The 60,948-nt window shown below is 31.6% G+C and overlaps 1 protein-coding gene across 2 annotated transcripts; it reads left to right on the top strand.

Annotated features, from left to right (window-relative positions):
• Nucleotides 1-1,660: 1,660 nt before the first annotated feature.
• Nucleotides 1,661-47,012, top strand: CSPG4_1 (Laminin G domain). Of its 2 annotated transcripts, XM_051216154.1 has the most exons (10): nucleotides 23,979-24,083; nucleotides 25,513-25,823; nucleotides 26,458-26,560; nucleotides 27,361-27,547; nucleotides 30,512-30,640; nucleotides 33,734-33,878; nucleotides 35,038-35,296; nucleotides 36,722-37,150; nucleotides 38,102-38,263; nucleotides 44,118-47,012. In XM_051216154.1, the coding sequence occupies exons 1-10, from the start codon at nucleotides 24,060-24,062 to the stop codon at nucleotides 46,692-46,694; spliced, it is 4,326 nt and encodes a 1,441-aa protein (XP_051066719.1). In that variant the 5' UTR covers nucleotides 23,979-24,059; the 3' UTR covers nucleotides 46,695-47,012. The 2 variants fall into 2 exon arrangements, with proteins under 2 accessions (XP_051066720.1, XP_051066719.1); XM_051216155.1 differs by lacking the exons at nucleotides 23,979-24,083; nucleotides 25,513-25,823; nucleotides 26,458-26,560; ... (5 more) ...; nucleotides 38,102-38,263; nucleotides 44,118-47,012 and adding exons at nucleotides 1,661-1,821; nucleotides 5,797-6,002; nucleotides 7,530-9,934.
• The last annotated feature ends 13,936 nt before the right edge of the window (nucleotides 47,013-60,948 follow it).

Raw genomic sequence — 60,948 nt, 5'->3', positions numbered from 1 at the left:
ACGCAAAATGATAAATTTTATGTTTACAATCTTTCAAAAATACAAACATTCACAAATTAGTCGAGCTTGTTCATTTACACGTCTTAAATTTCGAGTGAGACAGAGAAAGAGAAGGTGTCAAACACAGGTCCAATAAATATTACATGATAAATTTTTGCTTGAAATACTGTTGTTTAAATCTGTAGTTGGTTTTACGAGATGTTTGGTCGTAACTTATTTAAATGTAAGAATAGCTTATCGTTACTCTCTGGATTACTGCGCTATTCCGATTTTCAGTGGTGAAAATATGGTCGATTTCAGTGTTAGAGTTAAATAATGTTACGCATATGTTTCTTCCTGCTGATAGCTATGTTTATAAATAAGTTACTGGACCACAACGGTTCTGCGTCTATTCTTTTTAACAATGAAAAAGCTGAAGTCAACTCACTACATTATTTCGATTCCTCTGGATGCTACTTTTCATGCTGCGATCACAAGTTTTACAATGGGTCTGAAATTTCCGGTGAAAAATTGGTAATTTCCCGTCAAACTACTAGTGATTTGGCAGAACTGACTGAAATTTGGAGTTTTATTGAACATTTCTGCAAGGTTTGTTTTTCATACTATTTATTTTTCTGAGTTACACAAATTTTCAGCTGAAATTTGAAGTGTCATTTGAGAATTTGTCTTGGCAGGCAGCAGATGTTTACGTTTTTCTTCCACAGCTGAGACCTAGTTAGTTTTTACATGATTGTAACGTTCCCCAGATGTATTCACAAATATATTAAACCTTTGGAATTCAGTAATCATGTTTCTTTCCAAGTTGATAGGCAGCTCATCGAGTTCTAGCCTTTAGTTTAGGAGTTAAACGGTCATAGACAGTTCTTTATTGCACTATACAGTTTTCGACTTCCTACACTGGTGCGTCAGCAGGCGTGTTTTTGTAAATTTCGACTCTACGCTTAAAAAATGGATAAAATGTAGTTGATACAATGGATGATGACGGATAATATGTATATCACTTTGTTTACTAACCATAATTTCGATATTTTGAAAATATTTCATTGTATAACTTAACAGCAATATGCTTACTGTAGCAACTAAGGCTTTGAATAGTCCTAATATAGAGCCTACATTTGCAAACTACTGGAAACTAGAAGTACATATGCTTCAGACACTGATTTATTGATCATTGGGGTAAAAGTATTCTTAGTTTGATTGGCCTTTAAGTTTTCGATCTGAAAAATTATGCTTGTATGGACTTTTAAGTTCATTTTTGTGTTTTCAGATCTTATATCCAGAAAATTATCTTTGTTTTTTTTAAAAAGGATAAAACACAGACCCTACTTCAGGAGATTTTTCGGAAAATTACTTCAATTATCACGATTTTATGTTATTTAATCAAGTAGCTTCCAAATTTTCTTCACAGTCGTTGGGTAGATTAAATTTAATGATGAATTTAAGTTGCTTATTGTCTGTTCAGTAGCATACGTAATGCTATTACAATTGTACACATTTACAAAGGATCAATATACATAGTAGTAAATTGTGCATTTTTTAAAACTAATAGATTGATGTACAGGCGGACAGAAGATGCTTATAAAGCACAAACGTTTATGATATGGTGGTTTCATAATATTGTATAATCAAATATACAAAAATTTCAAATAACTACTTTCCTTTTCAATATCTGGACTGTAATGGAAAATCGTAATAAATATTCAGTCTCAATAGAGATTAGTGAGTCAAACCCTAGAATATGGTTGATAGAAGCAACACAATGTCCTCAGTGATCCATCTTATGCATATTTGGCTCTATAAAAAACGTAGTTTTATGCTTCTGTAAGTTTTAAATCAACTTATTTGCATATGTCTACCTAAATAATTTATTCCTAACCTAAATACATACCAGTTTAGGTTGTCACAACTTGCGAACTTACAATAATAAATTAAATTGATAATATGGAAGCTGGGGATTTAGGAAAAGTAATGTCATTCGTAGCAGTAGGCTTAAGGTGTTGTAGTTCTAAAATAACTGGCCTTGGGATAATCATTTTTGTATTCACCTCTGTTGAGTAATATAGAAAGACACTAGCAAGTTAGGTACTTGTATATTTATAAGCCAAAAGTTTTGATTTAATCAAACTAATATTGAGAAGCCTATTTAAGTCACACTTTAGTTTTTAATTAACGAATGCGCTTTATCCAAAATATATGTGTAAAAATGGTGTTCGGCGTAACAGGCAGATGAACACTACAAATTTGCATTGGACTACGATAATATCAGCTGTTAACAATGACATTTTATCTAATAGCACCAAATATTTTTCATGGTTTTTAGACAGTATAATGGCGAATCACTTTCAGTCCTTAAAATGTTTGTTTCAACCTTTATTGTCCCTTTACATTAAAAAGAACTAATTGAATTGAAAACGAGATGGAAAGTAAGAAGATATATATTTTCGACGCAAAACTATTTGACAAACGGTCATCTGAATTTATTTGGTATAAGTTTGAACTTCATATTAACTTGGAGCGCGATAGAATAGATAAAAGCGATCTGTATTTTCAATAATTCTACACTTTAGAGGAGATCAAAGTTAGACCTTATTTCATTCAACGTTCTGAAATTTATGTAGTGTTTCGTTGAATGGCCGATATTTCCATCGAGCGAACAACTACATTTTTCTTTGTCGCGAATCTTGTTTCATAAAGTTAAGCCTTATGTAGACACAAGAATGTTAGGGGTTGATGTTGTTTGATAACTTCAATACCTTTTAGGGTGTATAACCACTTTTGCCATACAATAACAGATTTGTAATCATTATATTTCACAGCATCTTGACCGATACTTTGATAAATTTTTATCCTAGGATACTCTATTGCGCTCCTCGTTTATAGCTGTTTAGATACATTTGTACTTATCACTACGTGGAGTTTGGTTTACTTCGTGATTCATACAAACATACTGTACATTAAGCATATTTATAGAATGACTCGACTAATGGGATTAAATAACAAGTAAGGGAGATCTTTATTTAGTATCGGCCATTTAAAATAAGGGTGGTTAAACATGTATAAGAAAAATGTATAGGAATAATATAATATTTTTATTCTTTTGAGAGTGTTACACCATCACAACTACACGAAAAAAGAATAGTTTGTCATTTAATTATTTAATGCCCTTAACTTAGGGAACGCTTTGTAAAAACTACGACATACTGAGAAACAATTATTTTCTCCCACGTCAACAAGTGAAGTAAAACATAAATACTTTACAAGAAACCAGTTTTTACCTTATATGTGCCAATTGTATTACTAATATGTGATCTTCAGTTGTCCCTAGCAAAAACATACTCAAACTAAAATGTTAAAAACGGTTTGAGACAGACGGGAACAAAGTTTTCTTATATATGCAGAAGACAAAAAGTTTCCGGGTTTGTTTGTGGACTTATTTTATAAAGTACAGCATTACTTTGATATAATCTTCATAAAATTGTAAATATGAATGACCACTGAAGTTCAGCACATTTTGTCTGTATAATTAATCAGTATATTTTTGCAAAACTAACAATTCTGTGTAGATAGCTAGCTGTTCACAGTAGGAAGGGAAATTTAGTTGACAAACTTTCAGCTTTTGAAGTCCTAAAATATTATAACGGGAAGATCGTAGTAAGCTAACAAGAATGGTGAGCTATCAATATACATAAGCATATAGAACTTTGTAAAACTACAGTCTAACAGCTGCCAAAAATGCTTGCTCTAAAACTGATTCTAATGAGTGATATCAATAGCCTAATGTTCTGGGAAAGGACAAAAATTACATTCACAAGCAGAAAGGGTATATAGGCAGATATAATTTGAAAAAACTCAAATTTTCGTAACTGAGTGTAAATATTTAAATACACCTATCAATTTCGAAATTTACGAAAACCCAAAGGTTTTCAAAGACTATTCAATGAATTACGCCAAAGATAGGTAAAGTTTGGTTGTTGACGTCTTAACAACTAATAGTTTTGGGAAGCTATTGACTCTAAATGCCACAAATTATTCAGATATTTTGTTACAGTAGTCGAATTGTTACTCCTTCATCATTTTTATTTAATATACCGATTGAAATTTAAATCTTTTGTTAGCAATTTTATGTCTGACTCCTGAAATTTATGTTGCTGTATTCACCATACTACTTTCATGTTTTTAGTTTTAGAAGATTTACTATTATCAGAATGACTTTTTAATATATGTTTTCTGAGTGAAGTGATACGTACCAATTTCAGAGTGAATGACTATGTGACAAGCAAAAATTGTAATCTTCTATTTATTTAAAATAAACTAGCAACGTATGGGGTAGCAATAGTACACTTGTCACAGCTGTTCCACATTTATATTCATATCCTCGATTTATTTAGTTTATTATGTTTTTAAATATCTGTTTACTTGTGTGGATGCTACGTAGTCAGCTTTGACTCTGTGATAGATGTGAAGATGTTTATTCTAAATTTCCTTTCAACAAATGACTATGCTTGTATGTCTCAATCAGAAGGTTGATAAGGCAAATGAAAGGCTAGTTTTATCAAATTGTTTTTTAAATGTTTGCAAATTGTGTATTTGAAAAATCAGTCTGTCTAGCTACTGCCTGTTATATTTGAGCAATGTTCCATTCATTTTTAACAGTTGTGTGCTCAAAAATTATGATCATTTGATTCTAATTGCGTTTGCTACTTCGGTGATTCTTTATTACTTTTATTATGACAGTGTAATCCTTTATTTTTGTCATAATTATCAATTAATTCGACCACCTCTTCTACGTCCTGTATGATTATTTTTGACTGCTGAGTGTCAATCTTAACCATATCTAATAACATATCATATGTCGTATTCCCATTTCATCATTTTCAGTTCCTTCTCGAATATCAGTTTCAAAATCGTCAGCTCAAATGTATCAGGTCTATGTTTCTAAGCAGAATACTCCCAACAATTTAAGGTTGTTTTCAGCTGAGACAGAACTTGAAATCAAATGAATTCATTTCACTATATAAATTGTTACTTTTGCTTTTTTTAAGCTTCCATAATGTAGATTCTAAAAGTTTTTTTCCCGAAAACACGTTGTATTAGTTACGTACACTGTATCTTCTTTGAGGAAACATAAGTTATTCTGATTCCGCAGTTACTATTTTTTATGATTCATATTACTCGCATTTCATCTGTTTGACTCTACGATGAATTTTGTGATTGTGTTTTCCTGAAATTTTATGACGAAAAAGGCCCTAATATGTAATTATATAATGACACGAAACATTTAGATGCGCTAAATTATAAGTGGTTTTCAATATTATATTTTAATAGCTTGATGCTTACTATCATTTTAGAAGGGATGAATTTATCCGTTTTCCGCATATTAGCAAAATCCTGGCTAGTCGTTTCTGTTAAACTCAAAATTTACTTTTTTATACTTTTGAAAATGTAACTAATAAAGTAAATAATCTCTGTTTAAGAAACCGTTTTGATTAACTATTTTGTTCAGTATGTGTGATACTAGCTGGAACACTTGGGACAGTTTCGTAATACGATACATCTTCGTTTAATTTATCTATGAACTCCTGCCCGAAATTAAAACTCTACTACATCTTGATAGAAGATTAAGCAGTTCTCTACACAGTACCATAGCAAGAAGTTTATCATTCATTATCAGTATTTATTAAAGGAGAGTAACTTTACACAACAAAAACTAAAGCCGAAAACTAAATTAAACGAATAATAATATAAGCAATATGAATCTGTTTCATTGACTTTTACGTCTTGATTATACATTTTCAGCATATCAATGTATCTAAAATGTTTATGAATTCTTCAACATACTCAAATATACAACGTCATCTAACTTTAGAAGTTGGAAAACCTGAATTCATGAATAATGGAAACAACAGATACTTTTGTTTGTATTGTATCAGAAACTACATGTTAAAAGCATCCATAAAATCTGACATAAACACTGAGCAGTATTTGAATTTATTTCTTTTTCGGTAAGTTTCTTTATTTTTTTAAAAGTTTAGTGTTAATAATAACGACAAATTATTCTGATACACAGGTTTAAGGTTCTCAGTAGCTGACTGACTGAATCCAAAAGTATTAAGCATTACCAGTATGGGGTTGTGAAGACCGTTGAGGTTTTGATTGAGATCATGAACCGATGAATGTTAGACCACCATTGAAAACCTGGGGGCACTGGACGGCCGTTTCGGACTTACAGTGAGAAGCTACGACCAATGGAGCTAATCCGTATCAGGTAGAGACAGGTGTCTACCTCAGACAATGGAAGATAGTCGCACAATTTCGTGGATTGGTCGAAGTTGAACATTAACACCGTTGGATGCCGGCTCAGCGGTCTAGAGGTAAAGGATTCGCGCGCGAAACCAAAGGTCTTGAGTTTGAATCTCGCATGCGGGATCGTGGGTGCGCACTTCTGAGGAGTCCCGTTCTAGGACGGAACGACCGTCCAGTGCTTCCAAGTATTAATCATTGTTGATCGTGTAATTTCGTAGGATTTATTTCCTCTAGTATGCAGCTGAACCATGGCATATCATTTATAATTAAAACTATGTAAGGTTCGGAAAAAAGGAATAATGGATAGACATTTTGCATCATTTGCGAATTGAACCCTCAGTTATCTCATTTTCAAGTTATTTATGACTAATTAATTCTTGTGTTTATTTATGAAACTAATCATTTTTTTAGAATTGTACAATTTTCTCTGAACTAATCTAGTACACTTTTTTTTTAAAAAAAGCGGATTTGGAAAGAGATGTTCTGTCATAAACAACGAGACGGTATTGGTATCAGGGGAAATAATTCGTAGCTTCCCATATTTATATCAATATGAAATCGACTCTTTAATTACAGCGGTAAATTTTTAATCAATGATGTAATCAAAAAGTTAGAAGTTAATATCAGAATCTATTTTCAAAACTTGTCAAATAATAAGTCTAGAGCTTTGGAAAAATTCATTATTTCTATTCTGTAATTCTTATAATATAGAAGTTAGATTTATTTGGGAAAATAGGTAACATAATAAATATTCAATCAATAACATTATTTTTGAAAGTTGACATTTTTCGATCTAAATTATGTGTAACTATTCACACATTTCTGAACATATCTCCTGATATTCACATTCTATGATGCATATTAATTAACTATGTTCTCCAATGCGCAAGTTCATTTGTATTAACCATTCAGTTTACTTCATAATTCTCTCATTTTCTTGGGGGTTAAAGCAAATGTTAGTGTTTTTAACTCTTTAATCGTGTCTTAGGTTAGTATTCAAAGTATTTATGGGAGTGCATTCTTTAAGGTTCTCATTTATTAACAGTAAGAATGTGACGAATCTCAATTTACGATTTATTGTCTCTATAACGTTGTGATCAACATAGCTTAACCTTACCACTTCGATGCACATAATTGTTTCACTCTCCTTCGGGAGCAAAAAGTATTTCGAAAAATAAAAATCTCATAATTCTACCTGTTAACGTTTATCTGCATTATATTTTTAGGAAGTTTTCACTACGTTCACCACGTTCGATAATTAAAACCAAAGACAAAATTTCTTTATTCAATAAAACTAGAAATATGATACCTACTTTTATGCTTCCAGCAGTAAACAGTGTACCTGTTAGAGCAGTATCTATACATTCATCTAATTTAATGCCATCATCAAGTAGTAATATTATGAACGAGTTCAACCAAGTAACATTTCTACATTACCAGTTTGATGTCGTACAAATTAAATATGGGATTATACAAATAAAAGTAGATGACGATCAAGCAACATGGAAACAAACAACTACATTTACTGGATTACAAGTAATTGAACAAAAGGTTCGTTATATTAGCCTTGTAGCTCAACCAGAAAATACGCAAACGGCGTTTAATGATCGCATACATATAACCTGTTTTAGAAATTTGGAAAAATCTAACATCATGAGGTTAGTTTTGCCAGTGAACTTTATCCGAATTCATATAAGTATCACCGTAAACAGACCTCTTTTGATTTATGTAAGTACCGTCAATGATAAGATAAACCCACATCTTATTGGCATAGAAGGCCGTACGGCTCGACTGGACTCAAGATATTTAGAGGTCAGAGCTGAACCATGGGAAAAGGATTCACTAATATGGTTTACTGTAACGAAAATTCCGATACATGGACACTTATTTCTAGTTAATCGAAGCAGTCAGCAGACAAATACAAATAAGGAGTTTGATGATAAAATTTATCTGGGTGTTAGTTCACAATTTACACAAGAAGACTTAAGAGCAGGAAATTTATTTTATACCTTTCGCCGTGTACTAGATGATAGTTCGGAGAGGACTTCAGATGTAAGTTCTAAACGTTTTAGTTTAATCGATGAATTCAAATATCGTGTTAATGTAGAAGGAGCTCAACCCAAGACAATATACGATTTTCGAATAGTTATCAAGAAGATATCCAGCACTACTTCAATCTCTACTGTTAAATTTAGTCCTACAATTATAAACAGAGGTGGAATTGTAGAGGAAGGTGGAGATCTGACTCTAACACCTGAGTTGTTTTATGCTAAACATTCACAATGTCAAAACAATTCTGTACAAAAGTCATCTAATGAGCTATTTCAAGACTATGATCTATATTTTCAAATCCTCTCATTACCTGGACATGGTACACTTTTAATAAAATCACCGTATAATTCAACTTTAACCAATTTAATTAATTTGACAGAATATAACCACAAATTAATTAATTATAACTTGTTAATATATCGTCATAATGATGAAGAAGAATTTAAGGATAGTTTTCAATTTCAATTTTTTTGCCGTCAAACACCTATTAGCCATTCATATGATGATGCTAATGACGATATAACCGTACATTTAACAGGATTATCACATACTTCAGTAGATGAACTATTTGGTCAACCAGTTACTTCTATTTTTCGGATTCGTATTATTCCAGTGAATGATAATCCTCCGAATTTGTATATAACTCCTCTATTTGTTGAATTTAACACAACAAATAACACACTAAGTAAATCATTTAAAATAATAGATAAAGATAAGAATTTGCAGAACGATTATTTTGATAATAAAAACGATGACAATAATAATAATGATGAATCGATTTATAAAAGGGGTGATTTTTGGATTTATTGGGAAGAAAACAAAAACTTCCACAGAAAAGATATTATATATCCAAGTTTGGGATATTTCATTCAAAATCTTGATATGACTGTCAGTCGTCGTTTCAAATATTCTGAATTAACTAATGGTCTTATTAACTTTAAACATATGGGACTTCCTACCGGCCAAGTGAATCTTAAAGTAATGGATGGAAAGTTTACTGTTACTAAGCTACTAACAATCAATGCAACCAAGCCCACTTTTCTTGTATTGCAGCCAAGTCGTTTAACATTGAGATCAAACGGGAGAGTTTTCATTCCTATCGAGGTAGGCGGTTAATGAAAACTATTATTTTATTATATTCTATAAAACTGAATATCGTGGAAATGCACTATTGAGTATCCGGCTCTAAGTGGATTTCTTTTATTTTTACAGTTTTGAATACTGTAACTTATTTCCTGCCTGTAGTATTTATTTCTAAGCAAATGAGTGATGTAGAAATGAAAGCTCTATTTTTATTAGGCTGAGATATTTTATTCTCTGATTATTTTGATAATAAATTTTGGCTTTACTACATGCTTACTAATGATTTCTAATATATTATTCTAATCTCTGAACAAGATATATTTGCTGAGGTGTAAGATAGCAGTATAATCTAATTTGAAGTAATCGGCACTGATGATGGAAGGAATTAGAGTAAGAAAGATTATCAGTAATAACCATATATAGATATATATATTTACGCATAAACAAGTGTGAGGTCATTTGAAGATGGAATTCAAAAACATATGGCAGATTGAGGCAAGATCATAACAGTATCAATTAGAGAACTCGAACCTGATTTATGTCTTGAGAGTGACACTAGTCAACTTATCATTGCTTAGGAAAATTGACGGAATCGAATAATATCACCTGACCATACTATCATTATTTTATTAGTATTCCCATATTATCACTTATTTTGCTATCCAATCTTCGCCAAAGCATTGGTCAAAACAATATTTTATAGAGTAGAAAAGATATGTACCACAGACAAACTGGAGAAATAATTGATGAACATTGAAAAATGCCCAAGAGACAACTACTACGCATATAAATTTATTGACCAATATAAAAACCTTGAGGAAACAGAACTGAAGTGACTACATTCAGTAAAAAAACATTCTCTATAAATCTCAACTTCAAAGGTGATGACGTTGCAAGCGCAATCGGCAGGAGGCTCGGCACTACATTAGTCAGAACTTACCGGGTAGCTAAACTATTAATTTTGTATGAAACAACATGCTCAAGGTCGATAAGCACCCCTTTCATGTTACCGCCAACTGTATTTATCAATTAACGTGTACTTGCCAAAGCAACTACATTGACCGAGCAGAAAGGAGGGCATATCTTAGATTTTTAGAACATGTTCCAAGAAACCTTAGAACAAGAGAAAGAGTGGCTTTAAACAGTGCAACTACCAAACATATCTTAAATACAGGACACCAGATCGGTACCTTGTAAGTTTCCAAAGTGATTAATAAGCAGCCACGCTTCAGTCCTCTGAAGTTTGCTGAAGCCGTTGCTATCAGGCGTCAAAAACCTGATTTGTGTGTTCAAAAGATGTTTATTAGTCTTTCCTTGCTTTAGTGACAAATATTCCTTCGTAGCATTTTAAAGAAATTCTTTTATAACTCTTTCTTTCGCTCAACTACGTCACTGCGTCTTTCTGCTTCGACTGTCTTTCAGATTTGTAATCTTATTTTATTAACTGAGCTTACTCATTTAATTCTTATCAGCGTTTACTCATTGTGTAATCACTTGTTTCTAGCTCTTTGAACCATTGTTACAATCAATTTTGTAGAATTTTACTTTACATAAGGCGTTTATTTACAATATTTTATTCAGTTTATTAATTTTATTTACACCCTTGCTATACTATACAGATGTATCTTCAAAATAACTTTTAACTATACTTTTTCGTGTAAGTGATTTAAATCTCTTTGGCAGTTATGATTTTAAATATCACAGGTTGCAAGGAGCTGACTAGAACCAAAAGAAGTAAGATGAATTGATGCGATTCTGAAAAGAGCAAGAAAAAAATCCTAGCAGAATAGCATGAATTCATTTTATTTCGTAGGTTCTCGTCAGCTGCTTACAACCTGTGATATTTAAAATCATAATTACATAATGGGATTAAATTACATGAGAGGTTTGATTGGAAGTTATATTGAAGAAATATTCGTACAATATAGCGAGGGTGTAAATAAAATTAACAGACTGAATACTGTAAATATATACCTTATGTGAAAGAACATTCTGCAACATTGATTGTGAAAACGGTTCAGACGGCTAGAAACAAGTGATTACATAATGCGTAAACATTGATAGGAATAAAACGAGTAGAGCTCAGTTGATAAAATGAGATTATTAATTTGGAAAATAGTTGAAGTAAGAAAAATCAATGTTGTAATAAATGCAGGAAAGAGTTTAAAGAAAAAAAGTTTTTAAGTTGCAGCGACGGACTATTTGTCACCAAGTCAAAGGAAGAATAATAACCATCTCCTTTTGAACAAATAAGTCAGGTTTTTGACGCCTGATGGCAACAACTTCTCAAACTTCAGAAGACTGGAGTTTGGCTGCTTACTAGTCACCTTAAAGGATTGCAAGATATCCTGATGTATTGTATCAAGGAGATGTTTGGTGATTGTACTGTTCAGAGTAACACAGTTGTTAGAAAACGGGTACTAGGTAAGGATGGCAAATCAATTGATGAAGTAGTGAAACTTCATCAGTTGAGATGGCTGGGACATGTGTTACGTATGCCCAACGACCGACTACCTCGACGTGCTATGTTCAGTGGTATAGGAGTAGATTGGAAGAAAGCTAGAGGTGGCCAAACCAAAACATGGCACAAGTCCATGAAGTCACTGACAAGTGAACTGAGTCATGTTGGTAGGTGTAGACTACCTGGTTGGGGACGGCGAGATGATAGCAACCGATGGTTAGAGACGTTGAATGACATGGCTCAAAATCGTTTGCAATGGCGCAGGTGCATCCACTCTTTGTGTTCTCCCAAATTCTAATCTTCTGAATTCTTCATGTCCCTTTTTTCCTCTTTCCAAATTTATTTCACTGGATTATACTCTTTAAATAACATCTCCAAACCCTAATCTTCCCGATTACTGCTTATAATCTTGCTACCTCTACCACCACGGGATTTGAATCGACAACTGCATCTTTGTGCTAATGTGGTGTGGCAACTCTAACTGATGTACATACGTACGAAGTTCTACGTTGTTACTGACTGACTGACTTGTTCTGAGACGTTTTAAAACATGTTAAAAAAATCTAAGATATGCCCTCCTTTCTGTTCGGCCAATGTAGCTGTTTTGGTAAGCACATGTAAATTAATAAATACAGTTGGCAGTAACGTGAAAGGGGTGCTTATCGACCTTGAACATGTTGTTTAGTTTCTTGTTGATTATGTGTATGACATCATCACCTTTGAAGTGAAGATTTATAGGTATTTGTTTTTTATTGACCGTAATTATTTCGGTCCTTTTTTCTCTGAGCTTTTTATATTTATCAATAAACTTTTGTGTGTAAAAGTTGTCTCTTAGGCATTTTTCCACGTTCATTAATTCTTCTTCCAGTTTGTCGGCAGTACATATCTTTTCTACCCTGTAAAATAGTGTTTTAACCAATGCCTTCTTGTAACTAATTGGACAAAAACTACTGAAATTCATGTAGAGGCCATTCCAATTACTTTTTCTATAAACTGAACGTTGGACTGTCCCGTCTCCCCTGCGTTTCATGGCAACATCAAGAAAGTGGAACATGTCGTTCTGTTCGTCCTCCATAGTGAAATGTATGTTAGTGTGAGCGTTATTGAAAAGTTTGAGCAGGCGGATTGCATGCTGTTTATTGTTACAGATAATAAATGTGTCGTCCACATATCTGGAGTATTCCGTTGTTTCACTAATTGCCTGTTTAAGTACCGTGTTTTCAAGATAACCCATAAAAATATCTGCCATAATTGGACCTAGTGGGCTTCCCATTGCTACGCCATCGATTTGGCGATATATGGTGTTATTGAACTGGAATTGAACATCTATTGTGCACATTAGTAGTAGTTTTTTGTAATCTGAGGCTGGTAAAGGTAGGAGATCATAATTCTGACAAATTATTTCAATAGTACCAAAAAGTGGTATGTTGGTGAACAAGGATGTTACATCAACAGAAACCATGAACTTATCGGCAGCATTCGTATGATTTAGTCTATCAGCAAACTGGAATGTGTCTCTTAACGTAAATGTTACTAAACTCCGACGAACCGGTCTCAGTTTTTCTGCTAACCAGCTTGCAACTTTATGATACGGTGAGTTGATCATTGGTAGGATAAGTCTGAGGGGAAAGTCATGTTTGTGAAGTTTTGGTAAACCATGCAGATGAGGAAGATGTGAACCACGTGGTCTTAGATCATTGTAAGTAGGATTAACAATCAGTTTCCTTTATAGAAGTTTTCTAAGCATGCCTGTCATTCGTTTTTCTGTTGAATCAGTCAAACGTTTTTGGATTTATCTACCTTGAATCTCAGTTGATCGTCTAGGATTGACTTGATCCTTGTGACATAATCAGCTGTATTCATTAGGCCGACACCTGAACCTCTATCCGGTCATAAAATCATCACCTCATTATTTTTTTGATATTTCTTAGGGCTGTTAAGTGTTCTTTGGATAGAATATTCGACCTTGGTGTCGATGACACAAAGTATTGGTTGGCAATACCAACTAACTTTGATTTGAACCACCCATTCTTTCCCTCATTCATTGAATGCAAATCTTTTAACTGGTCAAACAGATTCTCGAATTGAGCTTCAGTATCAATCCTGTCAGTATTTGTTTTTGGTATATGAAATTTGAGTCTCAGTGATAAGGCTTCTGTTTCTATATTATTAGGCTTCATATTTGATAAGTTATAGATAGACTTCTAAGGGTATTCCGGCACCCTAAACATAGTTGTTCTCTTATCAGGATTTTCGATAGAGATTTATGGAAATTCTTGCAAATATTGATTTGAAGATTACGAATAATATTCACGAATTTTATTCGACATACGATGTTTAAATCATTAACGGCTTTATCAAAAGCACCGACCTCAGTCCTTAGTCGTGTAATGGGTAATTTTGTTGGTTGAATGTGCGATTTGGTGATGCGTCTTAGATGAGTAATTTTGTTGATTCAATGCTATGTTGATTCATGCTCTATCTCTCTTCAAGATGATAAAGGGAACTGTGTGTATGTAATGGTTCCGTGAGCTTACATTTTGCAGGTAGATTAACCGCTCAGAATTAGCCTGGAAAAATTATTAAGAACGTAAGGTCATGTGTAGACTATTTTATTTTTGTGCTGATCCAATTACCTTGACTAACTAGTTAAGAAGTTGGAGTTCAGAAATGCTGCAGTTAGATTTATGTACCATTCGTTTCTAGTCAGTACACTAAGATTGCTGATAGAATCTACATTTTTGATACATTCACAATTACTAGGCTTAGCAGAGAGAAAACTGAAAATAATAAATTTGATTCACTATCATAATTTAACGCTAATTGACTACAGACAACATTCATCTTCATATATTACATGAATAGATCACTTAATTGACTTGAAGTAGTATAGTAACAAAAAGGACTGGTCTTCCAGACAAATTGAACAAATATTCAAAAATGTTTTGGGTCAGTTTTCGTACTTTCAAAAATGTTGTCCTAAGACCAATCAACCGTATTATACTATAAAAATAGAGTTAAATAGATAAAAGTCTCGTTACAAAATACTGATGAATTCTTCATAGAAAGTATATAAATTAATTTTGTGTGTAACTAATGTGAAGATTGAGGAAACACTATCAATAAATTCGCGTTGGATAAAAATGAGACGTGAAACACTAATGTAAGAGAGGATTTTATAATTTCCTGTTCTTTCGGTTTACTGAAGAACTCAGTGGTTTAGATCGATAGAATATTTAATTAATTTGTTCATGAAAACTTTATTTGGCAAATAAGAACGACGTATCAGTTGTGAATATGTTTATGTAAAACCTGCTGAAACATTGGGAAGTCTAAAAATTATATTTGTCTTTTTTTGTCACCCTCTCGAGCCCGAAGTAATAAGCATTCAGAAAATTGCGCAATCTGAGTTGGTTACTTCATAACTGTCCGTGAAGGTGATTAGGTTGTTTAGGTAAGCAATGAGTATGACTAAAGCATCAGCAAACATCGCTATTTGTTTCAAGTTTTATTATCACTGATCAACAAACTAATCTGAGAACAGACCAATTTCGAATTCATTTTGTCAGACTGCCAAATTCATCTTAATTCTTTACATACTAGTGAATGAAATTAGAAACAAAACTAGGGGTCTGTGCTTTATCTTGGTACAACGTTATGTTCGGAATACATTATTTGTGCCAGTCATCTTTAAGAAATACAAGATCTAGCTCAAAAGTGTTTTGGTACAGGTTATCGAATTTCATATCGTTACAGAGAGAAAAAAAGTAACAGGTTACATTTATCGCTTTTGTATTTAAGTTTTGTGGATGGATTATTAAATGCCTATTCTCGTTTTAGACAATTGGGCTGTTAGTAATCCGTCATTCTCATATTACTTAACTTCCGGTAAATATTTTACTACACCTCTGCCTCAAGTTAATTGAATATTTAAATGTTATAGTTGTGGTTTATTATCGTTTTTTTATAAGTAGGTTGTGAAACTCAGAAATAAGTTTTAGATGGGAAGCATATGAGCGCGAAGTAATAAGTTCCAAAAAAAGTCAACTGATTCATGGTACCATACCTAGTTTATCAAATGTGTTTTTTCTCAATGTTTAAGTAATGATATTTATACATCCAATCTGTAGTTAGCTGCTGTTTTATGGCAAATTTGGAGACTTCTGAAGTTAATTAAACATTCAGAATCTGTCATATGATCATATGTAGTTGTTTGAGCATTTTTCTTCACTAACAAAATGTATTTTAGCCTTCTTTTGACTTGATTTGTTCTAATAATTTCCATCTTACTTTAGATTTTAATCTATCCGCGATCATTAATCAATTCGGTTTGTAGATGGATATAGATGATTTTATAGTGAAAAAAGGTTCTCTATCTATTAATTAGATATGAAATTATTTAAAGTACATTACTCCGTTTTGCCATCATTACAGTTAACTCTGTAAGAAGCTTGTCTTTCACTTATCTGTTGAGTATATTTGCGCTGATACATCGGAGAGTTGATATACTCGAATGTTAAATTTAGGTTTAGTGTCTCTTAGCTTTAGAATTACATGACAACTGATATATACAGTTTTTTTAATGCAAAAACCTTTAGCTATTTACAACTGGTAATACCCGTAACTGCGCACGTACCGTGACTTTTGAAGCTTGAGTTCACTATGATATGCAGTAGTATATTTGTGCACACACGGCCCAAACATAAATCTTTTCATTCCTGGAAACATACATTTTAGGTCGGTTTGACGTTCTAAAGATAATTGATCAAAAGAAATAATGCTCTTGTGCATAAATATCCGAAAAATGAAAACAATTTATGTTTCCTTTGGCAAACATGCAAAGAAAAAATTGTGATTTTACTATATATTGCTTATAAATTTGCGTGTTTTTGACATAATTTCATTTAGTGTTACTTTTTGATAAGTTAGTACGACTAATCATAAAAACAATAAACCGCTTATAACTTACATTATTTTCATTCATTATAAAATCATTGAAAATCAAACATAGTACATTGTTGTAAAGAAATTTACAGAGAATAAATTTCATTACATTTCAAGCATTTTCTTGCAAAACAGTTTTTCAAATAGCTTCTATTTTGTTTTCCCTATAAATGCATTTTTTGAAAAAGGTCTTAAGAATGCAGAAAATATCTGAAATACAGGTTTTCAATATGCTTATACACCTTTGATTACAGTTTATGATAGCTAAGTTACAAATTTTCAAATTTTTAAACTGGAGTTGAATTCTGTACATATTGTATCACATTAAATTGTATCGGCATAATATGGGAAAATCATTTCATCATATTATTCCTCATATTCATGAACATATATGACATTTTATATTGTGAACCTAAATTTATCATTCAGTCAATCTTTGTGAGATTTATAATTGACAGATTCCAATGTAATGTAAAATCTAGAGGCTGGAGACATATACTACAAATGAAACTATTGAGATCGTCAAAATTTAGTGAAAAAGACTAAAGATAATTCAAAGATTTTATTCATATATTCGATATTTTACACGAAGAATAAAAATTACTGAATGAATAAATACGATATATATAGGAAAAGATTGTGCAAGGTATAATATTTTGACGATCAGTCTGAAAAAATAACACTACAAAGTGAAATTGTGTATAACTAATGAACGTGACGTTGGAAGTATATGATACATCTTACGAAATAATTTTCTAGTCCTTTACTTTTTAACGTGCATAGAATATTAAAAGATTATATATGCATCATAATTAAATACTGAATAACCATTTGTTTACATTGGCTTTTAAGGAATATATTATGTAAGCTGAAGTTTGTCACCGATACTATTTTTAAGTATTAAAAAAATCAACATCTTTAACGTAGCACTCTGATTCTAAGGCATTTCATCTAAAATATTGTTAAATTTTATAGCTTTATCAATACATAAGATAACTAATAAGTTTATATATGTATATATTCTTAAAAAATGTTTGGACATCATTTTGTTTAAATGAAGTACTACACCTAGTAAGTCGGTAAATCAGAATAACTTCAATAAAAGTTGAGTAATAAAGTTCAAAAGTTTCGTTAATCTGGCTCTGATACGTTATTTCTTGTAAGGCTGAGTTATCAAATTCTTTTACAACTTTTGAATTGGATGTTTTTTGAAATGTGGTTTACATGAGCGTTGCAAATTATTCACCAGTTCACAATATCGTTTAACAACTTTCGTCATTCACGTGGCCCAACCATCTCAGTCGATGAAGATTAACAACCTCATCAACTGATTTACCATCATTCACTAATACCCTGCGTCTAACCTCACTATTACTTACCCGGTGATCCCAGCTTCCTGTAAATCTCATCAGTTCTAGTAGGTTAGTGTTCAACAGGTTTAGAAACCTCGGTTGACTTTTACCAAATTACATCACTTAGCGTCCATCCTCTTTGTTTTATTTTATGGTGTAGAGCATAACCTGAGAATATATATATATATATATATATATATATATATAGGTTATTGGTATTTGATCATAGATATCTTCGAAGCATTGATAGTGCATGTCAGGACTATCTGGCAAGGAATATTGAAGTTAGATTCAGAGTACTAGGCAAAGATGACAAAGTGATTGGTGACGATGTGAATCTTCATTGACCAGTGTGGTTAGAACATGCGTTATGTGTGCCAGTCCACCTATTAACTGGACGGATATTTATGCCAGGTCTAGGAATAGATTGGAAGCAAGCTACTAGTGTTCAAACTGAAATATGGCATCAGTCCAGTCTGTGGGTCTTGGACGTGTAGATGGTACAGGCTACTTGTATGGCTCTACGTGATTATTGTAACTAGTGGGTGGGGATTTTGGATGACATTACTGTGGATTGCTAGCAACGTTGCGCATGTTTTCATAGTTTGTTTTGATGTTATCTTATAGATTTTTTTCCCAAGAACTCATTCTTCATTCTAGAATCATGTCTTCTATGTCTAATCTTTCCTACTACTACTGATGCTTTTCTTGATTTTACTGTGTGTTAATGTGGTGCTGTAACTTTAACCGAAGCGCATATGTGCGAGGTTTTACGTTGCATACGATCGACTGAATTTTCTCTAACTTTATAGGCAATTATCAATAAATTACCATACTTACTCATTGACTAGATATCACCTCTGAAAAAAGATAATTTAATAGACGACATGAGTCGAACGTGTCACAGCATGTATAAAATTAGGATAAATAAACAAAAAGACGGTAAATGTTTGTGTTATTGTGTTGATCAAGCTTATTGTTCATCGTAAATTCAGATAAACCAGCTGATCCGAACAGTTGAAAATAATCGTTGTTTAGATAATAAGTAATAGATTAAATGAAATAAGGTGTTCAGGTTTACTTATTAATTGTTAGTCGCCGTGGGACAGCTAAATGTATTGCATGTCTCTTATTAATACCATTTGAATTTGCACATATGTGTACGGCTTCAGTTGTTAGTCTATTTTGTAAGGAATTTTTTAAATGATTCTTGTGCCATTGAGATCAGTTGTATGACTCGACTCTATTGAGTAATGCTAACACTGACTTGCTTCCTAGTGTTTTTTGACTCATCTGAGGATTTATGAATGCGTTTCAAACAAGGTTTGTGTTCTTTCACCCTCACATTCAGTTATTGTGCTATCATACCTGCATATCAGTCAGTCAGTTAGTCAGTCAGTCAGCTACAACGTAGGACCAAGCACATATGTGCATCGGTCCAGGTTGCCATACCGCATCAGCACAACAAGATGAACACCGGATTCACAGCAGTGGTTAGGTCAAAGATGGTAATATATAAGAGAAAGATTGCATATAGAGATATAGTACAAGAAGAAAGAATTAGTTCGTAGAAAGAAAGATATGAAGCGATTTTAATCTCTTAGTTTAAGGGAAGACAGGGAGTGTATACACCTACGCCATTGTGATCGATTCTGAGCCATGTCACCAAGAGTCTCCAACCATTGGTTACGAAAGTCACGCGGACCCCAACCAAGTAGTCTGCATCTACCAACATGGCTCAGACTAGAAGTTAGTGTCTTCAAGCACTGATGCCACGTTTTGGTTTGGCCGCCCCTAACTTTCTTCCAACCATCTCCAATACCGGATAGCATTGCACGTCGTGGTAGTCGGTGTTCAGGCATACGTAACACGTGGTCCAACCATCTCAGTCGATGAAGATTAACAACCTCATCAACTGATTTACCATCATTCCCTAATACCCTGCGTCTAACCTCACTATTACTTACCCGGTGATCCCAGCAGATGCCAGCAATATTTCTAAGGCATCTGTGGTCAAACACTAATAGCTTACGAGTGTCTTCTACTCTTAGTGGCCATGTTTCGCTGCCGTAAAGTGAAACAGAACGGAGTGCCGCGCAGTATACTCGTCCTTTTATTGATAGACGGATATCTCGCCTTCGCCAAAGGTGACGCAAGTTGGCAAAAGCCAAGCGAGCTTTTCGAATCCGTGCTGAGATTTCGTCAGACACCAACCCATTAGGGCTGACCAGACTTCCAAGATAAGTGAAGTTGTCAACGCGTTCGACTACTTCACTCCCTATCCTTAGTTCAGGTGTTGACGCAGACCAGTCCTGAAGCAACAACTTTCATTTAGTGGGAGAGAAGCGCATTCCAGACATTCTGGCATTGTTCCTTAGTGCTACCAAAAGACTCTGCATTTTGTCAGCGTCTTCACCAAACAGGACTATGTCATCTGCGTATTCTAAGTCGATAGGTGGACCTCCTGAATGGAGATCAATACCCGAGAACTCAGTCGACGAGAACGTTATTTCCATCAGTAGATCTATGATGAAGTTAAACAAAAATGGGGAAAGTGGACAGCCTTGACGGACACCTTGAGGTTGCAAAAGTAGATGACAGTATACCTGCATATACTACATTACAACCACTACGATTGATCTCTTATTAACAATTCTGTTGTTTTTCCTTTCAGACTGAATCTTTGATTCTTACCAGTTTAGAGCTTAGAGCATTTTTGTTCGATCGAATACTTTTGAAGTTCAGAGATTTAGGATCCTTCTGATGTCTTCTAAAATTCCTTTAAAGTATAGGATTAATACCGTGTTAACACATTCTTTTGGTTTGTATCTTTTCTTATCATTTTGATCTTTCTTAACTATTCTATTTGTAGAATCTCTGGCATAATTACATGTCATCAGAGTGAACATAACTAAATTCACTTCAGTTTCTTTGTTGTTTTTTTCCAGTTCAGTGACGATGTTATGAACTCTGTTTATTAAATTCTGAGCCACTGTCACTTTGGTAGGTTGGGGATGTGCTAACTTGAAATCTAAGCATTTACCAGAATATGTTGACTTTCAGAACATATTAATTTGTGAACAATCACTTTCAACCAAACAGCCCAGAGAAGGTAATTCATGGTCGACGGATTCCATCTCTTATGTGAATATGATTCTGTCAGACATACTGTTGACAATTTTTACAAACCCATCTGATCCATCTCGTTTGATGATGAAAAATACGTTATCTGCGTACCTCAACCAGATATTTGGTGGGTAGGAACATTTTAGAATTGCACCTGTTTCCATTTAAATTCATAAATAAGTTAGCAAAAGTTGGAGAAACTGGGGAGTTCCCTTGAAAATCGGAAAAGGTGGAATGAAAGCCTAGATTCAGAGTTTTGGAATGTATGAAGGACCTGATGAGCATCGTTGCTTTACTTCAACGTCAGAACCTAAGAGATTGTATGCAATTTCTAGAGCCATCCTAACAGGAACATTTGTGAACAAAGAGCAAAAATCATAACTTGTCATTAAGTCATCTCTTTCCATGCTGATAGTAGTGATGATGTCTTTGAATTCATTAGAATTTTTTTATTTCAAATTTTATTTCTCTTTCATATAGTTTAAGAATCATTGTTAGATATTTAAAATGATTGTACGTTGGTGGTACGTTGGTATAATTAACCATAGTTATTTTTTCAGCAATATTGAAAATCATAAGTTAGGAAGTAAATTTCCAAGTAATTTGCTTTTTCATAAAGGTCATCACGAATGTTCATCTTGATCCAAACCATATTCAAATTGATGTAATTCGCTCTGGATGCTTTGGAAAATTGGTGTTGTTTGGTCTAACTGATCAGTCGACAAACTGGACATATAATGATTTACTACAATTTCCACTTTATTATAAGTATATTAGATCATGGAGCCAGTCCAAATATCAAAATATAACATCATTTAAGAATGCTGCACGTAGTCTTTACTGTAAATTACTGTATTCAAGTAATAAAAACGATAAGAAAGATGATTCCGTTACATTACGATCGGACGAAGTTTATCTATTTTTCAGTACTACATTCTCTGGCTATATATTACAGCAAGAAGTTAGGTTATCTATTTTACTGGATGAACTTAAATTATGGAATGATGGAAATATTAATGAAGCAAATGATGTTAAATTTACTAGTGACGAATTAACTGTTGAAACCGGCAACAGTGTAGTCGTGCAACCAAATTTTTTCCTAAACAATAATAATACACGAAGTTTTTCACAAATCCCAATTATTGTAAATCAGGTAGGTGTGTACATGAATTCTTTCACACATTTATATTAAGGTAAAGGTTTATTATATTTACGTTAGGCGAAATGTGTTATTAAATGAAACTCTATAAAACTGTTTTAATCATGGTTTATGTATACATATATTCCAGTAAAAGTTATGTAAAACAGTTCATTTATCCTACATAATAAAATGATTATGTTCTCCCATTTTAGCCCTAGAAAAGCAAGACTAAGCAACCAAGTTCATGATAATTAAAACGATCTTGCTATCACAAAATAAGTGAGGATTCTGTATAGAAGCCCACTAAACCTTATATACGAAGCTGGTAATAATAAGCATATCTAGTTTGCTGATGCAATGCTCTCTCTGAAATTACAAACTCTAGAAAACTCTGAATAGTCTTCGTGTTTATTTACTTCTACCAATCTTGTTTACTGCGGTGGAAAAAGCGGGTGACTTTTTTTGAATTTGCATTAGATACATGATAGCCATTAAAATTACGATTCTATCCTGTATTATGGATTTCTTTCATCTTAGATTTAATACATCGTAATAAAACACGATCACAAATGTTTGTCTGGCTTTTTAGAAGGAAAAGAATACATTTTTGCACCAGAACTCAATTCTGAAGTCCGTGTGTAGATGGAACGTTTCGGTTCTTAACTCATGAAAATCTTCGCCAAACACGGTCTAACCACTGAAAATTCATTTAATTTAGTCTTGCTCTATATCGGGATTTTATGTATTTGTGCGAAATCTGGCCTTTAAAAGGCGTATCATAAACTGCTAAACTTTAAAAAATTATATTACATTGCCATGCTTTGGTGTTTGGAGATTTTAAGCTGAATATAAATTGACATCTTTTAAATGATCAACAGTGAACAAACAAGCACTAAATCGAGAGATTTTTTCTAGGCTGATACACATTGTTTAATCACAAGTAATTATGCCAAGAAAAAAATCAATCCTCAATATGTGTACAATTCACTTCCTATTGAATAAAATATCCAATGTATTATTGGAGAACAATTCTTGTTATATATCATGTTTGCTTAGTAACTATTTATGTTCAAAAAAGATTGTGATTCATAAGTGAATGGAATCTAAGTATTTTGGGATAATACATACATATTATTGATTTGTTCTGTCACACTTTATCGGCTCACTTCGTATACATTTGTTTAATTTGAATAATTAATACCTATGAAATAGAAATTATCGTAACTTGTATACCTTGTTTAAATGTGAACTGAAAATTAGCAGAATATCTTTGATGTACTGGTTACTGATTGCGGCAATAATTTTATTTTAGGAGCCTCGTTACGGTATCCTTCATCTGTGCACTACAAATTTTAAAATATCACCTATTAAATATTTTACACTGGCTGATCTGTTTTCTGGAAGAATATTATACGAGTCATTGACAAATCGATTGAACACAATACAACCATATTACAAACAAAGTTTATTAGTTAAAGACTGTATTACTGTTTTCTTATTAAACAATCAGTTTCAATATGGAATGAACGACTACATGTCAGATCAAATAAATAATGAAACAGAAATTGAATCAAGACAAGTTATCTGTATTCTAATCATGCAAAAAGGTTTAGACGTAAAAGTAATGATAAAATTATTATTTAATGGTATTCAGATTTTTCTCATGCAACGATTTTATTTTGATAAGTATATTTTTAAAACAAAAATTAGTTATTTTTTTAGTATATTGGTGTCAGGTTTATGATATTTATTCGGCTATCGTCATAAGTAAACCTTTATATTGGAAGTTTATGTCAGTATTGCTATTAAAATATTACATTTGATTTTGGAAATTGCTATTTTTGAAAAAAAGTGTAATTGTGTACAGAAATGAAAATTTAACCTATCGAATAGGTTATCCGAACAGACTGATTAAGGACGAAGCTGAGTATTTATTAGCCTTATAAACTTCAGGTAAATAACAAGGTTATATTGTTTTATTGTACCTTCTGTTATCATCCATAAATGCTGATTATTTTCAATTATTCGCTCTTCATATTCAAGCTTAGTTGATTTAAAGGTAGATCTGAACATCGTAATGAGATTGAATGAAACAAAACGTATACATTTAAAATAATAATGTCTCGATAAAAGATAACAAGTGTGCAACTGTTTCCCACAATCGCTTTTATTAATTAGTTTTTGATTGTAAATAATATGTTAGAATAAAGTGACAGTAGATGTTTAAAACGTTTTAAAGCTCAAAATGGGGATTACAGCTCTGTCGTAGTCACACTATGTCTTGATGAGATCATCGATGATAAAATAAACGTAGTTAACTATACACTTTTAGAGAATACTTAAATAACAACTACTGATTTAGTTCAAAACTCACAACACCGATACTATAACAGTTAAATTAGTTACACCTCTGGAATAATATAGGAACAGAATGATAGCTTTTCAGACAAGCAATAACGAAAACTTAAAATAATTTCTGTTGTCAGACATTTTGAAATATTTGATTTCTATTTTCAGAGGGTGGTCTGTACTGGTTGTGAATTTCCCTCTGACAAATAAAATTGACTTATGTACGATACTTTGTTTCTAAGTAATTTCTTTTATTGGTAATGCGTGAGGTCCTAAATCCTTAGTGTCATGCAACTTATTGATTCTTCATGGCTAATAGTTCAGAATAACATTTTGGACAAAACAAATAAAAACATCTAGGCGATTAACTTTTTCGGTAGAAATTCAATAATCCCGTCATATCCATTTCTCTAACTTAAAAAGTAAGTTTGTAATTTCAAGGCTGTACTGGCCATGCAAGAGACAAAGTTTTTTAAAAACATGCGTTCCTCTTACGTTAAACAAACTTCTGGAAATGTTTCATATATATTCTTTAGTCAGTTGTAAAGTAATTTGTAGTGAAATAAAGGTAATACATAAAATTTCCAATTTTCTACTTCAAGCCAGCGTACTGAACTAATTATAAGCAACTTTATCTTACTTTCCGGAAGCCTGACAAAGATATATTTGTTTTCTATTTATTTGTGATTTTAACACTGAAGCACTGGGATCTAGCTTTGGAGGCAAAGAACTATCGATCCTTGACGGACTCAAAATTGACTCCATTATTAAACAAAGAATATCCCGTGAGACATGATGAACCATTCATAGCAAGAAATGTGGACAGTTTTTCCATGACAAGCAAAAATACTGAATACGATACAACACAGTTATCAGAAAATATACTAGAATTGGATGCACCATATACACACAAGAAATATATTACTAGTAGCAACGGGGATCCCAAGAAAAATGTAAAAACACTGTATACGGTGAAGAATGGGCCAAGTTATGGTTTAATAATTTCAAAAAAGTAAGTTATAGATGTTATTAAGTGATCTTTTGGTTTTCTGATCGGAAACTTTATCAAGGAAGAAAATGTTAGTGTTATTTAAAACTCAACTAACGATCTATCAGTCTAGCAATACTATGGGAATGTTAATTGGAATTATATAATATGGAGGGCTTACAAAGTATTTTCGACAAGCAACTTCGCCATCCAGTGAAACGTAGTACTCTGAATATATGAGAATTCCGAAAGATCCATTTGTCAAAGGTTCGAAAGACAAATAAATTGAAACACTTATTTATATCTGTTAAGATATGCTTTCCTGACAATCCATGGTTCGTTACAGTTTTATTTATCTACAAAAAAGACTTGTATTAGATTAGATATACGTCAGTGACAGGGTAAAATGTTTAGCGATATATCTAACCTATTTATGAATGAAATCATCTTTAGAATATATGTTCTTAAACGTCAGTTTTATTAGAGCATTTTGTTTGGCATTAACATACATGAAGCCTGGATAAGTGTATTCATAATACATTTTTGTTTCATGCAGGTTATTCAGTGTTATTCGTCTTTAAAGTTAACCACACAGCAATTGCTCAAGTTCAGAATGAATAAAGTTTACTAGTTAATATGAGTATTTTATTTATTTTAGGCTTAATCGAACAGTTCGCCTATTTTCTGATGTAGATCTTGCCACTAATGATATTTATTATCAAAACTTTGGAAAGAATTCAATATCTGAAGACTCAGTTGACGTAAGTCTGTATTTAAAACTTAATACTTACTCTGCATGATTCACTAACATTCTTAAAATCAGTTTTCGATTTTCATGAAATACTCTATTATTCGTCTATATGTATTTTATTCTTTAAAAATGCATTCATTTAATATGTGTCAGTTCATGTATTTATTTTCACTATCTATGTAGATTTGTTCGTACTACTCACCAAGTGATTCATTCAAAATGATGAGAGTTACACCATTGGTAGCTCAATTACATAGAATAGATGCTTTTCAAATGTTTTCGCTAAACCATAGTATTTTATATCAATTGTTAATATTAATTAAAACTAATTGTTTTAAATATAGGTTAAACTTCTCATCCATATAAATTCCTGAATAAAAGTAAATAAAATAGAAACAGAAGAAAAGGTTAAGATCTACTTTTATCATGAATAAAACGGTGATGATTGGAATTTTTGTTTATCACTTTATAGTGCTTAATAATTTCGTTTTGTTACTGATATTTTCATCACTTCGATAAGTACAAAAATGAACATTTGGTGTTTTATGATTTCATGTTAGTTGTTTGCTTTAGTAACTAAGTAGTTCCTTTTTGAAAAGACTTGTTCGAATAAAAAACCTAAAAATAAAAATTGAATTGTCAATGAATGCAAATAAGTTTTGATCATGTTGATGTTCGTATATGGTGTCAACTCTTTATGGGGTTATTTACAAACGCATTATATAGTTCACCTATTGTCTTGTGTTTTTACAAACAGTAATTATAGAATATTTTTTTAAAATGCGTTTTATTTCATTCTTTTAATCCTAGTTAACAGTACTGGAACTTACAACAAAAACAATGACAGTTAATCCAGTCAAAATTAAGTTTACTTTAAATGAGATGAATCCTCGACCATATTTAAAGGCTTGTAGACCAATGCGCATTTTAACTGGTTCATCAGCTGTTATCCATACGGATTATTTAAATGCAGCATTGACAAGTGGGTTCAATTCAGGTAAGTTTCGACTGAAATTGATTTTGCGATGATTGAGAATATTTTTATCTAAAGATGGGAATTCGGAAGGTGTCACATTCTTTAAAATCAATTATTACCATTCATTATTTTTGTAAGTATTGTATTTGTAAGATATTAAACGATAGCCTACAGAAAAATAAAATTCGAGGTAGAGTATTTCAGATCGATTTCTTGTTTCTTGACACTTTATAGTTCGAAAACAAAATAACGGAACTTTTAGTTTTAATAGGTTTTAATGAGTTATGATTGGTTGACAAAATATTAGTTATTTTATTCTATCAAAGTTTTATATTTCGGTAAGAGTATATCATAAATAATAAAGCCTGCTAACCATATTTTACTCAACTTGATGAAACTTGTGATAAATACCACTAATATGTTAGTAATAAATCTTAATCATCTGAAATATATATTTTCGATACCAAGTGAATATTAGAAGAAGCTATACGAATATTACAATTAATTTATACTTTAATCGATGTTATACTCAGGGTTAGTTGTGCTAGGAAATGAGATATACAAAAATGTAGGATCTCCATAACTATATGTTTATACTCATTTCTTGGGAGTGCCTTTTGCATATTGTTTTTAAATAGTCTCAACTTTATGCGTTTTTTACACTTACATATGATTATTGTTTACTTTACTGCCTAGGAGCAGCTGTCAAGTAACTTCATTGAGTTTATTCACTATTGCAGCATAGTTGTTTATGAAGCTTTTAAGTTTTTCCACATTTTGAATCAATGTCATAGTCATTACCTTTAGTCATAACTCAAAAACAAAAATGCCCGTAACACTTTATCTTTAAACTATTTTATTTGACTGGATGTTTAGGGGAGAGAAAATTAAGTTGTTTATCTGGCATAATTTTAAAAAGACAGTGTTGAAAATTTGTGTTGTTTTTAGGGACTAATGGTCAGAACTGTTTACATATTTATTTTATCTATATGGAAGGTTTCTTTATCCACACGGAGGGTCCACCTACGGGAGTTAGAAAACCCTGGTTCCAAACCAGTGGTGCACATAGGCTCCAGCATCCTGAAGGAACAGATGGTGTATGAAACAGTCGTTGGTCACCGACCACCATGGGACTGCATCTCCTTACGATGCTCCAGTGCCTTGTGGATCAGGCCTTTAGGTCGAAGGTCTGGGTATGGCCCCCTAGGTAAACCACTTGCTCCAGTCTGTGCACCCGGGCGATACCATAACCCACACACAAATCAAGTGAATTGTGTGACGCATATATATTCAGTGCCCCATCGTTCAAATAAATAAATAGTCAATCTACGTATTCGTTTTGTTAGTAAATTATCACTTGTCGATTTAGTATTCTTTTCTTCATAGATTTATTTAATCTTATGATTAATTTACAAAAGGTAATAATTATTCCAAAAAATTGGTTGAAACGAACCGAATGTTGAATCTCTTTTCACTAAGATGTTGACTTTATTTGTGTAAATAGTTTCAATAATATGGATTAAGAAACAGCAGGTATTATCTTGTGGAAAAGGATTGTGGATTTGTATTTTTATTGATACACATGTACATACCAGTTAGATGAATAAAAACACTATTGAATAATCGGTTCAACTGAAATGTAGGTATATGATTAAGGAAAATAAATGAAACTAATAGATTTTGACGTATAAAATCACAGGCATGGGTGACTCAGAATGTGTGAAAGACCACTGCACACGCTACCAGATGATATTGGTAACCTAAGTTTCAAATATTTCTTTTTGTACCTAAAATGGATTGAGGTAACTAAATTTTAGTCAAAATCCCGGGTATTTCAGAAGATTTGGAACCCAACGATCATCGTGTGATGATCAGAAACTTGATAAATTTTGTAAATTCATTGGCCTTAATTCAGCCTTTGTTTGAGAATCAACAAAAAAATTACTTAGCCTTAATACTACAGATTTTGGAAGTTGTGCTTAAAGATACACCTGGGATGAAAAGAGGGAATTGTTAGACATTTCAGATGTGTAATTGATACCAAGTTTGGTGGTTGTCGTAATACGATTTCGTGTATTTTGAACCATTTGTCTCAAAAGTAATAACCTGGGGATGATAATCTATTTAGAACTTATTAGCACCTGAATTTACTTAGTAAAGTTATTGTCACATAATTTTTGTTTTGAAATTATGTGAACAGAATGACAATCAAAACATCAGTTTGAACAACAATTATCTTTAGTCGATGTCATACTATTTAGTTCAAAAAGTAGTACAATGATGAATGGTTTTTAGGCAAATGAATTGAAGATAATGTTTTTTAAAATTGTCCTGTTTTTGTATTGCTGTTTTGGAAGTGTTTCTGAGACTTTAAAATGGCTGCATTTCTTTTTGCTCCTACGCAGTTATATTAAATGATACTGTTCAGTTGAGTAAAAATATTTATGAACTAATTCTACAGTGAAAACATATAGTTCTTAAAGTCACTGTTTTGTAAGTCTTGTTAACTTATGTGCATAAAAATGGTTAGATAAGTTTAGTCAAGCTTTCAGTAGATTTTCATCATGGATGATCAGGTATAAATTATTCTTAAGCGTTTCACATAATACAGTTGACTTCAAAATTTTGTGACCATCCGTCACCATTCCCTTCGGTCAATATACCTTTACTGAGTTTAACACTAGGTCTAGAATGAAATAACTATAAATTCCTTGGGGTTGTACCTAATTTATTTCTCGTCATTCTCATTTTGTATCATGGAAAAAAGAATTTATATATTTTACCTGTATTTTTTGATGACGCATTTTCAACGGACTCACTGACATATCACCACACTAAAGCGTAAATCCACTGATTCAGACATATATGACATTCTCGATTAAACAAACACTAACTCAACGCTTTCTCTCTACTTTATATAAAAATTATTCTCCAAATAATCATCCCATTAAATCATCACAATCTTAATTTTATCTTGTGTTTTAGATCAAATCACCTATGAAATCTTGTACACTCATCAAGGTCACGTAGTGTTTCTAAACAGTTTGTCTGTTAGTTTAACTACATTTACACAAGTGGATCTTCGACGAGGACGAGTTGGATTTGTTCATAGCGGTATGTTTTCATAATTTTCAATAAAATAAAGTTCATAAAGTTTATTTTTATCACATCTAAATTTTAGTGTGAACTGACATAATTTTGGAAGTTTCTCACCATAGCTAGTTGCTCTCAGTGCATGTTAGATCATTTTTAAATGAATTTATGTCAAAAATTTATATAAAATCGACTGTATTATTTGAATGTTTCTTAGGAACCCAGCTCAAAGTAAATTTTCTTTGTAACGAGAACTTGTTTTTTACTCTTTCTATCCTTACACATTTGTATTAAAATAAAGCGTAAACCTTTAAATCGTACGAAACATGATGCAACCAATTTATATACCGTTGCGTTTTGCCTGATAACACGCAAATAATAAGACAAAATTACTAAAGACTAGTGAATTATTCCTCTTCGTTAGATTAAAATGGTAATTACGAAAGTAAAATGTTCTAGACTTACCTATGAAAAAATGGATCAAAACGATTTGTCAGTTTTGCAACGGGACAATAATTATCTAGTAATTGACAATATGTATTTCTAAATATTTTTGTTACATAAGCATAAATGCTGTTATACTTTTGTCATTAACTAGAGATGTTATGCATCGCAAATTTCGGTCTCATTATTGCGAATCGAAAATTTAGATATTTAATTTGATTCGCAAATCCTGTTTTTTGATGAATAATTGACACAGAAGAAATCCCTCTCATTTCCATACCTTTACTTCATTTGGACATTGTAAGTAAAAGAGATTATGAGAAAATACCAGGTGATTGATGTGGAGAAAAGCAGCTATACATGTTAATATGCGAATAGGTCAGGAATGTTACTAGTTTCCCTAGGTTGTTCGATGTTTTTAGCGACTGTGAAGTTTATTCAGTAAATTACAATATAAATATTTTCATCTACAAAGTATGTATATAGCTATTGAAAACTATTATCCGAATCAATGATTAGAAACATTTTATCAGTTTATAAAAAGCTCAGACACATCTTCCAACCTCCTTGAGGATAGAAGTATTTTAAATGCTTAAAAGCGGACTGACATTCCGTACATTGACCGAATTCATATGTAATAGGTTTGTTTTGGAATTCCTATAAACTCATAAATTACTATTTCCGTTTGGACATGATATATAAACTTCTTAGTTACTTCTATTTTTATCAATCGCTCCATTTATCAAGAAATCTTTTTATTACCAAACTTCATTCAAGCTTGGAATATCCTATAAAAGAAAATCAATGCAGAGGTATTAATAAAAGTTTATAAAGGGAACTATTTTGAAATTCAGATTTTATTTTATTTTAATAAAAAATATGATTGGGGAAGAAACACCCAAATGTGGGTAATTAACCTTCAATAAAAAAGGCTTAAATTTAATTCTTATAGAGTTGGGTACAATTTTAGGCAGTTCAGTTTATGCAAATCACATTTTAAATGTAGAATAAATTCTAGGAAGGTAAACAACTTAAGTGTCTAATAAAACTATGACTAACGGAATAGATGTTTAAAGTAATTTTTAAATTGTTTTCCAATATTTGCAAGTAAGTTATCATTTACATAACTATATATCATTTGGGAATTCGTATATTCTTTTCCCTATTTCATATGATAAATGAGTTTGTATTTCTCGAGAATTCGATGCAAATTTTGTCTAAATACACTGGCGTAGCGTTTACAGTGATATTTGTCACGTCATTTTTCCATTTAAATTGATGTTAAAAGCTGTATACAGTTTTTTTGTACTGTGCATTTCAGTATTTTGGAGGAAAGGCAGAATACACGAATCACCGCCTGTATATAGTATTAAATTATTTTCCTAGTATATATTGATTTTAACTTCGCTAGAAAATTTGAGGGTTAACTGGCAGTTATTACTTTAGTGTATGACGCAATCCTAAACCGAATGTCTGAGTGCTTCGGTGTTGTGTAACAGTTTAAGCGCTAAATATCATGGTACAAAGTACTTCGTAAACTACAATTCTGTTTTCTTAAGTGATATGCTGTTTCGTACGAAAAGAATAATGAAAACGTTGAATGTGATAACGTGACTGAATGTTCAAATGTTCATTATACCTGCTGAAACTTTTACAGTCTGAAACAACCTAGTGATTTTATGAGGATGAAAATAATCACGCAGTCTTAGCTACGCGTTTCGTTTACTCGGAACACGTTCTCTCGCATTCACTATAATAAATCAGCTAAAAGAAAATCATTTTCTTGTAAGCTGATAATATATATGATGTTTTATGTATGTAAGCTTTCCAACAAACAACCAAATAGTTCCGAGTTTTTCTTCCTAAATTAGTTTCGGTATTAATAAGCAGTTAATGAAATTATTGTGAACGCATTGTAAGATATTACTTTGCATATATTTCTTATTTCATTAAAACAAGCATTAAGTGAAACAACCAAACTAATAAGAAGTTAATCATTCTGAACACTAGTTGCTGTTTGTTTAAGTATGTTATATTTTTTACTCCTATATTACAGGGGAATACATATAACTAGAAAACGTTCATTTGGCCAGTCTGTTAATACTTATATTGAACTAATGAATTAAAGGTTATGTAGAGGCTTTTTCTAACAACATATATTTATTTTTATAATGGGCCAAGTTATGTGATTAAAATCATGCAGAGTTTACTATCCGATCAATCAAAATTACCTAGTTAGTTAGTAACTTTAAAAATAAGATATCCTAAATCATTTCACAATACACTATGTTTACTTATCAACTAAGCAGTGAATAAATACTTTTGTCTATCTGAAATAAACTGAGTTCTACGCTTGTACAGATAAAAAACCTTTCGTATATATGTTTTCGACATAATATACTTTGTTTGGAGCAACCTACCCGTGTGACCGACATATTTTGATGACTTAATTACTTAACAATAAAAGAAAATGATTTTTCGATTTTGTGTAAGTTAATTAGTGATTGTGATGAATATATTTTAATTCCTGTAAGTAAAAGAAGGAAAGTTGTCTTACACTTTTAATGCATTTCAGTGAACAACTCAGTGTTTTATCATTATCAACAGTGTATTTTTCCATAAATAACTTTAATCACATTCATAAGTTATTTTTTCTGTAAACATTCATAGGTTCACAGAAAGGTACGGCTTGCGGTTTCGCTTTTGTTCTGATATACAATTTACATCGATCTGAAATTTATCAGTTTCAAATAATTCCTGGCACAGTAGAATTGAATGTCATAAGCAATCGAACATTGCTAGTATTCCCCAAAGGGTAAGAAATTAAAGTGTTAGACTCTTGTTTATGATAATTTTCTATCTCCATTCCAGTTGTGGTAACGTAGCTATACTAAGTGCTAATAATGGATTCGATCCCGACCGTTGTTGCTACCATGACGTGGTGGTCAGGCTTGCCTATCGTGATGAACCAATCGAGTTATACTGGCTGGAACAATCGTTCCTCAAGGTCCTACTATGCCAGACAGGTCGGTTGAGGAACGGTAAGACAAAAAGTAGTAAACCCAAGGTCCGAAGGCAAAGTCGTACTGCTGACTGTACAGAGGTGTGACAGCAGTAAGGTGTTTCCTTCAGACAACCAGCATAACGGCGATACTGTCTTTCCACAAGGAGGGATAGGGTAAGAAAAGGTTGACCCTAAAAATAAACACCTCGCCTTATCACACGGATATCCGTCTCCGACGGTAAGATCTCAACAAGTACGGAGCTAACACAAAAATTACCCACAAGAAGGTGGTGTGTGACCGACCTCAATCAGTTGTTCCTTGGGCACAGCAGTCACGCTCTCAGGTCACTAAGAGCACTTTTAATCCAATTTCATCTTTATGTACCTCTAGAAGAACCCTTCCATGGTGTGGGAAACAGGGAAGTGATAACCGCCCTCATACCTCTAACAGCACCCAAGACTGACTGAATAAATGGATTCGACTGGTTATTCGTGTATCATTATTTTACTAAAAAATGTGTCGAAATAGTTTTTAAAGAGAATAAAATATCACAATTAATCTATTTGTCCCTGACGTCATTTGAAATAATTCAATCAGTCGTTTCTTTGGACATGCTGTCAATAAAATCACCGAAGTTTGTTGACAGCACAATTTGAAATTTTTACTGCTTTCAGGAACTTTAATGTCAATCCTCAAATACCATCATTTTCACTAGAGTAGGTCGCCGTATTATATGACTTACTCCTGGTCTCTTAAATCTAAACCTCTTTATGTGATTTATCAGTGGATGATTTACTGAGTAAAAACGAACTGCCAATATTCAAATGAAAGCTTACACTCTAGAGGATCTACGTTAAAGAAGAAATTGTTAGTGGAAATAAATGCTTAATCACAGTGAAATTTTTACTTGTTTCTAAATATACTGAATGAGCCAAGTAAATTTTGAATATATTTGCTTACTATTTGTAGATTTGAAATAATCACTCCTCATCACATCAATACTCAAATAAAGTTCAGTGCCCTGAAACCGATGGATTATGAATCTAACTCAACTGCGCTGGAGAATAACAATCTATCTAATACTTCGTCATCACTTGAAAACGAGTTGGGTCTTTATGTGGTGTACAAGGTTTTATCTCAGCCAACACATGGGTCAATAGTCAGGTTCAGTGTCACAGACAGAAATCATTTGGCCGTTTGGAATGATAGTGTATTTGAATTCACTCAGGTATATTTTCCTCCCTAATTATTAATTTTTGCTAATTTAACTTAGTATAAAGTTAGGCTATTATCACATACAATTTTCTTACTTTCTTCGTAAAAACAGATTCATTTGTTAATTATTCCTTTTACTATCTCTGAAGAACGAAGATATACTACAATTAAACGAAAGATAACCATTTGATTGCCAGACCATCCATTTTGACGGGTTGAAAAACCATAAGCAAAAATACATTTTTCAGCAGCGTATCGCCACAGAAAAATAATAATCATCTTATAACTTATTCCTTTTGTCTCTTGATAAAAACAACCATTTTATTTCAAACCAATGTTTTAACGTAGTTTCACTTTAAACTTTGAATATTTTCAGCTCAGGTGGATGCTTTTGATTGCGTTCAATTCCCTAAACTAAATGATTTAATTGTTGATATTTTATGATCGACCTGGACAATATCATTAAACGACACAAATGAATTTCCTATACCTTTATAACTAAGATATTTAACTGTATTCAACTGAATTTGAAATTCGAAAAGTTGTAGAACGGGTAGTAATTTCGTATATTCACTAACTTCATGGACATCAAAGTGAAGTCATATTAGTACATCTATACGCATACGGACAAAACAGTAATAAAGGGAAAACTTTTCATAATAGATTATGCCTAATTAGTATAACATAACGAATAAGCAAATCAATAAATAATGAATTCTATAAAATAATTACCAAAAACACAAGATAAAGATTTATGTTGGATAGAAATTTGGTAGACACAAGGGAAATAATGAAGACATGTTTTATACTAAGCAGAAATCGCAATACCAATGTCACAGTATCGTAGGACAATCTATGTATGATTCATAGAAAATAAAATTAGGAGACATTCTATTTTTACATACTTGTTTCATTAACAGTTTTAGACAGTTGGTTTCATAGAAACGACAGAGGCATACTCTGCACTTCTAGATTATCAGAAATGATAAGTACATTTCATGAATATTATTATAGTATTCAATATTGATTGGATGATAATGTTTGTAGTTTGATAGACTGGTTCAATTGATTAGCTTTATTTCGTCAGAAATCTAACTATGAATCAACATTTGCTTATCTATAATTTGTTTCGTACCATTCTTTAAGGTTTTATTGTTGAGATTTTTGGCAATTTTACCAGAATACCTTTCAAAATTTGCTACTTAACAGGCTTTTCATAGATCTCTTCTTCTGTTATGTTTAATGAACACTTACTGCCTCATGGATGGACACTGGTGTTCTTCACAATATTCGTTAAATGTTTTGTCAGTCACGGTTGACTCTAAACTAGGTAGTCAGTGCAAATATTACCTATTTTGCCGCGTTGAATACTTGTGACTCTGCTGTAAACATAAAGTTATTGTAAGAGTACAACTCAATGTTTTATTTAATTTAACAGGAGGAAATCAAATTGGGAAGAATAGCCTATACCTTTCACCCGAATAAATGGCGTATAAACAGAAATCATTTTACATTGTTACAATATAATTCTGACATTGAAGATGAATATATTGTCAGTGCAAGTATTGTAAAGCGTACCACCATTATGAATAAAGACAATGAGAAAAATTACAATAATAATAAAAAAAATCATAATATTACTGATATATCAAACTATGATGATTATGCAGAACACTTAACATCTCAAATAATATTTGGTTCAATTTCTATATCTTATGATTATATTTTTAAATATAATCAAAATCGTCTATTAAATATTAATCCCTTAATATTACATAATGGTCATACTGTTGAAATTACACTGAATCATATCAATCCCAATCCAGTTCGTGATTTTTTCAGAAATAATAGATCAGAAAGCAAAAATGTAAGTCAGTTTTACTTCACTAATGTTTATGATCATTATGATGATATACAATCATTCTTCTTGTTGAATCGAATCAACAGAATAAAATGAATACTTTAGTTTACTTGTATTCTGTTTGTACTTGAATTCAGTGGAACTTTCATTGTTCATATATTCTCAGTAGATATTCTAAATTATTTTATTCATGGTTTAGTCACAAGTTTATTAAATATATCAAATATTTTATATGTTGAAATTCAGATAACAATTTTATAAATTTCCTTCCAATTTCTATCAGATGAATGAACTAACTAAATATAACTCCCCATGGATTACTTTAATTCAATAAAAGATAAACTTGTATATTAATCTCTAAAGGACAAAGACTTATAGTTCGTTCAAATTTCAACCTTTGTTTTATTGCTGTTAAATTTTGAAATTTTGATAATCTTCGCGTAATTTTATCCTGCAATAAAAAATTAACGACAGTTTCTTTACAGTTTCAGTGTTTAGTTATCAAAGCGATCAAGACTAAAACTCATGCTACTTGAGTCCATTACTTAAGTTCCTGTGAAAATGTTATTAATATGTGATATAATATTTATAAAAATGATAGGATAAGGAACATTTTAAAGCAAAGCAATTTAATTTATAATTTATATAGGACATGAAATAGTTTGGAAATAGTTTTCACTACAAACTAATAACGACCTTAAATGGCAATATGATTCATTCACTGAATGATAACATGATTTTATACAAGAATAAGGTTTTTTATTCATTTATCGCATGATATGAGTAGAGCTGTTACTGAAAATATCGAAACATATAAACAACTGTTCACACAACTCTATTTCAATCATTGAGTTTATGTCAGTTCCTGATACGAACTACTTTCAGTCACGTTTATTCTATTATAATGAATTATGATTATTTATTAATCTCAGTGTGATTTTATATTCAAATGGCCAGCTTAAAATTGCAAGAACTCCAGAACATGGAGCCCTTTGGTTAGGATCAAAAAGGATGAAAACTGGTAGTGTAATTCCTGGTTTATTGAGTGGCGAGTTAGAAGAAAAATTAATTTATCAACATGACGGCTCATTAACAAAAAAAGACAGTTTCGAACTGCTGGTAAGTCCAATTTTTGCAAATGATAATAAGTCTGACATTTGTTTTTAAAATACTTGATAGTTTTCATAAAGTTAGAGTATGGTTAGGAATCAAAATTAATCAAAATCATTTGATATATATAAAAGTAGAACTAGAGTATGCATATTCACTTTGAGAATAAAATTAAAAAGGAATATAACAAAGACGAATTTTATATAAGTACAAACCACGTTTTAATGCTAGTAAATTTAAGGCCGTATCCTGTTCAAATCTTAAGTAAGTCTGAGTGCTTACTCTTCATCAATCGAGTGACGTTGTACTTAAATATCTTCTGTTCTATCTTGATTCTTGGAATTCAAAGTGAACTATTTATAGAAGTATTTTAGTCATAGTTGTCACGAATATACTTCAGCTGAAAATGTAAACGGTTTAAATACTTAGCACTTTGGTTTCCCGCGATCTCCAGTCAACTTGAATGGCAAGTTGATGTAAGTCCCCGAACGCTTTACGAAGTTGAAAAAGCTATAGGAAATCTGAAGCGTGGGAGAGCAACAGGCCCTGACAGGTTTACTCCTGAGATTTTTAAGGATGGTGGTCCAATATTAGCAGTGAGATTGACTGAGGTCTTATGTAGAATCTTGAAACTGAACGTAATTCCGTCGGACTGGTCTCAATCACTGATTGTGCCAGTCTATAAGAAAGGACAAAAGTCCCCTTGTGACGATCACAGAGGTATCAGTGTCTAAAATACTAGCTTCAATAATACTTCGACGCCTAACTAAAGCTCGTGAAGAGCAGACTAGAGGAAACCAGGCTAGTTTTCGACCTGCACGTGGTTGTATAGACCACATATTCACACTACGTCAGATTCTAGAACACAGACACACATTCAGACGCCCCACAATCGTAGTATTTCTCGACCTTAAGGTGGCATTCGACTCTGTTGATCGTGAGGTTCTATGGCAGTGTTTGTCACTGAAAGGAGTACCAAAGAAGTACATTAACCTTGTAAAGGCTCTCTACTCGAACACAACTGGTCGAGTGAGAGCTTATGACGAACTGTCATCAGAATTGATTATCTCAAGTGGTGTTCGTCAGGGCTGCCCACTCTCTCCATTCTTGTTCAACTTTGTCGTCAACGTGCTTCTAGAGATAACACTTTCCTCATCTAAATTTCCAGGGGTTGAACTTCTACCAGGAAACTCACTTGTTGACTTGGAATATGCCGACGACATAGTTCTATTTGGTGAAGACGCTAAAAAAATTCAGAGTCTCGTGGTCACTCTAAGCAACAATGCAAGCATTTTTGGGATACGCTTCTCGCCCTCGAAATGCAAAATGTTACTTCAGGATTGGGTTGCATCGACACCTTAACTAATGATAGAGAGTGAAGTAATTGAGTGTGTCGATCGCTTCACTTATCTTGGGAGTCTCATCAGCCCTTGCGGTCTGGTGTGTGGTGAAATCTCGACTAGCTTTTGCCAACTTGCGTCATTTATAGCGTAGGCGAGATATCCGTCTGCCAACCAAAGGACGGGTTTACTGCTCAGCAGTTCGTTCCGTCCTAATTTATGGCAGTGAAACATGGCTGGTAAGAGTAGAGGATATTCGTAGGTTACTAGTATCCGACCATAGCTGTATTCGAAGCATTGCTCGTATATCCTGGGACTACTGAGTAAGTAACGCAGTTGTTAGGAAACGGGTACTAGGTAAGGATGGCAAATCAATTGATGAAGTAGTGAAACTTCATCAGTTGAGATGGCTGGGACACGTGTTACGTATGCCCAAGTACCGACTGACTCGACGAGCGATGTTCACTGGTATAGGAGTAGGTTGGAAGAAAGCTAGGGGGCGGCCAAACCAAAACATGGCACAAGTCCATGAAGTCACTGACAAGTGAACTGAGTCATGTTGGTAGGTGTAGACTACTTGGTTGGGGACCTCGAGATGATAGCAACCGATGGTTAGAGACGTTGAATGACATGGCTCAAAATCGTTTGCAATGGCGCAGGTGCATCCACTCTTTGTGTTCTCCCAAATTCTAATCTTCTGAATTCTTGATGTCCTTTTTTCCTCTTTCCAAATTTATTCCACTGGATTATTCTCTGTGACTTAACATCTCCAAACCCTAATCTTTCCGACTACTGCTTATAATTTTACTACATCTACCACTACGGGATTTGAATGGATAACTGCATCTGTGCTAGTGTGGTATGGCAACTCGAACTGATGTGCGTACTTACGAGGTTCTACGATGTTGCTGACTGACTGACTAAATACTTGTGTATTGAAAAAATTCAACGTTAGTGTTATTTTTTCATTTACTGTTTGTGTTGCATGAACAGACATTACATTTACTTCTATACATAAATAATTTCAAATTAATTCCATGATTTAGAATAACTAGAAACTAGAGCCACATGTTGTACACGATGTCTTACGAAACTTAAGTACAACAGTGAGGATGGGAAAATACTATTTAAGAAATCCATGAAAATAGTAATTTGAAATAGCCGGTTCCTTTAAGTCTATCGATGAGCTTCATTAATAAGTTCTAACTTGCTAGACATCTAGTTTTATGACTTCCTACTATGTACTTTAATAATATTCGCATCTAAAAAAGTGGACCTCATTGTTAATTTACTCAGCTTAAAGATCAGCCATAAAGTTTCTCACTATGGTGTATCAAATAACATGATATTTACTAGTTACCACCAAATCTCAGTAAATATAGTGTTTCCTCCAAACCTATTATGATGACAGTAATATCTGTTGGTTCAACCATATAAAAGACAAGTTTAATGTGTAATAAATCTTGATAGTAACTCAGTGCAGTAGGATGATAATAATAGAAACCAATATGTTGAATTTGATTAGCCATTAACATAATGTATAACTGTCAATACAGGTTATTCAAATGCCTAAACCTCGTCTCTCTCATTCTTTTAATAACGTCGTTTGATAATCTGAATAATTTTTTTTTATAAATTCTCATTCATCGTCTTGTTTTCAGCATTTGAAAATGTTTATATTTGAAATATTATATAAGCAGTAGTAGAACTGTTACATTCAAATCTTTATAGTTCCTTTGATATCAATTAAAAACTGGCCACTAATTGTTCATTTGCATGTTTCATTTGGATTTATTAAATATACAGACAAATTTTAAAACATTAGAAAATATACTTGTTAGTTATACCATGAAAAACATATAATTTAGATAAATGTCAATCACTAGTGTTTAAAAATGAAAAAATAAAGAATTTCTTCTACATATATATATATATATATATATATATTACTCTTTAAAATTATTACGAAAGTTATCTATCATTTTGTTATTCATTGTAAATATGTTCACAACAAAATACCGATTCTACCTTGTTTCTAAATTTAAATCATATAAAAGAAATGACAAATAGTTGATAGTATATTTCATGGATATTTCTTTAAATTTTCACTTATTTATATTTAAACCTGTTAACCATAATTCATAAATATATATTAACGTCAAATTTCAGTAGAATACTATCGTATTAAAGTAAAAATAATGTTTCATTAATTCAGTTTTAAACTATTTATAGTATCGTTTAAAGATCCCCGTCATATTAAAAGACTAGTATTTGAACGAAGAATATTCTTTTCGATAAATTCTCTTGAGGTTCTACAATGATATAGCCCATTTAGTACAAACCTGTCATAGTGCCAGTATAAACCAATCTTTTCCAATTATTTATAAGGTTGGTAATTTTTTGCCAAAAGTGGTCAGACTTAAAGTCCTTCAAACGGCTGAAGCAGTAGCCATCCAGATGAAAAAACCGGAGCTATGAGAACAGAAGAGATATATTCAACCACTCTTCCTCCCCTGACCAATTAATCAATCGTAATCTTAGCTACTGAATGACCTAACTTGACTATGACCTTTCGTAGTCAATTGTAATTGTCTCTGTTATCTTTATTCATAAGTCTTTGTATTAGTATTATTATTATTATTCGTGTTATTGGTTAAGTATCGTTATTAATCTCCCCTATACATGATTCATCCATTTCGCATTCATCCCTCCTTATTACGTCTTACTAATTTGATCGAATTGTAATTGCACTATTATTTCTTTCTCACCCTATTTGACCCATATTTATCTTGATCATGGATCTTAAAATTTCACTTCACATATACGCAGATTCAAGTTAACATTCTATATGAGTGACATCCACATTACACAATTTAATTGTATTTTATTTAACACAATCCTAAATTCACACATTTTTCCAATCAATAATTTGGATATATAATTGTAGAACCTTAAGAGAATTTATCGAAAATAACATTTTTCGTATATCGAGTTTTAATAAGCCGATAAGTTGTATAAAACATTCTAGTGGATTATTTGACAAAATGGTAAGTAAATCATTATTTGTGTTATTAATTTGTATAACATCAGTTATAAATGAAAATATCCTCTCATAGTGATCAAAAAGCATAGATTTAGCTTAGTAATTGGTAATGAAAATTTTAACTGTTTAGAAGTAGTAGAATAATTTATTTAACTGAATTAAAAAAAGTTCATCTAGAGCTATATCAGTCTGTACGTACTGACTCAGATTATTAAATATCATATCGTTAGTTAACATAAGATATGATAATATAACTCAATATTAAGTTAATTTATGGTCACTTTCCATGTTAATGTATTTACACAATATGTATTTCATATCAGTAACATTATGTCGTAATACTCTTATAAAAAGTATTTGTATGGAAGAAGTTGCAATCATAGAATTTTTTAAATGAAATTATAACACTAACAGGAAAGGTCAATATAGTCGTCTCAATTGATTACAGTGTTAATTATAATTAACTAAACTGATGAATGAATTATATGGTTGAAATAATTATCATAATTAACAGTTTTACTGGTAATGTTTGACATTAATTGAAAACGCACAAGAAAACTATTTAATTATTATAAATATGTTGAGGTCAGAAATAATCATAAATGAACTAATGTTCAAGTTATTTTTTAAATAAACAGTTGCAACGATAAGCATGGTTTATTTATATTACTGAATGTTATAATCAAACAGTGTACAAATGTCTAAAATGTAAAATACACTTGCGTATAACGTGTTAAACTGATGCTTCTAAACTATAGAAAGAAAACTATTTATTACTTTTATTGTAAATATATGTTCTAAGTGACTATATCCAAATGATTAAGTATTTTGTTTTGATCTACCACAAAATTGCTAAATGTTATCAAAACAATGATTTTTCTATGCCTTCCAGATAATTTAAATTTATAGCTTAAACAATGAAAACAATAAATGTTAACATCATTGAATAATTCAACTTACTGTAATTTTCACTACTGTTACTACTACCATTATTATTATTAGTATGACGACTAGGAAATCAGATTACAGTATTTACGAAAGTTTACATAGCACAATCTTGTATGGAATGTGGTTTGTCATGAGTTGTATAGGAATATTTTTATTGGATTATCTAGTAATCAATGTCAAAATTTATTGATTTTTATAACTAGAGTTGGATTATAGACTAATAATGTAACAGTTACAAGAATATTCTATACTCAATAGTTTTATCGGAAAATATTTCTTGACTTTATGAGGATACTTAAAATCTTATTCAAAAGACTGTAAACTGAATCCATTATCATTTACATTTTTACTGTAATCAATTTTCTGATCAAGTCATTATGTGTCTAATTTCCTTGTTGATTACAAATAAATGTATTGGATGTAGTGACAATTAAGCAACATAATACTACTATTTATTTTGTGGAATGAAATAAGATCAAATTTTTTATGTTGGAAGAGACGAATTCATGTACATTTCAAATTTGTTTTTTAGGTATATCAATTAAATCGCTCGTTGACTAGTTATGAACTACCGATTATTTTTCCAATACAAATTGTTCCTAACTCGAATACATCACTTAAGCTCATCTATCCAGGGATTCAAATAAATAGAAATAATCTTTTGAGCATAAGTAAAACTTTAATTACAGTTGAAATGAATGATTATGTAACTATTACCAATGAACATTTATATGTCCAGCATGAATTTATTCAGCCACAATTCATTTACATACATTTTAAAATATTGCCAAAATATGGTAAACTATACTATTCATATAATTCATTTAAACAAGAGCATGATATTTTGACACCTGAATGTGAAACATTGTATAAAGTCACACAAAATGATGTCAATCTGAAAAGGCTCAGATATTTTGCAAATAATGTTGATGGAAGCAAACAAGATCCTAATATAGCTTTATACGATTCGGTTACATTTGAGATTTATCAAAATGAATATCCTAATCTACAAATGAATAAATTAAGCGGTGTTTTACAATTTCAAATCATACTGAACAACATTATGCTGAACAATTCAGTACAATTAACTCTGTTACAAAATGAAACAAAATTATGGCTTAATGCAGAAATGTTACAAGTCCAATCAAATAGATGGAAAAACTATCAACGCGATTACCAAACAAATCCCTTTACATTCTTCCATATCAAACAACTGCCTAGTTATGGCAAAGTATTCGTAGATACAATCCCTATACATAGATTCAGCTACACACAGTTAGAACAGAACCGAGTATACTACGAGAAGACAAATTTCTCATCACCACATGATTCATTTACCATTGCAATAAAAAAATCCGTCTGCGGAACGTCTTTGAGAACTCGATCAAATATCTTTGATTGGCTACCTGATGAATTATCTAGCGAACACTCTTCATACATGACTCTTACCGTGAGTATAACTGTACAGTCGTTGATTTCCTTTGACACACTTTATGTTACTCCTGGGAAAATGACTAAAATTAATGCAGAAAACTTGGAAATAAGTAAATTCCATGAACTTTTGCATAAATATAACATTCCAAACCAAATATCAACTAAGAACAATCGTAAGGTCATGTCAATCACAATGTTCACATTTCCAACTGGAACGATGTTAAAATCAGGGAGATTTTATATTAATAACCGATTAGTTATTTCAAGTGGTTATTTAAATGATAAACTAACTAGTTCTATAGGTATCAGTTTACAAGATTTCCTATCAAACAATGTTTATTTTGAAGCATATCAAATACCTAATGAAAGTATAGAAATTTATGAAGAAACTATTCCATATATATTCACTTTAGGAACATTTTATACTCCACAAATGTACTTCATCACTTCAGATCCTATTTTTGTACAACCAGGTTATGGTGATTTAAAAATTTCAATAAAAAACTTTTTATTTCCCACAACAGCTAATAATAGCTTTACTAATAATGACAGTATAAATCGAAGTGTCTCAGTTCCATCACCTTCAGTAGTATCGTCGACAAGTAAGCTAGATATGATCAAAAATATTTCCAGATATTCTGGTACTGGAAGAATCGCATTTACAATTGCAGGGCTTTCCCTATCTTTAGCATTTATATCAGTTGTAATAATATGTTCAATCGGTTGTTGCATATATAAACGTAAGAATAAAACAAGTAAAAAGATTATAGGAATGTCGAACCAATCAGCAGAAAAAGTATCTACTTCTTTTCCATTGACAATGACCACATTAACAAGAGAAACTGTGAATAGTCCAAATAAGTATATACTGAAGTCAAATCATGACTCCATCGAGTTATGCTCAGTTCATGATATAAATGATAGTGAGAAACTTCATTCCGATGAAGGAGTTAACAATCTTACATCGTCAAATCAATCATCGAGAGTCACATTTGATAACAAAGTTGATATTAATCGTATCATTACTGTAGAACCCTCCGTGCAATCAGCACAAGACTTTTCGTGCAATTGTGATTTTAGTGGAGCAGTTGTTTACTGGACAACAGACATGGAAGCCGCTGGTGCTATACCGTCTATCAGCTGTCAAAGTGATAATAATTTTTCCAATTGTGGTAATTATTACACTAATCATGCGTTTCATTTGATTTCTACAAACGATAAAATAATATCACAACCACCAATATTATCTTCTCCAATACCATCAAATATTTTGCGAACGCAACAACATACAGCACAGCTTTCTAGTCCCGTTCTTCTTGCTCAGCTTCCTACGACTAGTTTGAATTTACCACATTTAACATTCTTTTCTCCATCTGAAGCGGCCAATCAAATTAACATGAATGTTATTCCACTGGAGTCACAATTTCTAAATGCCACCAAAGTCGAGAATGATAAAAATAATTCGAAAAGGAAAGTCGAAAATATACAAATTAGTTCTGAAATCGCCGATCAAGATAATTTAAAAAGTTTTGATAAGGTGACTGAATCACGTTGCGATGATTCTTTGTGTAATGAAAGTCAAAAGTGTAACAGTACAAATACACCATTGATTTGCATTCAAAACAATGTATATGGTAAATATTTTGATGTCAGTCATATGAATGAAGTAATTTGACAAATTAAGATGAGACTGATGACTGTGATACTACACCAGTGAATATAATCATTTATCTTAAATCATATGTAAATTTTATTTCCTCTTGCCAGATAAGCAAATAACGAGTACTATTTTACTAACCACAACCTCTATTAGTTGACTTTCATGCATATAAAGTTGCACAATTTAATTTTGTAATATAAAAAAATAATTTCTTATTTCTTTTCTTTATGCCTTAATAGATCCTAATAACCATTTTTGTAAATATTTGTACATAATGACCACTTTTCTAGAATTTTAAAAAGATGAAAAATATATACAAAATGTTTGATCAAATACTTAATTATTGTTTTTATTCGGCAGAACTAACTAATGGGATGGGTGTTATTACGCAATAAACAGAAAATTAGGACATCGCTGCAATTTACTGTACATTTAAAAAACAATATGTTCAGGTCAATATCAGAAATTAAAACGTTAGGAAATACGCCAATAAACGGAATAGGAAATATAAAAGTATTACCATGCAAAGGCAATTTTCATACCATTTATAAATTCAAGATGGATTTCTTGGGGTTCTAGTGAGGAGTTGTGACCAACGGAATATAATCCGTGTCGGATAGAAATAGGTGTATATCTCAGACAATGGATGAAGTGTTACGCAAGATCATGGATTGATTTAAGTTAGACATCAACACTGTTAGATGCTTGTCGGCCCAGTGATCTAGAGGTTAATCCTCCACGTTGAGGTCGAAGCTCCTGAATTCCAGTCGTGAATATAGGATCGTGGCTACACACTGCCGAGGATTTCCATACTGTTTTCAGTTTTTCAATGTTGGTCTAGTTTATATCGATTCATGAATTCAACTGTTAAAACTTATAGATTAGTAATTTTGAAATAATCGAGTTACATGTGACCGTCGTGTTATTAATTGGATTTGCCGAATTCGAACAACAAAAGCAAACTATCGTATATTATATTTACACGAAGTATGCAACAGTGGACGATGGAGTTTGTCAAGATTAAACGGTGGTTGTGAAAAGTGGAAATGTCAACAGATGAGGATTGAATAAAATAAGTTTTGTAATTTGTTTTCAATGAATAATAAAACTAACCAAACTTCCATTTGTCAATGGTTTTTTTTACTTCGACTCATATCTTTAAACCTTCGTTCAAACGTCTTGGTTGGTAATTATTCAAAAAATATATTCCTTATCTCGTAGCGTTTTCCTAAACTGATCCTTACTTTTCAAGTGAACCACTAAGGTTGTTTAAAATCGACGATAAACTAATCAATAAGTTGTTATAAATCTAATTTATCTACTTCACCTGTACCAGGTTTTAAGATGACTGTACTCGTTGAAAAATGGTCAGAAATATGTCACAAATATTAACGTGAAATTGTCTTTGGAATGTTATTCCCGCGCGGTGCGAGATCGTGGATGCACACTGCTGAAGAGTCCCATACCAGAACGAAACGGCCGTCCAGTGCTTCCAGGTTTTCCATGGTGGTCTAGCTTCTATTGACTCATGATTTCAACCATTGAAAAATAATTGGGTCTAAATTAACACACTTCGCATCAGCCTTGGTGATGAAGGTCAATGTGAAAGGCGATAAAGTGAAAATACTGGTACTATTAGCAAAAAAATCCTGGCATATAAAATGTAATGCTAACGAAAAGAATGAAATCTAGAAATAAATGATTTAATTACGAGTTGTTTCTACGGGTATATGACAACTTCATCTATAAATATTCTATGAATCTTTTAACGAGAATGCGAACCGAGTATACAATGTGTTATGACAATATGTAATGACCTAGCAAGAACCAATTATTTTGGAAGGAGTTTTGGTTTCTAGAGATCTATCACCAAAAATTTAGGAGGATGTCAGCGCCGATGTCAAAACAAGCGATGTGCTAATGGTCTTAATAGATAATGTTAATGTAATGCACAATAGAATTGTTTTTATTCAATTGCCGTTTTTTAAACAATTTACAATGATAGTAATTTTTTAACTATCACTACAATCTCTCATTCATGTAGTCATAGTAATTGCATCGAAACTAACAGAGGTGATTATTTTTGGAAGCTCTCTTAGTGACTTTCAAATCTGGAAATAAATAACTGCGACTGGCTAAAATATGTTGAAGTATTTAATTTTGTAAAGTATGGTCTTTAAAAGAGGTCATTTCTCTATATAAATGAACCATCAAATAATACAGCAAGTTATAGTGAATGGAGGTTTTTATATCAAAATACCTGTTAGAGTTTATTTTCTATGACATTTTTCTTTATAACAATACATATGTCATATATTTCTAGGGTCACGTTTCCATAATTGAGGTACAAGTGAATTATCATCTTATGATAGATGTTGCTAAATGTGAGTCCACTGAAATCAGTCAATTGCTAAATCAAAACAGTGAAACTCAGTTGAAGACCATCGAAATTTATTTTAATTATGAACTGTGGCATCGTAGTTAAAGAGAATTTAAACTATCTGCATTTTTATTTGCAGTTAGGTAACAAAATAAATGGAAATGAAGAACATAATTCACATGCTCAATATGTATCACAACTAATTAAAATTCATAAAAGCTCAATGTTTTAAACAAAAGCTGACAAAAACTTTCATGTTGAATTTTATTTACCAAATCTACGACTATTAAAGTTTATATAAATAATCGATTTAGCATAAATTTAAGCGGTACTTTATGACGTAGTCTAAAGTAATAATAATAATGCTCCATTTTGAAAATTTGATTTCAAATCACTATAAGATAGGTTGGATGCAACTGGACGATTTGGACTTCGCAGATCACCTGGACCTTCTATCCCATACACATGAAAACGACCACTGTAGCAACAGCCTCTGCATCAGTAGGCCTCAACGTACACAAAGGAAATAGGATGATCCTCAAATACAACAAAGAAAACATTAACCCAATCACACTTGGTGGCGAAACTCTGGAATAGGTGGAAACTTTCACGTACCTTCGCAGCACCATTGAAGAACAAGTGTGATGTGATGCAGACGTGAGGGCAATTATTGAAAAAGTAAGGGCAGCATCCCTACAATTGAAGAACATATGCAACTCAAAACTACTGTCAACCAACATCAAAGTTCGATTCTTCAATATGAACGTAAGACAGTTCTACTGTATGGAGCTAAAACTTGAAAAACTACCACAACCCTCATCAAAAAAGTACACGTATTTATAAATAGTTGTCTACTTAAGATACTCAATGTCCGTCAGCCGAATGTTATCAGCAACAACCTACTATGAGAAAAAACAAACCAGCTTCCGCCCGAGGATAAATTTAGGAACAGACTCTCGGAGTGTATAGGACATATATCATGGAAATCATCAGACTGTATCATGAAGCAAAAGCTAACTTAGAATTTTGAAGGGAAACGGAAAAGAGGAAGAATAGGGAACATATTACGCCGGAAATTGGAAGCAGGTATCACGAGAATAAGTAACAACTGAAAACAACTGGAAAGGGCTATTCAGGACAGAGGTAAAAGGTTTAAATAAGTAATAAGATGATTTGCGCCCATATGTATCGGTAAGTTACCACTTTGCTGTGCATTTTATATGGTAGTTGATAATTTACCAATAGAACTACAGGAAATCCTTTCATCGGGTAGTTGTTAAAAGGTACAAAAATGGTATTTATATCTGTTAAGCACCACCGATGAATTAAAATCTTAAACATAGACTATTAAGAGCTTTTTAGATCTCCGTGTTCCTTCAAGTCGGTGGTGAAAAATATCTCAAAAACACGTAAGAATTAACATCATACAATCTGGAAAGTTCTGTAAACAGCATAGTCACTACACCGCTGGAAATTCAATCATTTGAAGTTGAATGATCAACGTTTTTTTGTAAAAGAACACTATTAATATATAAAAAAACTATTTAGAAGAGACAGATACATTCAGAAACATTCATTTGTTCTGCTACACTTAATAAATTTCCATCGTTGAAATCATGAGTCAATAGAAGCTAGACCACCATGGAAAATCTGGAAGCACTGGACGGCCGTTTCGTGCTAGTATAGGACTCCTCAGCAGTGCGAATCCACGATCCTGCCCCTCGTGAGATTTGAACTCAGGACCTATCAGTCTCTCGCGAGAGCGCTTAACCACTAGACCACTGAACCGGTATCCAACCAATCCACACATAATAAAGTCAAAGTTATAAATATTAACACTACTTTCATTATATTTATTAATATTCTTATAGATTTATCTAGACAGTCTTGATATTTATACTGAAAGTTTTCTCTTGTTTGATGAGAAACTAAAGTTAAATAATAATTAATAAAGCATAAAACAATTAAACGATTGACATTCATCAAAATTGGTCATTTTAAATTAATAACTTCAAAATACTAATCCTAGTCATATACACTATAGACTATTCAATTATTTTACTGGGACCTATGTATAAAGTGTTACAATTAAGCAATTCATTAAAGATAATTATTTCAACAAAATGATATAGGAGTATAACCTTACACTTATTGTAGAACGTTTTATAATATGTTTATAATAAAAAAAGTAAATATAGACATAGTGAAGTTTTCTTCTTTACAATAAAAAAAATACCCATTATATTATGATTTTCATAAAATTTAACAAATACTTTGGCGTCAATTGAAATTTTAGACAAGAAATGATCAAGTTAATTATTCATCTCTATATGCTAATTTTCATAATATAGTACTACAGAAAACAAAAATAAAAGGTTACTACTTCATAATGAAGTAGATTTTATTGCATAATACTTAGTTTATACTGTACCCCTTCTGATATACTGTATATATAAATTGTAAATAAAAAAAATACTTGAATCAATAAAAACCTAGTCAGGTATTTTGTACTAGGAAAATTCCCATATTCATCAATGTCAAAATCAGTGTCAACATGTATATATATATAATAACTTGAGAATGTTATAAGTGTAAATATAGTCTATATAATTTTTAATTGACTAACACATTATGTAACAGTTATAAATTTAGGCAGACCATTAAAAATTTCTATTTTTGATTGAGATCATGAATCTATTGATGTTAGACCACCACCTTTGGAAACCTGAAAGCACTGGACGGACGTTTCGTCTTATTGTGGGACTCCTCAGCAGTGCGCATCCACGATCCCGCTCGCGGGATTCGAACCCAGGGCCTTCGGTCTCGCGCATGAACGCTTAACCAACTGGACCACTGAGTCAGCATCCAGTGGTGATAGTGTCTAACATCAACCAATCCACGAAATTGCGCTACCAACTTCCATTGTACTGAGGTAGATACCTGTCTCTACCCGATATGGATTAGCTCCACTGATCACGGCTTCTCACTAGAAGCTAGTCACTAGTGAGCACATGTTAATCAATCAATCGGTTCATGATCTCAATCAAAAACGTAATAATCTCCACAACCCCCATACTAGTAGAAATTTCTATTGTGGATTATGTTTTTCAATATTCAATTGAATGAAATTCATGTCATAAGAAATACAGTAATATATATATATATATATATATATATTTATATACGAGAAAAAACTATATAATTAACAATATGTGAACGATAGTAATGCGGCATTCTTGACAATATCTTTGAGATGATCATGTATTTAAACTTTAAATTCAGTTTTACACTATCAATATTTACCTACCTATATATGAAGGAATGTAAGTCTTGTATACAATGTTTTTTTTACTGAAGAACAAAAAAAGATGTATTACATTCCTTATCAGAATCAGTAAATAAGTTAATCATAACTTTATTACACAAATGAAATACTAAAAAAAATATGAACAATGATGTTTGATAACTGAGAAAAATTACTTGAATAAAACTCTACTGTTCAAAAATCCATTGGCCCATATAGTTTAATGCTATTTATAACTTTATATTCAAAATATAGGGAGACTGTAATCCTATATCTTGTGAAAACAAAAAAATTTTCGACTCATCATAGGTAACTGGTTACAGTTAATAGAATTAGATCTATTTTATCGATTACATTTTGTTACAATTATGTTATCCTGGTAAACAACCATATCCTAATCTGTTCTCTCATCAGTTGATTGTCTACACTTGTTTCGAACTTCGTAGTACCGATATGTTTCTCATACTCGGCATAACTACACAATGAAATTGTGTATTTTATCTATTGTAGCTTCAATTGAAAAAAACATAAAAATAATTGACGATACATTTTGTGTAAGTTCTAGATTTCGTAATTGTGTCACTCCAAGCTTGTTCAAATGCTTTGATAGAATAAAATCTGATGATGTGTAGTTCTGATATGATTTTTAAAACAAATTCATTTCTGTTAGCTACAATTACATTCTCAATACCTTTGAGTAAAAAAAACTCTGCCTCGAATTTTTAACCAATTTATGTTAATTATTACTGTTACCCCTCGTGACGGAGCATAGACCGCTCACCAGGATTCTCCATCGAACTCTGTCCTGGGCAATTATATGAATATATAAGTCTGATAATAATGCGCTTGAATGGATCATTTATTGTTTGACATTAATGGTGAATACTTTCAGGTACATAAGTCTAAAGAAAGTGCTGTTTCTCAAGTATTACTGAAAATGTTGAAGTCTTGGTTGTGAAAATTATTGTGAATTGTTTCGGTTTATATAAACAAATCAAAGCAAGAACTCCAGTGTGATTGTATAGATTTATGAGCCTAGTTTTGAGTTAAATCACAGTTGTCAGTCATGTTGATCTTGGATTGCAGTCTGTTATGAGCTTAACTTGTCTGATTAAACCGAAACATTACTACACTATTCCAATTCGATAATAATGAGTTTAGGAAAACATTCAAGATACCAAGCCATTGTTAATTACGCGCATCAACCTTTTTCTAAGTGAGAAAACAACGTTTCAGAAGACTCAAAATATTCACAGATTAGTTTAGTCAAACGATGAATATTATCTGGCTTCTAATAATGAATAACTGTAGATGAATTGATTCTACTTTAAAAGGATGAGTTATTATTGTGTTCTATTGCAATCTTCCTTCAGTTGTTTTGGAAGATCAACCTATTAAACTTGTAACTTTTGTTTTTTGTACGATCGTTTATACCTTGAAGCAGAAGCTACAGATCAACTGAAATTGATGTTTTAGAATTTAAAATGATTTTAGATTATTATTATTGGCTTCATTCAATATTATATGTTTTATACAATACAAAATTCTCAGAACAAAGTATTTCAACAATTTTCATTCTCCTATTTCTTGATCAATCCTGGCAATAAATATTAAGTAATCGCTAAATAGATGTAAGCATTTCAGGAATCAACATCTGAATAAAATACATTCTTTTCCATGTATATTGCCAGCAACCACAATGTCTCTGACTGTGTTCGATCCAAACTTGTACAGCAAAAGGTCGTGAACGTTTCACAAACGCACTTGAACAGGTTGTGCAATTATCTGACATAATGATCTGTTGAAACAAAAAAAAGACAGATAACTTGTTGAAATAATTAGATGGAAGGAACAGGTAGCCCAGATATTCAAGCAAGCCACCTATAAAGTGATGTTTATTTGTATTTTACTGATTGTATTAACCGACTATTCACTTGTTATTTTATAACTATTGTACTCTAGATTTCAACTTATATATAAATTTAACGGTAAGATTTAAAAAACGATTCTTATATACAAAAAATGGATATAGACATTAAAGTGAAAAAAATTTTAAAAACAAAACCCCTTCTGATAAAAACAAATATGTCATTAAAGTTTATTTGAATTCTCTTTCAATAAAAAGAATATTATGCTTTCGTTTGTTTGTTTGTTTTAATTTACGATCTATGATTCATTCTAAGTATTCAGAATCATTGACATTAACATAAACTAGAATCTAACCATTTACTTATGACATTGTCACTTATAAACATATGAAATTTCAAATTATGCAAAATGTAATTAAAATTCTGTTTATTTACGACTTCAACAGTTTCTATTCATAATAAATAAAATATTATTAGAAAAGGTTTTGTGGAGACTTTAGTAATTTCAATAGTTGAAATCATGAGTCAATTGAAACTAGACCACCATGGAAAAACTGGAAGCACTGGACGGTCTTTTCGTCCTATTGTGGGACTCCTCAGTAGTGCGTACCCACGATCCCGCCACCCGTGAGATTCGAACGCAGGACCACTGAGCCAGCATCCAACAATGTAATGTTTAACTTCGACCAATCCACGAAATTGCGCCACCTTAAACCAATGTCTTCAGTGTGCTGATATCTCACACTAGACCAAGTTGGACTCCACTCGTCAGTGCTTCTCACTAAAACTCCAGGAAATGCCTATTGAAGTCCGTCACTAGTGAGCAGATGATTATTATCAGAATGAGTTTTGTGGAGATTTTAGTAATTTCTATAGTTGAAATCAGCTCGCTGAAGACAATGGTGGATGTGTCCCTCAATTTTGTGGATTAGTTAAAGTTAGACATTAACACCGTTGGATGCCAGCTCAATGGTCTAATGGTTAAGCGCTCGTGAACAAGACCGATAGGTCGTAGGTTCGGATCTCGAGAGGTGGAATCGTGGATGCCCATTACTGAGGAGTATCAAAATAGGATGAAACGGCCGTTCAGTGCTTCCACGTTTGCCATGGTGGTCTAGCTTCAATTGATTCATGATTTCAACTACTGAAATAAAATATTGTTGTTGTTTTTCCTTCAGTCATAAACATATGATATGAGCAAAACTTAGAAGATTATTATACATAAAAAAAAGTCATGAAAAGCATATAAAGATTGTCATGTAATAGTTTAATAAAATATTTTTCTCATTTTAAAGCAGTTCGTTGTACTTTCATATAAATTATAACTAAATATTTTGCTTTATACTAAAGTAGTCGGTTACAAAGGTTAAAAAGGTAACATTTAAAAGATAATTCTTAATTGATTAATGATTACGCTATTAAATTAAAAATGAATCATGTTGGATTTTATAATGGATGTAAAGTGATTTTGGAAGTATCTATTTTTAATGATTATGATTGTTATTTTGGTAGAACACTAAGCAAACAAAAAAACAAAACAGATTTATCGATGCATCAATTTCTCATGATGATTTGACTGTTTGTTCTTTTTATATGTAGTACTTGATGTTTGAGTCAGATATCTATTGAAGTTAAAGAATGAACTGTAAAATGTATTATATAACTATTAACTGTGAAATAATGGTTGTATGTATAAACAATTGTGAAGTAGAATAGGAATTAGTATAATGGATCATTCAATAGTGGAAATATTCAAAACGTTTTTAAATTGGCAGTTATTAAGAAGTCACCACTAAATTTGTCTATTCAGTGAGGAAGCGTAGATATTCGCTGGTTACTACCTCTGAGTGATATGTAGCTTAATGTTCTACTTTTTATTCTGAAAGTAAAACACTTATATTTCATATATTTGTACATCGTACAGATTATTTGTTAAGAGCAAAGGATGATTCATTTCACTATGACAAATAATCGTTTTTGGGGATTTAAAAGTCATTCGGATGTGCCTTTAAAGTTTTAGAAATTAATGAAGCATTTTATTCTGTTTAGTACATAAGTGGTTGAAGTATTTCTCTTTACCGTAAAATAAACGTTTTGCAATAATGTGAATTTTTAAAAGCATTATTTAAACTAGTTTTTAAACGTGGTTTACTGTTATCCATCTGTTGATATATCTCTTTATGTATATAACCGGTTCGTGCTGTGCATAATTGATTCACGCGATCATTGATCGGAATAACTATACATGTGATGTGAATGTGTATATGAATGGTGCGAATAGTCCACCACGGTGCTTGGTACCTGTGTGGTTGCGCCACAGGATTGAGCTGTACTATTCAGATTGTAGCACTAAAGCCTGTACGGTGTCTGGTTCTCCTGAAAACCAATGTAAAATTACCCTGGTCCACAAGGGTATATTATATAACTATAATATAATCCGTTCATGAATAAAACTAGTATCAAATTAAAGTAGCTGATTTCATTAAAATTTAATTTTCCGAGTACGCAGGTTTGTATATTTTGTAATATTGAGTATGAATATAAGGTAACTTTAATTACAACTCCCGAAACACTAGTCGTAATAACTTACCATACAATCAAGCAACGTACAATATATACGTTAAAACGCAATTCTGAAAATAATCATGTGCTCACTAGTGAATAGATTCAACATGAATTTCCTGAAATTCTAGTGAGGAGCTGTGACCAGCGGAATATAATCCGTGTCGGATAGAAATAGGTGTATATCTCAGGCAATGGATGAAGTGTTGCGCAAGATCATGGATTGATTAAAGTTAGACATCAACACTGTTAGATGCTTGTCGGCTCAGTGATCTAGAGGTTAATCGTCAACGTTGAGATCGAAGCTCCTGGATCGCAATCGTGAATATGGGACCGTGACTACACACTGCCGAGGATTTCCATACTGTTTTCAGTTTTTCAATGTTGGTCTAGTTTATATCGATTCATGAATTCAACTGTTAAAACTTATAGATTAGTAATTTTGAAATAATCGAGTTACATGTGACCGTCGTGTTATTAATTGGATTTGCCGAATTCGAACAACAAAAGCAAACTATCGTATATTATATTTACACGAAGTATGCAACAGTGGACGATGGAGTTTGTCAAGATTAAACGGTGGTTGTGAAAAGTGGAAATGTCAACAGATGAGGATTGAATAAAATAAGTTTTGTAATTTGTTTTCAATGAATAATAAAACTAATCAAACTTTCATTTGTCACTAGTTTGAACGGAATACTTGAAATGAAATATCATATTTTCATAAAGAAATTTTAACAACGAAAAAAGGTTATTATAATAATCTTGCCAGGACTAAAATGCATTTATTTCAATCTTTTCATTAAAAATTTAAAGTGACAACTTTAAATTATCTTGGCCTATAAATGTTAAGTCACTCAAATGTCTGGAACTATTTCTTTTTTCGTTAATGTCTTATATATATATATATATATATATATATATATATATATATATGCGTGCTTATATGCTTATATAATCAGTATGTTATTCAGTAAACATTATATAGACACACTCTAAATGATCATCTCTAAATAGTCATACATTTCATCTGGATTATTTACCCAACTCCTTAATATTATAAGATCTATTGTTATTGTGTATTTTTCCAGTAATTTATATTTTTAGCTAAAAATTAATGAAAACACTAAAAGGTAATGGTTGTTGTCATATGGAATACAGATGAATTTATCCTCGAAATAATAAAAAAAAATGCTATGGATCCATTATAGAAAATCTGTCATATTTTCTGTGTATTATGACACTTTAAAATAGAATCCCCCCTATAAAATATTCAACCTATCATGTTTACTGATAACAATTGTAATCACTTTCATTATGGTGACTAATTTTTTTATGTATATCATTATGTAATTTTATGAATACCATTCAACATTTGGGTTTTTGATTTTTACAGATGGATATTTTTGGGCATCAAATTGTTACCGATAAACATTTACAATGTCATAAAACTGTAAAACTTTATTTAGCTGGTTTTTATTTTTGTATTCACTTTCAATAAAGTAATTATAATTTAAAATGAAAATTCACGTTTATATGCAATAGATCTTTAATTATTCACAATCTAATTTATTCGTAAATCAATTTCTTATTCCATCGCCTTATCTCTTTTTCCTTTTTTCTAATCATATTTATTGGTATAATATCATGAAAGAATCAATGATTGACAAGAAAGATTACATGAAGGTAGTTCTACTAGTTCATGACTGTTGTATTATTTTCATAATCATTCGGGTATTCTCCACCCCCCCCCAAATAATTCACTAATTGTAAACTAGTTCTGTTTTATTGTAATAATTATGTTTGGTTTTGTTGAATAGTTATTTATATTTCTATATAAAAATAGAATGAAACTATTTGGTTTATTTATGTTTTCTCACGCTTTTGAAAAGATTACAAATATTATAGAAGTAGATATCATAAATCATTTATTCAACATTGATCATTTATGAAACAACGTCGAATCACTACCATCCGGTCATGTTTTTTTTCGTTTTGTTTTACCATGTCAATGGAGTATATGTGTTCTGTATAATTTAAATATGACATTCCAACAGTTTTCATATATGTAATTTCTGAATTATGTTACAAATATTCAGTTATCAAAATAGATATATTCACTCTGAAAATAAAAACATTCACAATATAACTTACATTTTATTATTTCCTACATATAAAATGTAATGTTCTTAAGAAAACTGTCATATAATAATAAACTAAATAAGAGATATCTCTTGTATACTTTTTCTGTGATTAATGATCTGCTTTCAACTCTATTAAGATGCCTAGCGATCAATCGGATAATAAAATTCATCTATTTATATCACAACTATATAGATACATCATATTCCTAAAAATTCAAGCTAGTTTTTTATAAACTTATGATACACAGAAAAGACATAAAGTCAGACAATGTAGCAATACAAACTAAGAAGAATATTACATTCAGAAAACATTTCAATATTGGACAGGTTCATAGTTGGCTAAAATGTTGCATTTTAGCATGAATTGCAGCTTACATACACATTGTGATTAAAATTCTAAATATAATTTATAACATTCTGTTAATTATTTGAAATCAAGTTGTTGACACCTTTCAATTTTCATACACCAGAATTAAAGAATGAACAAAGTCTATATTGTGTAATTAAAAATGTATAAATACAATTTTTTAGTGGCTTAACTTCGTTAATCCATCACCTCGATAACCATTATTATATAAATATCAACGGTATTTTAAATCAGGAGGCAATAAGAAGCGGAGATTACAGTTTATTCGTGAACATAGCACAAATAATCAAGTTACAAGCACATCGTTGGAATTTGAAGCAGGGAGGCGAATGTGTGTGTGCGAATGAATACAAAAGCAAATTTACAGTCAAAGAAATTCAAGGCTCAGCAAGGCAAGGGAAAGGTTAATAATAAGATTCGAGTACATTTATACATGAGAAAGAGAATGACTCGTCGAACGATATTTAAGTGATTAACATTTTAGTTAGAGGGAGTTATATGTGTAGGCTCTCACATGTGATCAAGTATACACGTTTATACAGCCATGATAGTGATCATAATAATACAAAGAAATAGACGAATTGTTACTATTCGAATAACCATGTCTGTTAAGTAAATAAAACTGCTTAATAAAAATGAATCATAATCGAAAATGATTGTAGGAGAGTCACTATAATTTGTATAATCTACCAAGTTTCTATGATTAAAACTTTTGAAACTGGAACTAGAATATTTTTTGCACTAAAAAATCAGATGATGAAAGTTGAATAGAAGCATCACTTTGTCACATAAAATACAGACATATTTTTGTTTAAAAAAAATAAACTCCAGGTCTATTCTTCTATTTCTTCTTTTTCTTCTTCTTGTTCTTCTTCTTATTATTATTAGCTTCTACTACATAGTACTAGATATTCGAGACTAAACTGACATTGTATTATAAACAAGATAATTTCAACTTCTTATGTGTGACTATAATGAATCTCGTGATTAATAGGAGACAATTGTATTCTCATTAGATTTATAACAGTCATTTAAGCATAATAACAAACTATACAACTGACTAGTTTATTTGATTTTTCTGAGAAATGAATAAATGTAGTTAAATAACATGGTGATAAAATAAAAAATAAAGATAAAAAACAACTGACTAACTAACTTTAGTGTAAACGTCTTTATTCTTGATTAGTAAACTGAGATTTCATAGAAACTTATTTGTTCATATTCATTAACATTGATGATTGTTAAAAAACTGTTATACATTGTTTCAGTCATATTTTTTGTATTTCCTTCTCCCTTTCTCTTTCAAAAGAAAGAGAACTTACTATTCGTCTGATAAAAAGTTTTTGAAAGGATTTCAAATAACTGTTCCTATATATAAAGTATATAAGATGTAGTGTCGATTTTATATGTGGATATTTTATAATTTTGAGTTGCGATGAAGTAGTTCATAAGATAGATGAAACTTTTTATGCTGATCAAATGAAGACAAGTAGATTAATATGTAAACTGACAGTTCAAAGTTTTCCATACTATAATAAAAGACAATTAATGTTTATATTCTTAAAATTGTATTGATGTAATCACAATTGATTGATCACTGGGTGGTGATCAATGTCATGCTTGTCTAGTCCTTATTAGTGCAGA

Source organism: Schistosoma haematobium, chromosome 4 (assembly GCF_000699445.3).
Source record: "Schistosoma haematobium chromosome 4, whole genome shotgun sequence".
NCBI classification, from domain to species: domain Eukaryota; kingdom Metazoa; phylum Platyhelminthes; class Trematoda; order Strigeidida; family Schistosomatidae; genus Schistosoma; species Schistosoma haematobium.
The sequence above is the reverse complement of the archived record's forward strand: the minus strand, read 5'-3'. Positions and strand labels throughout refer to the sequence as shown.

Bases quoted from the DNA above. Each gene is read 5' to 3' on its own strand.
- CSPG4_1 (XM_051216154.1), top strand. From the start codon at position 24,060: ATGCAAAAAGGTTTAGACGTAAAA. The intron at 25,824-26,457 runs GTAAGTTATAGA...TATTTATTTTAG, and splicing joins GGTTTAATAATTTCAAAAAA to GCTTAATCGAACAGTTCGCC. The intron at 35,297-36,721 runs GTATATTTTCCT...TTAATTTAACAG, and splicing joins GTGTATTTGAATTCACTCAG to GAGGAAATCAAATTGGGAAG.